Source organism: Triticum urartu, chromosome 3A (assembly GCF_056163025.1).
Source record: "Triticum urartu cultivar PI428250 chromosome 3A, HENAU_Tu73, whole genome shotgun sequence".
In the NCBI taxonomy this organism is placed as follows: domain Eukaryota; kingdom Viridiplantae; phylum Streptophyta; class Magnoliopsida; order Poales; family Poaceae; genus Triticum; species Triticum urartu.
This window is the reverse complement of record NC_141875.1, coordinates 563,815,481-563,887,569: the sequence shown is the minus strand read 5'-3', so window position 1 is coordinate 563,887,569 and position 72,089 is coordinate 563,815,481. Positions and strand designations below refer to the sequence as shown.

At 42.3% G+C, this 72,089-nt stretch overlaps 2 protein-coding genes across 3 annotated transcripts; one reads left to right on the top strand and one right to left on the bottom strand.

Annotated features, from left to right (window-relative positions):
• Positions 1 to 38,622: 38,622 nt before the first annotated feature.
• Positions 38,623 to 39,475, bottom strand: LOC125528263 (uncharacterized). Its single transcript, XM_048692756.2, has one exon. It carries the CDS (start codon positions 39,367 to 39,369, stop codon positions 38,977 to 38,979), a length of 393 nt encoding a protein of 130 aa, XP_048548713.1. The 5' UTR covers positions 39,370 to 39,475; the 3' UTR covers positions 38,623 to 38,976.
• Positions 39,476 to 41,767: 2,292 nt separating this feature from the next.
• LOC125528264 (WAT1-related protein At5g64700) lies at positions 41,768 to 48,715 on the top strand. 2 transcript variants are annotated; one of them, XM_048692757.2, is made up of 8 exons: positions 41,768 to 41,896; positions 42,015 to 42,152; positions 46,847 to 47,060; positions 47,221 to 47,283; positions 47,397 to 47,513; positions 47,607 to 48,006; positions 48,109 to 48,260; positions 48,364 to 48,715. In XM_048692757.2, the coding sequence occupies exons 3-8, from the start codon at positions 46,882 to 46,884 to the stop codon at positions 48,581 to 48,583; spliced, it is 1,131 nt and encodes a 376-aa protein (XP_048548714.1). In that variant the 5' UTR covers positions 41,768 to 41,896; positions 42,015 to 42,152; positions 46,847 to 46,881; the 3' UTR covers positions 48,584 to 48,715. The 2 variants fall into 2 exon arrangements, with proteins under 2 accessions (XP_048548714.1, XP_048548715.1); XM_048692758.2 differs by lacking the exons at positions 41,768 to 41,896; positions 42,015 to 42,152 and having other exon boundaries at positions 46,486 to 47,060.
• Positions 48,716 to 72,089: the final 23,374 nt, after the last annotated feature.

Here is a 72,089-nt window from a genome sequence, read left to right as displayed (position 1 = left end):
TTGTTGTCTTGTTTATTTGTTTGCTTGTAGTCAGTGCAGTTCTTTTTCTGCGGTTTGCTAGTGGCTGCAATAACCTATTTTTTAAAAACTAGGCCACAATAACCATGGGCTAATATTTACTGTAGTGACACTGGGCCTCCTACGGGCCGTAGAAACAGTGGGCCTTCTATGGGCCATAGAAACAGTGGGCCTTCTACGGGCCGTAGAAACAATGGTCCTTCTACAGGCCGTAGAAACAATGGTCCTTCTACGGGCCGTATCATCAATGGGCCTTCTACGGGCCATATCATCAATGGGCCTTATACGGGCCGTATGATCGATTGGCCAAACATGGGCCAAACAGACCGCATTCTGGTCGTAAACGGGCTAGAGTTGGAATCGTCCGTTCATGGGCCGACCATAACGGGCCATCGTTAATAGGCTGTATTTGATGACGCTATGAAAACGGCCCAATGTATTAACGGACCACAAACGGGCCGACTGTAACCACGGGTTGAATTTGGCCCACAAGCAGAAAATGACAGTAACGGGCTGTAAGTAAACGAATCCTGGAAATGAGCCCAAGAATAAATGGGCTCTGAGAAGGCCGAAAGATAACATGGGCTGGAGACGGCCCAACGGAATAACGGGCCGTTAATGGGTATAAAGTGATACACTGATCATTACGGGCCAGTTTCACCACGTGCCGTTAATGGGTGTAAAGTGATACACTATTCATTACGGGCCAGTTTCATCACGAGCCGTTAATAGGCCAAGAGTTACATAGGGCCTCATATGGGCTGAAAGACGTCATGGCCCAGAAGTGAAAACGGGCTGGAATCATATTGGATGGCCCAGATGACGCTACTGGGCCTAATTCGGATAGGGCGTAATGGGCCTTGGGTTAGCGGGCTGTAAATGGGCTATATACGAACAGGCCGTTAACAGGCTTTCCATGGGCCGGCCCGCCACCTTTTGACCAAGTCAAACGGGCCGGCCTTTTCACAGGAATGGGCCTCTGTTGGGCCGTGCCACGTGTCAACGTATCATAGGCGCCTTCTGTCCAATGAGTGGATGACATCTGTCCCGACGATGAGCCCACACGTGTTTCCTCCAGCCAATGATGATTTTACACGTGGAAAATCCCCATTGGTCGGGGCTGTTAACGGGTTATCGGATCCAAAACCTGACCTGATAGCTTAACGGCGTTCCGTTACGATGGATGCCACGTGTCGGTCACCCTTGACGAAAGCACTTCTGTGATGCACGATTTATCGTCATGGAAGTGGACACTTCTGTGATGATAATTTTGGTAATGTCATGGAACACTTCTACGACAGCACAGGTATGACTATCTTGATTCTGTCATAAATTTGTCATGGATGTACATGCATGACAAAAAATGCGACCTACTGTGACAAACACGTATCATCACGGAAGTGTATTTTTTTTGTAGTGTGTGCATCCAAAAACTCGTAAACCCAAATCTTATTTTCAAGTGTCCACCATACCTACCTAGGGATTGAGCATGATCCCTCAAGTAAGTTTTCATCGGTGCAAAAAGGCAATAAAAATTGCTTCTAAAAGTGTGAGATCATTTAGTGTAAGAGAAAATTGAGTGTTGCACAAACTTGTGATGGTGAAGAATAAAAGCGACAGACTGCATAATAAAGCTCGCTATCACAAGGGGCAATGCAACATGACGTTCTTTTGCACTTAGGGGTTGAGCATACAAACAAATAAGCGCATGGCAACCTCTGCTTCCCTCTGCGAAGGGCCTATATTTTACTTTTATGTATTTACTTTTATGTAAAGAATCAAAGTTTCCTTCTATTCCTTTTTATTTTTCTCCTTTGGCAAGCATCATGTGGTGAGGAAAGATATAGGCACATTTGTCCAGTTGAATATAGATAGCATGTGTTATTATTGTTGCCATCACCCTTGAGGTGAAAACATTGGGAGGCGAAACTATAAGCCCCTATCTTTCTATGTGTCCGGTTGAAACGTTTTACTCATGTGTACACGGTGAGTGTTAGCAATCATAGAAGACTATATGATGGTTGAGTGTGTGGACTTGCCTAAAGGCTCCGATACGTGACCCTTCCTGAAAATATGATGAATTGTAGTTGCAAAGTTGACTGAGAACATAGTTTGTTAGTTTCTAATAGAGTTTTTGCTTTATACTTCAATAGTGTGATGAATTGTCACTTATTCATGAGAAGTCTATGATGAAAGTTTCATGTTTAAGTTTGTTGCTGTTATAATAATGAACATGATGCTTCTATGTCCTATTTTGTTTTTATCGACACCTCTCTCTCTAAGCATGTGGACATGTTTTTTGATTTCAGTTTTCGCTTGAGGACAAGCGAGGTCTAAGCTTGGGGGAGTTGATATTTCCATTTTGCATCATGTTTTCTTACTGTTTTTTATGATGTTTTTATCCATAATAATTCTTTTTGGAGTAATTGTAATGCCTTTTCTCTCATAACATGCAAGGTACATACAAAGAGGGAGAATTCCAGCAGCTGGAAATCTGGACCTGGAAAAGCTACGTCAGGCCACCTATTCTGCACAACTCCAAACAAGCTGAAATTTCATGGAGATTTTTTATCAAATATATGAGGAATAATGGAGCAAATAACTACTAGGCGTGCCCTGGTGAGTTGTGCTCACCCAGGCCCACCTCCGGTGCCCATCTTCTGGTATATAAGTCATTTTGACCTAGAAAAAATCAGGAGAGGACTTTCGGGACGGAGCGTCGCCGTCTCGAGGCGGAACTTGGGCAGGAGCACTTTTGCCCTCCGACGGAGCGATTCCGCCGAGGGAACTTCCCTCCCAGAGGGGAAAATCATCGTCATCATCATCACCAACAACTCTCCCATCTTGGGAGGGCAATCTCCATCGACATCTTCAATAGCACCATCTCCTCTCAAACCCTAGTTCACCTCTTGTGCTCAATCTTGTTACCGGAACTATAGATTGGTGCTTGTGGGTGACTAGTAGTGTTGATTACATCTTGTAGTTGATTACTATATGGTTTATTTGGTGGAAGATTATATGTTCAGATCCAATATGCTATTTAATACCCCTATGATCTTGAGCATGAATATCATTTGTGAGTAGTTACTTTTGTTCTTGAGGTCACGGGAGAAATCATGTTGCAAGTAATCATGTGAACTTGGTATGTGTATGTTTGGATAGTCTTTCTAGCATTTGATCAATAAAAGGTAGTGGGTAATGATCTTTTCTAGTAGCTTTGTTTAATTTGTGGAAATGAATTGCCATTCTATAACCTGTAACAATTCTTTGTGGAATCAATTTATTCTTATCATTAGGAATAACAGTAGCTTTTCTACTTGGGAACCGCCTATGATATACCTAGCATGGAAAGTGTTGGGAATTACTCAGTCATTTTCATTGACAGGAAAAGTATGCCTCCCAAAATTTTTATCTCTCAATTTTACCTTTGAGCTCTGGCACCTCGACAAATCTCCGCTTCCCTTTGTGAAGGGCCTATCTATTTACTTTTATGCAATTTTTTATTTTTATTCGAGTCTCCATCTTCTCTTATAAAGAACCAATTAGGGAGTACTATGCTCATACCTGTGCATTGGATGTAGCTAATATGCGAATGTGTTTTGTGAATGGATCAATGATTGAGCATGATGGGCTAGGGATAACTTTCTTTAGTGTTGATATTTTGAAAGACATGGTTGCTTGTTGATATGCTTGAGTATTGAAATCTTCATGTCAAAACTAGACTATTGCTTTAAACCATATAAAAGTCCAAATGTCCATGCTAAAAATAAAAGAATATGTGATGAACATGTTAGGCAACATTCCACATCAAAAAATATGTTTCATCATTTACCTACTCGAGGACGAGCAGGAATTAAGCTTGGGGATGTTGATACATATCCAACTTATCTATATTTTTTTATTGTTCCATGCTGTTATATTATCATTCTTGGATGTTTTACAATCATTTTATGGCAACTTTATATCATTTTTGGGACTAACCTATTGACATAGAGCCCAGTGCCAGTTGCTGTTTTTGCTTGTTTTTTACATCCCAGAAAATCAATACCAAACGGTGTCCAAATGCAGCAAAACTTTTTGGAGATTTTTTTGGACCAGAAGACCACCAGTGGACCAAACAAGTACCAGAGGGGAGGCCCGAGGTGGGCACAACCCACGAAGGCACGCCGGGAGGCCCAGGCGCACCCTGGGGGGTTTTGCCCCCTCGGTGGCCTCCCGCACCGCCTCTTCGCCCTATAAATTGCCACACATTCCAGAAACCCTCGAGGAGCCCCTAGATCAGAAGTTCCGCCTCCGCAAGCCTCTATAGCCACGAAAAAACAATCTAGACCCCGTTCCGGCACCCTGCCGGAGGGGAAAATCATCACCGGTGGCCATCTTCATCATCCCAGCGGCCACCATGATGAGGAGGGAGTAGTCCACCCTCAGGGATGAGGGTTTTTACTAGTAGCTATGTGTTTAACCTCTCTCACTCTCTCATGTTCTTGAGATGTCACGATCTTGATGTGTAGCGGGCTTTGTTAATATAGTTGGATCATATGGCGTTTTCCCCTCTCTATCTTGTTGTGAATTGAGTTTTACCTTTGAGATTTCATTTTATCGGATTGAATGCTTTTATGGATTTGAGAGCGCTTGATGTATGTCTTGCTATGAATACCTATGGTGACAATGGGGTATCATATTGATTCACTTGATATGTGTTTTGGCACTCAACTCGTGGATTCTCGAGGTCACATTGGGGTAATGTATGCATAGGGGGTTGACGCATGTTCTCGTCTTTGTTTCTCCGGTAGAAATCTTGGGGCACTCTTTGAGGTTCTTTGTGTTGGATTGAGTATTATGAATCTGAAATTGTTTGATGCATATATATATATATCATATAATCAACTCACGAATACTCGCGGTGAATTGGAGTATCTAGGTGACATTAGAGTTGGTTGATGTGTATCATATGGTGTTATTTTAGTACAAACTCTTGGATAGATCGATCAAAAAGAATAGTTTGGTGTTATTTTAGTACAAACTCTAGGATAGATTGATCGGAAAGAATAGCTTTGAGGTGGTTCTGTACCCTACAGACAATTTCTTCTTATGTTCTCCGCTCGGTAAGAACTTTGGAGTGATTCTTCATCACACATTGAGGGATGGTTATATGATCCAATTAGATTAGCATTGTTGATAGATTGAACTAGCGAAAGTACGGACCCTAGGCCTCATTTTCAAGCATTGCAATACCGTTTCTGATCACTTTTGTTACTTGCTACCTTGCTGTTTTTTATTGTTCCTATTACAAAAATCAATATCTACTATGCATATTACACTTGTATCACCATCTCTTCGCCGAACTAGTGCACCTATACAATTTACCATTGTATTTGGTGTGTTGGGGACACAAGAGACTTTCTATTATTTGGTTGTAGGGTTGTTTGAGAGAGACCATCTTCACCCTACACCTCCCACGAATTGATAAACCTTAGGTCATCCACTTGAGGGAAAATTGCTACTGTCCTACAAAACTCTGCTCTTGGAGGCCAAACACGAGTCTACAAGTATAAAGTTGCGTAGTAGACATCAGCGACGGCACTCGGGTTCGCGGAAGCGGCAGCTAGAGCATGTGAGAGGCAACGGGGCAACGGCGAAAAGGATTGAGTGCTCACTATGGTTCGGAAGAGAGGCTCGGCGGGCTCGGGACGTAGCAAGGTTAGCGCAAGGCCACTGGCGGTCTCACGGCCCGATGTTGAAGAAGGCAATGCAGCTGGCAAGGCAAGGCGTCCCCGGTTGCATGGCTTGACAGAGATGAAGAAGGCATCAAGGCGGAGCTCTAGGACACGGTGGCGAGGCGCTACGTCGACGGTGCGCACGCAAGCGAGTTGCGCGGCCATAGCTACACTCGGGTGAGCTCGAGTCGAACAAAGTAGGAGGGAGGCGAGGCCAGAGAGAGTTGGGGAAAGTGAGAGGGGATAGGGGTGTTCTCCAACATGGATTGGGATGAAGGGGAGCTCGCCAGTGCGAAGCAGGAGCTGGCGCGGCTGGCATCATGCTCTGTTCGCTTTTGCCTTCTGGCAGGGGTAGAAGATGAGGATGTCCTTGTGGGTTGGGCCTTCGGTGGCGGGCCAGGTAAGTGGGCTGCCAAGTTTGCTTACTCTCTCTTTTATTTCTATTTTAATTATTGTTTTTCTATTTTGCAGGTTTGTTTCAATTTGGTTAGTAGTCCAAATCAATTTTGTAAAAGCTGAATTTTTTTGTGGAAGCCAACTGAATTATTCCAGGGCCCCACACAAGTTTTCAAAATTATTGGAGCTGTAGAAACACTTATATGATTTTAAAGCTTAAAATCAAATACATATTGGATTAATTCAATGCCCAACCATGACCTGAAAAAATGTGCACCATTTTTGGTTTTCGTTTTCACCTTGTGCCATAAATTATGAACATTTTTGAAGGGCATTTTGGGTTCATTGAAAAATTTTATTTTAACCTAACTGAATTTCATTTGGTGCTAGGGTTTATCAATCCCCATTTCAAATTCATTTGAATTTAAACATGGTGACATGATGATGATGCAATGACATCCAATGCCTAAGCTAGGGTTGTGACAGCACCAAAATCACACAGAACAAGGGAGTCCTTGCTTTGGTACCAATTGAAAGCACAGGTTATCTTCCAGAGGGGGTGAATGGGAGATTTTTAGATATTCGTCAAACACTGAGAAATTTGACGAAGATCATAGTGAAGAAATAGAGACGCAAGGAAAACTAAGTCATCAGAGAATCAAAGTACATGCAATCAGGATACGTAAGAGTGAAGAACATGCAATCATACAAGCATGAGGGATGAGAACTGAGGAAATGAAAGATAGCATGATGAAATACTTCAGTTCAAATTTGTCAGAGCATAGATCACAAATTGTTCGGCAGCGGAATAATGTAAGAGAGGGTGAGGAATTTTAAACCAGATTGGCTTGGTGAAGACAATGCAATTTGGTAGACCTGTTCCAGTTGCTGCATCAACTGTACGTCTGGTTGAGGCGGCTGAGTCGCAACTCGGAGGACACATAGTCCTCACCGCATTCCTCTTGAGCTAAGGCCCGCAGACCTCACCCAATCACTTGTGGTAAGTCTTCAAGGTAGACTTCCAAAATCTTCACACACTTGTTCACCAGCACACCACAATGACTCTTGGTGTACTCAAAACTTGATGCCTAACCGTCTGGAAGAATGACATTCTTCAAAGGTAATAGGCGTCAGATCACACAGATCAATCTCTTTAGTGATGCTCAATCACTTTTGCTCTGGGTTTTTCCTCACTTAGGATTCTCTCAAAGTCGTCAGAGGACGGGTTGCTCTCAAATGACAAGTGTCAAGTTCTCTCAGAGTAGCCAACCAACAAGTGGTTGTGAGGGGCGGCTATTTATAGCCAGCGCAACCCGACATGAATTGTCATAAATGCCCTTCTCTGACTCGGCCGTTGTCAGGATAAGGATCCACTTGACAGCTGGCACGCGGCGCAGCAATGGTCGGAATTTGAACTCTCAAATTTGTTGGGGCACTCAATTTCCTTACTTTTAGGCAGATCACACTGGCGAACTCCTAACTCCTCAGCGTGACCAAATTCGTCAGCGACCAGATGAACTTCATCACTGTCGCTAGCAAATGTATCAGTTGTACAAGAGATTTCCAAAGGCTTCACTCGAAGTAGCTTTTGTGTATAGGTTTGTGTAAGTTTGAGCATCACTTTGGAAATGTGAAATATGTTTAACCTAGACCCCCTTTAACAATACAGTTTTTCTATGACTCAAATAGGAGTAAAAGAAACTACGAAAACAAAAGTCTTCAAGCTTCAAAGTCTTCACATCAATTTCTTCAAAGGCCGTAGCAATTTCATCATCAAATTCTTCACTTGAAGAAATACATTTTTAGGGGTCGTCTTCCATGTGTTAAACCAAATCTTCAAGGACTATATTGCATGTGTACACTCACAAACACATTAGTTTCTCAATCTATTTGTCTTCAATACTCCAAAACCACTAAGGGGGCACTTGTTGCACTTACAACCGGTCACCTATCCGCGGACGCGCCCGGTCACATCCGCGGACGTTTGAGGGGCCGGATTTGCAAAGTCTGGCTATAGATGCTCTGATGCCCCCCAAAGAGCCACCATGCGGATAGCCATCCAGGGCTGTCGCCCTGGCGTCACTGTCACGAGATACCGTGCGCCGCCCACATCATAATGCACTCAACCATGGTAGGAAGAGCGACGAGACTTCATATACTCCTTTTTTTGAATTAAAACAAAAAAATATTCATTAGAAATAAGCAGTACATCGTTTGTGAGGATCATTACAATTTCATTGAGAGGCTCCTCAAACCAATCCAAAGTCAAAAGAAAATCTAGCTAACCTAGCAAGTTCATGTGTTACTTTATTTGCCTCTCTATTACAATGTTTGAATCTATTCATGATAAAATCACATGCATAGTGATAACAATCATCAAAAATTGCCACCGGCGCACCCGCTGACTGTCCTCTATCTTGCATGGTCTCAACCACCTCAAAATTGTCTGAGTTGATGATTAGGTGATTACACCCCGCCCTTTCTGCTAAAGTTAGGCCAAATTTGAGAGCTAAGGCTTCTGATATCAAAACATCTGAGCTGTAGTCGATCTTTCCATTTTCACCTGCAATAAACCTACCTTTGTCATCTCTCAAGACCGCCCCCATAGTACCCTTCAGCATGTCATGGTCAAAAGAGGTTTCAATATTGAGTTTCATGGAGCCCCTAGGGGGACAGTGCCAACCCCCCTTTTTTATGGACGCCTTTGAAGATGACGCGTTTACAAAATTGTGTGTAAGAGCTGTAATCCCCATTGATATCTGAGTTGCATTCTGAGTTAATTCCTTGTGCACCAATTTCTGTCTTTCCCACCATAGATACCAAGCTGAGATAGCTATCATTTCTCGTACATTTTTGTACCCCATAATACGCAAATCTTGATCTGGAAAAAGTAATGGGTATTCCAATATCGCCTCTCCAGCACGATCAACCTCACAAGCTTTATCAATAGTCACATCCATCCCTAGCTTTTTCCAAACCTCCTTTGCTTTAGTACATAGGAAAAAGCATGTGCTTCGTATCTTCTACACACTGAGAGCAAGCAGGATAGAAGGGAGAGACCTTCATGTGTCTATTAGTGAGTGTTGCCCTGCATGGGAGAGTGCCATGTAATGTACGCCATATAAATTTTTTGACTTTTGCTGGACAAGATAACTTCCATATATGACACCATATAGGGTTTGTTGTCTCGGCCCATCCCGTTAGAATGTTTCAGTTTACTCCCATACTGATAATTCCACTCCATAGAATAACCTGGTCGTACCGAGAATATACCATTTTTCGTATAACTCCAGGCAATGAAATATGTCATATTATGTTGCAGAATTGGGATTGAAAGAATTTGTTGTGCGTCAATGGGCCACATAGTTTGTCTAACCAGTTCCTCATCCCAATCATTGGAGGTAGGGTCAACCAAATCAACCACTTTTGATAACAAATGTCCCCCCTTGGGAGTCACAATCTTCCTAGTGGCACAATTTTGATCCAGACATGTTCCAAAATTTTGATGTTATGTCCATCCCCCAGTCGCCAAATATAGCCATGCTTCAGAGTAGTAATACCTGCCATAATGCTTTGCCAAGTGAAAGACGTGCCATGCTTTGGCTTGGAATTCATCAAATCACCATCAGGATAATACTTGGCTCTTAGAATAGTAGCACACAAGGAGTCAGGATTATCAAGGAGACACCATGCTTGTTTGGAAAGCAGAGCTAGGGTGAAACAGTGGATATCACAGAATCCCATTCCTCCTTGGTTTTTTGGTACACACATTTTCCACCAGGCCATCCAGTGCATCATCCTCTGGTTCTCTCCTCATCACCCCACTAGAAGTGTGCCTATCGCTTCAATGATTGCCTTACAATTTTTTAGGAATTTTAAAGACCGACATTGCATAGGTAGGTATGGCTTGGATCACAGCCTTAAGAAGGATCTCCTTCCCCCCGACAGATAGTAACTTTTCCTTCCAACCACTAATTTTCTTAACAATACGTTCTATCAGCAATTTAAAACAGTTCATTTTATCAACACCCACATTTGCTAGCAGGCGTAGGTATTTTTCATTCAGAACCTCTGTCATTATATTAAGCATTGTACACAATTGTTCTCTGATCTCTACCTTTGTATTAGGGCTAAAGAAAATACTGGTATTTTTGAAGCTTACCAGTTGTCCTGACGCCACACAATATAACTCTAGTGCTACTTTCAGGGCCGCCGCATTCTGTTGATTGGCTTTCATCAAGATCAATGAATCATTCGCAAAGAGAAGATTTGTAACCGACAGGGTGTCTCTACAGATTTTAACTCCTGATATGTTTCCGTTCTCCTCAGCATGCGTAAGCAAGGCATTCAACCCTTATGTGCATAGAAGAAGGAGGTATGGTGATAGCGGGCCCCCTGTCTAAACCCTCTCATGGGTTTAAATCTCTCACCTTCCTCTGCATTGATCTTTACTTTCTATTCGTCTGTTGCACTTCTGACTTGAAAAGCTTTGTAAAATATTTAGTAGTGTGACTTGTCAAATCATTTCCTGTTATCCAGTTACCAGACTCGTCTAATAGTTTCTTTATATTATTTCTTTTTTCCTGGCCGTGGCAGCGTTATGAAAAAAATGACATATTACGATCCCCGTGCATCAACCAGTTCGCCCATCCTCTTTGTAACCAGAAAATTTCCTCTTGATCCAAGATATTTTCAATTACCACAATAATTTCCTTTAACGACATCGAGACTCCGTATTCAAAGGACCACGCCTTAGTCTCTCCAACTCTTTTTTTAATTTCCTAATTCTCACCTTTGGTCCCTTTAGGGTTTCCCTGTCCCAAGTATGTAGATCGGCATGCACTGCTCTCGTACGGTCAGCAAATGAAGGTCCAATACATGCAAGCTTTGCTTTCTCCCAAGATGCCTTAACAATTTTAGTGACCGTCTCTTCCTTCAACCACCTCGCCTCAAATTGTTTAACGCTCCCCTCTGGTCGTTTAAAGATTTTTTTTCATCCAAGTAATCCATATCCAGTACGATTGGGCGATGATCAGAATGAACACGTTCTTCATTGATCACTACCGCACATGGAAATTTGTTTGCCCATGCTATATTACAGACCGTCCGATCAAGGCGTTCACGTGTTTTGCCTCTCCTCCAAGTGAACAGGTCGCCAATGTAGCCTAGGTCGTCCAGCCCACAAACCATTAGGCATTCACGAATATCTCTCATCATACCAAGTGGTTTAGCCATACCACCCTCTTTTCTGAAGGATATATAATTTCATTAAAATCCCCCAAAACCACCCAGGGATGGTTTCCCTTACTATATAAATTGTGAATATCATCCCAAGAAAGATGGCATTCATTCCATTTCGTGTGACCATTAAAACCCCTGAACCACCATTGAACCACATTCTCATACATAAAAATCAATAAAATGGGGCGAAACATAGTTCAACTCAATTTTATTCGACTTATGATAAAACAAAACGAGGCCACGGGCCTTACCATCACTTTCCACTACAAACATAGATTCAAAACCTAGAACACGACGAAGCTCATCGCCTTTACAATTATTCAAATGGGATTCAAAAAGGAATATTAAATCTGCTCTTGTACGCTCCTGTAGGTCCAGAAGCTCATGAACTACTGTGTTAGAGAGCATATATACCACGACAGTTCCACCCTAGGATTTTTATTTGGCCCGGTGGTCCTCCTTCTTGAAGGCCACCGATGTTCCAATCTCATATTTCTCTTCACCGACCGATTCCGCACCTCGCGACACATACTCTTCATCCTTTTCGTCAATCTCCTTTACAATGTGTGTAACCCCGCCCTCCTCGTCCTGGACTACAACAACTCTACCCGCGCACACCCATTTTGAAGAGAAGAACCCTCTTACTAGCACCTTGGCTTTTCCAGTAGGGTTCAACACTAAGGTTTTTTGGCAAAAAAAATTACTCTCTCCTCACTTTGAATTTTACAAAACCTCTTAGAAGTATGACCCACAATCCCACAACACTTGCAATACAAAGGTAGCTTCTCATACTTTACATCAAACTTAAAAATCTTTGAACTACCTAAAGGGGTAATCTCTACAAAGGTCTTCAGAGATTCATGAGAAGAATCTTCACATGCAGACGTAATTTTTTTCAACAATTACATGGTTACGATGTGGCACCTCCAGAACCTCTCCAAATTGATCCTCGAGAGACTACCCTACACTCTCCATCTTAAGCTCGAACGAGAGATCGCGTACCTGGACCCAAATGGTCATGACGCCAAGGTCAACCTCCACTGGATCGCCCTTGTCGTCGAACTCGGCAAAAATGAGCACATCCTGCTTGAAGTGCCATGGATGCGCCTTAAGCACAAACCGACAGTCACTCTCAGTAGCAAAGTTGATGATGAACCTTCCATCGTCGCTGGCCACCTCTTGCAGGGTGGTCACCCCTTGGTTCTTCCACGCCGTGTTCTAGAGATCTGTGAGGATGACCCTCGGGTTGGGCTGGAAGGGGGACAGGAGGCGTCCAACCACTAGGAAGCCGCTGACGACCTTGTGGGAAGCCTCCATGTCAATGACAAGAGGACACCCCCCCTCTTGGATGCGCCCCGACGACTTTGTCCCCAACTGGTGGAGAGAGGATCCAGCTGCCGTGGCATCTGTCATCACCCTCAACCCCTCTCCACTCGCTGGTATTTTCCCCAAAACATTGCCCACACTCCCTCCCTGACCGTCCATGGCACACTTCCCTCGATCACTGCAGATGGTAGAAGGAACATAAAGCAGACGAAGCTACACTGGCGAGAACAATGGTGAGGATTGACCTCTCCATGTACCACAGATATAGCATGCTAGGATCCCCTTCCACCTCGTATAAAAATGGAATTGATGCTAATAACCATGAGTAATAAGCCATGAATGAGCAGTTTCCTAATAACTACAATGAAGAAATCTCCCTTTTGCTCAAGAGGTTCACAATCGCCAATAGTAGGATCCAAAATCGGGGCATCAATCAGCTCCAGCTGATGACTCCTACTATAATCTTGAGAGGATAAACATCCTATCACATCTATAGATGTTGCCTCTGAATCCCGAGCGGAGATTGCTCTATTCCCCCCCCCCCAACGTAAAGAAAACATCAGTTTCCAAAGAATTGATCGATGTCAAGGCCTCTCCATGCTGAAACCTCTTGTTGGATCCTACCCCAATTAAGTGCCCTTCTAAATTAATAAGCGCGGTATCCAAATCCCCTTTACAATCAACAAAATTTCCAGAAACAGAGCCACCCAAATCCGCGGAAACGGGACCAACAAAAGATCTTGAAGCTTGGATGGATCCTTCCCCAAATGGAATAGAGGGGGTCTCACCTTCCAATTTACTAAAAAACTCTGACGCTCTTCTCCTCGAGATCTTCAGGCAGCTCTTTGATCTGCCGCCCTGCGTAATATCAGCCTCGATCTTGCCCGGATCTCCTCCCAATCTCTCGCGCTGAGGTGGCCCCTGATAAGGCCCACTCTAGGGGGATCGGCCCCTCCTCCTGGCTTTGTCGCCGCCGCCATCACCCATGCTCACTCGCCATCGCCGCCAGACCGCCTTCCCGATCGCGGGAGCCCCCTTTTTTGTAGAAGTGCCAATTTTTTTTGTGAAATTACCATTGTTGCCGTTTCCAACACTTCATCTACTCCTAGCCCGACATTAGTCCATGAGTCTGAGTAGGCGACTCTACCATAGGAGGCCCCCACGCCTGCGTCCCCAGCCAATACCAGGTGGACTTGGGGACACGACACCGAGACTGCCGACAACCGTCGGCGAGCCAGTCCTGAGCCCTTGGCCAGGTGAGCACGCACGATGCCATGTCCATGGTCACTTGCGCCGATCCATGCACTGACGCAACGCTAACACGACCACCACCACTGAGCACCACGCGGACCAAGCCTGCCCCCACCTACCCAGGACGATGGCCCCGATCCGCCTCGGGCCCAGATCTGGTCTGCCCAAGCATAAACCTAATACATCTCCAATGTATCTATAATTTTTTTATTGTTCCATGCTATTATATTATCATTCTTGGATGTTTTACAATCATTTTATAGAAACTTTATATCATTTTTGGGACTAACCTATTGACATAGTGCCCAGTGCTAGTTGCTATTTTTTGCTTGTTTTTTTACTTCCCAGAAAATCAATACCAAATGGAGTACAAATGCAGCGAAACTCTTCGGATATTTATTCTGGACCAGAAGATACAAGATGGGGCAAAGAAGTACCAGAGGGGTGCCCCGAGGGGGGCACAACCCACCTGGGCACGCCTGGGGGCCCAGGCATGCCCTGGTGGGTTGTTCCCACCTCGGTGACCTCCCGCACCACCTCTTTGCTCTAGTAATACCCCGAAAATCCAAAAACCCTAGGGGATTCGACGAAACACAATTCCAGCCACATATCCAATCTAGACACCATCACAGAGGGGTTCATCATCCTCATTGGTGCCTCTCCGATGATGCGTGAGAAGTTCATTGTAGACCTCTTCCTCTCTCTCTCTCTCTTGTGATTCTCAATACAATGGTCTCTTGGAGATCTATTTGATGTAACTTTTTTGCGGTGTGTTTGTTGGGATCCGATGAACTTTGAGTTTATGATCAGATCTATTTTATCCATGAAAGTTATTTGAGTTTTGATCTCTTATATGCATCATTGCTTATAGCCTCGTATTTCTTCTTTGAATCTTTGGTTTAGTTAGGCGAACTAGATCGATATTTCTTGCCATGGGAAGAGGTGCTTTGTGATGGGTTTGATCTTACGGTGCTCAATCTCGGTGACATAAGGGGACATGCCACGTATGTATCATTGCTATTAAGGATAACAAGATGGGGTCTATTCCAACATGAATAGATCTTGTCTACATCATGTCATCATTCTTATTGCATTACTCTGTTTCTCCATGAACTTAATACACTAGATGCACGCTGGATAGCGGTCGATGTGTGGAGTAATAGTAGTAGATGCAGGCAGGAGTCGGTCTACTAATCTTGGACATGATGCCTATATAATGATCATTGCCTCGATATCGTCATAATTATTTGAAGTTCTATCAATTTCCCAACAGTAATTTGTTTACCCACCATATGCTATTTTTCTCGAGAGAAGCCACTAGTGAAATCTATGGCCCCAGGGTCTATTATTTATCCTATTTGCCTTTGAGATCTATTTTTATTTGCTTTTATTTTCAGATCTGTTAATCCAAAAACCCAAAAATATCTTGCTGGACTTTTTTGTTATTTATTTTATTTCATGTTTCCGCGAGATCTATTTATCCAATCTACTACAAATTTATCTATCTTTTTACCCGGGAGGGATTGACAACCCCTCTTACACGTCGGGTTGCAAGTATTTGTTCTTTGTGTCCAGGTACCATTTATATAGTGTTGCGTGGTTCTCCTACTGGTTTGATAACCTTGATCTCATCACCAAGGGAAATAACTACCGTAATTGTGCTGCATCATCCCTTCCCCTTTGGGGGAATACCAACGTAGTTCAAGCCGCGTCAAAGGAATTTCTGGCGCCATTGCCGGGGAGACATCATGAATATCTATCAGGTTCCTAATCACAGATTTCATCTCCTTGCAATTCACACTATTTGTTGTTTTCCTTTCGTTTTCATCTCCCCCACTTCACAAAAATTTCTCGTTTTATTCGCCTTCTTTTTCGTTCGCCTTTTTCCTCTTTCGATCTTATGTTTTCTTGTGTTTCCATGTGCCTTCTATTTTGCTTGCATCTTTGCTTGCTAAAAATCTATTGCTATGGATCCACTTGGAGTTCTCTACCTGGATCATATTCGATCCATATGTGCTTGTGCTGAAACCCCAACTAGTTTAGTTGAGGGAAATCATTAGATGAGCATGCTTATTTTGCGCATCATCATTTTTCTGAAAAAGGGAAGCTCTTATGGAATGAAATAAATTGTTTGTGATACGTCTCCAACGTATCTATAATTTTTGATTGTTCCATGCTATTATATTATCAACCTTGGATTTTTTATATGCTATTTTATATGATTTTTGGGACTAACCTATTAACCTAGAGCCTAGTGCCAGTTTCTATTTTTTCCTTGTTTTTGAGTTTTACAGAAAAGGAAAATCAAATGGAGTCCAATTGACCTGAAACTTCACGGAACTTATTTTTGGACCATAAGAAGGCCATGGAGTAAAAGAGTTGGGCCAGAAGAGTCCCGGGCAGCCCACGAGGGTGGGGGGCGTGCCCACCCCCTGGGCGCGCCTCCCTACCTCGTGGACAGCCAGGAGACCCCCCTGACTTGTTCTTGACGCCAAAACCTCTTATATATACTAAAACTTCCAGAAAGAAACCTAGATCGGGAGTTCCGCCGCCGCAAGCCTCTGTAGCCATCGAAAACCAATCTAGACCCATTACGGCACCCTCCCAGAGGGGGGAATCCCTCTCCAGTGGACATCTTCATCATCCCGGCGCTCTCCACGACGAGGAGGGAGTAGTTCACCCTCGGGGCTGAGGGTATGTACCAGTAGCTATGTGTTTGATCTCTCTCTCTCTCTTGTTCTTGATTTGGCACGATCTTGATGTATCACGAGCTTTGCTATTATAGTTGGATCTTATGACGTTTCTCCCCCTCTACTCTCTTGTAATGGATTGAGTTTTCCCTTTGAAGTTATCTTATCGGATTGAGTCTTTAAGTATTTGAGAACACTTGATGTATGTCTTGCATGTGCTTATCTGTGGTGACAATGGGATATCACATGATCCACTTGATGTATGTTTTGGTGATCAACTTGCGAGTTCCGTGACCTCGTGAACTTATGCATAGGGGTTGGCACACGTTTTCGTCTTGACTCTCCGGTAGAAACTTTGGGGCACTCTTTGAAGTTCTTTGTGTTGGTTGAATAGATGAATCTGAGATTGTGTGATGCATATCGTATAATCATACCCACGGATACTTGAGGTGACATTGGAGTATCTAGGTGACATTAGGGTTTTGGTTAATTTGTGTCTTAAGGTGTTATTCTAGTAAGAACTCTATGATAGGTCAAACAGAAAGAATAGCCTTGTGTTATTTTACTACGAACTCTCGAATAGATCGATCAGAAAGGATAACTTTGAGGTGGTTTCATACCCTACCATAATCTCTTCGTTTGTTCTCCGCTATTAGTGACTTTGGGGTGACTCTCTGTTGCATGTTGAGGGATAGTTATATGATCCAATTATGTTATTCTTGTTGAGAGAACTTGCACTAGTGAAAGTATGAACCCTAGGCCCTGTTTCAACACATTGCAATACCGTTTTTGCTCACTTTTATCATTAGTTACCTTGCTGTTTTTATTTTTTCAGATTACAAAAACCTATATCTATCATCCATATTGCACTTGTATCAGCATCTCTTCGCCGAACTAGTGCACCTACACAATTTACCATTGTATTGGATGTGTTGGGGACACAAGAGACTCTTTGTTATTTGGTTGCAGGATTGTTGAGAGAGACCATCTTCATCCTATGCCTCCCACGGATTGATAAACCTTAGGTCATCCACTTGAGGGAAATTTGCTACTGTCCTACAAACCTCTGCACTTGGAGGCCCAACAACATCTACAAGAAGAAGGTTGTGTAGTAGACATCAAGCTCTTTTCTGGCGCCGTTGCCGAGGAGGTTAGCGCTTGAAGGTATATCTTTAGATCTTGCAATCGAATCTTTTTGTTTCTTGTTTTATCACTAGTTTATTCTATAAAAGAAAACTAAAAATGGAATTAAGGTTGCCTCATATGCTTCATCTTTTTTGATGTCTTTAATGAAAATAAGGATTCCGGTAATTGTGCCAAAATGCTAGAAGAAGAATGCATTAAAATGTTTGGCACTAAATCTTTGAATGATGAGCATGATTGCAATGTTGTTAGTACGAACTCTTTGAATATCCATAGCACTAATGATGATTGCACTAGTCATGATGAAAATGCCTCTTATAAGCATGTCAATTTTTGTGGAGTGCATAGGGTTTGCAAGTACACACCAAATAGGGAAGATAGATTTTGCAAAAGGCATAAGTATTTAGAAACTAATGGTTGCAAGAAAGGCTAGATGTTTGTGTTGAAAATTTAAATTTTCTTAGCCATCCTTGTGAACTTTGCAATGAACGTGGTCATTTGAATATCCAATGCAAATTGTTTCATGATCAAATCGTGTCCAAAAATTGTGATGACTTGATTTCCCTTGAACATCATAATGAACTTAGTTTGCTTCTGGGTTATGAAGAAATTAAACGTATAACTAAGGATATTCCAGAATTTTCCCTCGATAATGTTCTTGATTTTGATCTAGAGGAAATTTATATGTATTGTGCAGTGAATTGCATTGTAAATCCTTATATTGCCAATTACATAAAGTCAAGAAAACAATTATAAGATGAAGAGAATACTAATGAAAGGGAAGAGACTTCCCAATATCCTCCTATTATTTCTTATGATGAATCAGGTAACGAGGAGGAGCCTTCTATTCAACCAATCTCATTAATAATGAGCTCCAAAAAGAGGATTAAACCCACACATGATGTGAAGAAGAAAAAGAAAAGACGGAGAAGCAAAGGTAATAAGGTATTCCTCCCAAATGACGTTGCTCCTATTATTCATTGTGATGATGATAATTGTTATATTATTGGTGCTATCCATACTATTAGTGATGAGAGTGATTATGCTTATGATATTAAAAGGCCCAAGCTTGGGGATGCTATGTTTGATGAGAATGACATGTTTGAGAATTTATTTGCTGCAACTAATGTTTGTACCAAACTTGGGGATGCTATGTTTGATGAGAATGACATGTTTGAGAATTTATTTGCTGCAACTAATGTTTGTCCCAAGCTTGGGGATGCTATGTTTCATGAATATGATATAATTAACCTCCCAAGTTTTGATATGCAAATTTATTATGATGATAACATGTCTCCTATTTATGATGGTTATATTGATGAAAGTGGGTTTGGAAGAGTGTCAACTTTAGGAAGTAATGATCCTACTATTTTGGAGGATGTTGAATCTTATTGTGACAATTATGAAAGTGGACTTGGAGAGGTCATGACTTTATTTAGTAATGATTCCACTATCTTGGAAGAGGTTTAAATTGATTATGATGAGAACAAAGTTGCTACTTATGATGATTATTGTGATGATACTTATGCTATAAAAAGTAGAGATGATTATATTTATAAAACTTGTCATGATTTTGATTACCCTTTTTCTGAACATTACTCCTTTAATGTGGAAACAATTTATAGTATTCGAGTTTCTTATGATGCTCCCACTATTCCGAATGAGAAGAATTTTGCTTATGTGGAGAGTAACAAAAATTCTATGCTTGTAGATCATGAAAAAGAATGCTTTATGTGATAGTTATATTGGTGAATTCATTCATGATGCTACTGAAATTTATTATGAGGGAGGAATATATGCTTGTAGGAATTGCAATAATATCAAGTTTCGTCTCTATGTGTTGAAAATCTTGAAGATTTCCTTGTTTTACCTTCCTATGCAAGTTTATTCATGTTCCCACAAGTTGTTTGCTCACAAAATCCCTGTGCATAGGAAGTGGGTTAGACTTAAATGTGCTAGTCATATTATTCATGATGCTCTCTTTATGTTTCAATTCTTATCTTTTATGTGAGCATCATTGAAATCATCAATGCCTAGCTAGGGGAGTTAAACTATAGCGCTTGTTGGGAGGCAACTCAATTTTATTTTTGTTGTTTGTTCTATGCTCCTGTTTAGTAATAAATAATTCATATATCCTCTATTTATATGTGGTTTTATGTTTTAATTAGTGTTTGTGCCAAGTAGAACCTTTGGGAAGACTTGGGTGAAGTCTTTCTGATCTTGCTGTAAAAAACAGAAACTTTAGCGCTCACGAGATTAGCTACCTTTTTTTACTGGAGAGTGTGATTTGGTTGATTCTTTTTGCATATGATTAATAGACAAATTCCTCACGTCCACCCGTTCATTTCAGAATTTTTTGAGTGACAGAAGCATTCGAATGATACAGATTACTACAGACTGTTCTGTTTTTTGACAGATTCTGTTTTCATTGTGTTGTTTGCTTATTTTGATGAATCTATGAGTAGTATCGGAGGGTATGAACCATAGAGAAGTTTGAATACAGTAGATATTACACCAATATGAATTTATAATGAGTTCACAACAGTACCTAAGTGGTGATTTATTTTCTTATACTAACGGAGCTTACGAGTTTTCTGTTAAGTTTTGTGTTGTGAAGTTTTCAAGTTTTGGGTAAAGATTCGATGGACTATGGAATAAGGAGTGGCAATATCCTAAGCTTGGGGATGCCCAAGGCACCCCAAGGTAATATTCAAGGATAACCAAGAGCCTAAGCTTGGGGATGCCCTGGAAGGCATCCCCTCTTTTGTCTTCGTTCATCGGTAACTTTACTTGACGCTATATTTTTATTCACCACATGATATGTGTTTTGCTTGGAGCATCATTTTATTTTGTTTTGTTTTGCTTGATGTTTGAATAAAATACCAAGATCTTAAACTCTTAAATGTTAGAGATTCTTCACATAGTTGCATAATTATTCGACTACTCATTGATCTTCACTTATATCTTTTGGAGTAGTTCGTTTGCTCTAGTACTTCACTTATATCTTTTTAGAGCATGGCGGTGGTTTTATTTTGAAGAAATAAATGAACTCTCATGATTCACTTATATTATTTTTAGAGTCTTTAGAACAGCATGGTAATTTGCTTTGGTTATAAATTTATTCCTAATATGATGGGCATTCAAGATGGGTATAATAAAAACTTTCATATAGAGTGCATTGAATACTATGAGAAGTTTGATACTTGATGATTGTTTTGGGATATGAAGATGGTGATATTAGAGTCATGCTAGTTGAGTAGTTGTGAATTTAAGAGATACTTGTGTTAAAGTTTGTGATTCCCGTAGCATGCACGTATGGTGAACCGTTAGTGATGAAGTCGGAGCATGATTTATTTATTGATTGTCTTCCTTATGAGTGGCGGTCGGGGACGAGCGATGGTCTTTTACTACCAATCTATCCCCTAGGAGCATGCGCGTAGTACTTTGTTTTGATAACTAATAGATTTTTGCAATAAGTATGTGAGTTCTTTATGACTAATGTTGAGTCCATGGATTATACACACTCTCGCCCTTCCACCATTGCTAGCCTCTCTAGTACCATGCAGCTTTCGTCCGTACCATAAACCCACCATTTACCTTCCTCAAAACAGCCACCATACCTACCTATTATGGCATTTCCATAGCCATTCTGAGATATATTTCCATGCAACTTCCCACCGCTCCTTTTATTATGACACACTCCATCCTTGTCATATTGCTTTGCATGATCATGTAGTTGACATCGTATTTGTGGCAAAGCCATCGTTCATAATTATTTCATACATGTCACTCTTGATTCATTGCACATCCCGGTACACTGCCGGAGGCATTCATATAGAGTCGTATTTTGTTCTAAGTATCGAGTTGTAATTCTTGAGTTGTAAGTAAATAAAAGTGTGATGATCATCATTATTAGAGCATTGTCTCAGTGAGGAAAGGATGATGGAGACTATGATTACCCCATAAGTCGGGATGAGACTCCGGACGAAAAAAGAGAGAGAGAGAGAGAAAAAAGGCCATAAAAAAGAGAGAAGGCCCAAAAAACAAAAAAATGAGAGAAAAAGAGAGAAGGGGCAATGCTACTATCCTTTTACCACACTTGTGCTTCAAAGTAGCACCATGATCTTCATGATAGAGAGTCTCCTATGTTGTCACTTTCATATACTAGTGGGAATCTTTCATTATAGAACTTGGCTTGTATATTCCAATGATGGGCTTCCTCAAAATGCCCTAGGTCTTCGTGAGCAAGCGAGTTGGATGCACACCCACTTAGTTTCTTTTTGAGCTTTCATACACTTATAGCTCTAGTGCATCCATTGCATGGCAATCCCTACTCACTCACATTGATATCTATTGATGGGCATCTCCATAGCCCGTTGATACGCCTAGTTGATGTGAGACTATCTTCTCCTTTTTGTCTTCTCCACAACCACCATTCTATTCCACCTATAGTGCTATGTCCATGGCTCACGCTCATGTATTGCGTGAAGATTGAAAAAGTTTGAGAACATCAAAAGTATGAAACAATTGTTTGGCTTGTCATCGGGGTTGTGCATGATTTAAATATTTTGTGTGATGAAGATAGAGCATAGCCGGACTATATGATTTTGTAGGGATAGCTTCCTTTGGCCATGTTATTTTGAGAAGACATGGTTACTTTGTTAGTATGCTTGAAGTATTATTATTTTTATGTCAATATTAAACTTTTGTCTCGAATTTTATGGATCAGAATATTCTTGCCACAATAAAGAGGATTACATGGATAAATATGTTAGGTAGCATTCCACATCAAAAATTATGTTTTTATCATTTACCTACTCGAGGACGAGCAGGAATTAAGCTTGGGGATGCTTGATACGTCTCCAACGTATCTATAATTTTTTTATTGTTCCATGCTATTATATTATCAACCTTGGATGTTTTATATGCATTTATATGCTATTTTATATGATTTTTGGGACTAACCTATTAACCTAGAGCCCAGTGCCTGTTTCTGTTTTTCCTTGTTTTTGAGTTTTACAGAAAAGGAAAATCAAACGGAGTCCAATTGACCTGAAACTTCACGGAACTTATTTTTGGACTAGAAGAAGGGCATGGAGTAAAAGAGTTGGGCCAGAAGAGTCCTGGGCTGCCCATGAGGGTGGGGGCACGCCCACCCCCCTGGGCATGCCTCCCTACCTCGTGGACAGCCCGGAGACCCCCTGACTTATTCTTGACGCCAAAACCTCTTATATATACTGAAACTTCTAGAAAGAAACCTAGATCGGGAGTTCCGCCGCCGCAAGCCTCTGTAGCCACCGAAAACCAATCTAGACCCGTTCCGGCACCCTACCGGAGGGGGGGAATCCCTCTCCGGTGGCCATCTTCATCATCCCGACGCTCTCCATGATGAGGAGGGAGTAGTTCACCCTCGGGGCTGAGGGTATGTACCAGTAGCTATGTGTTTGATCTCTCTCTCTCTCTCTCTCTCGTGTTCCTAATTTGGCACGATCTTGATGTATCGCGAGCTTTGCTATTATCACTACTAGGAAAAGGCCTACTAATGGCGCACCAGTTTTGCCTACTAATGGCGCATCACTGGTGCGCCATTACTAGCATGCCATTAGTAATTTTTACTAATGGCGTGCGCCATTAGTATCTGGTATACTAATGGCGCACCACTGGTGCGCCATTAGTATAGGCCACGGTGCGCCATTAGTACAGGCCACTGGTGCGCCATTAGTATAGACCATGGTGCGCCATTAGTATTTTTGAATTTTGAAGGTGGGAAAATAGTAGTGGCGCACCGTCTAATCCCCACCGTGCGCCATTGCTATTTTTGAATTTTGAATTTGGATCTGGATCGTGATTTTTTACCCATTTTTTGCTCATTTTTTTGCACGATATTATTTCAAATTTTGTTCCCGTTTTTGGATCTTGTACGTTCTTTTGCCGTGTTCTTTTGCTGGAGAGGAGGAGGAGGAGGTGACCGGAGAGGCGCTCGCCTACATCGCCGGAGAGGAGGAGGTCACCGGAGAGGAGTTCACCGGAGCATCGGAGAGGAGGAAGGAGAAACCATGAGGAGATGGGAGGAGAGGAGGGAGGAGGAGCTCACCGGAGATGAGGGAGGAGGAGCTCACCGGAGAGGAGGGAGGAGGAGCTCACCGGAGAGGAGGGAGGAGGAGCTCACCGGAGATGAGGGAGGAGGAGCTCACCGGAGAGGAGGGAGGAGGAGCTCACCGGAGAGGAGGGAGGAGGAGCTCACCGGAGATGAGGGAGGAGGAGCTCACCGGAGAGGAGGGAGGAGGAGCTCACCGGAGAGGAGGGAGGAGGAGCTCACCGGAGATGAGGGAGGAGGAGCTCACCGGAGAGGAGGGAGGAGGAGCTCACCGGAGAGGAGGGAGGAGAAATCGTGAGGGGAGGGGAGGGGAGGAGAGGAGGGAGGAGGAGGTCGCCGGAGAGGAGGAGGAGGTCGCCGGAGAGGAGGAGGGTAGTATGGTGGAAGAGAGAAGGGAAGATGGAGTGGAGGAGAGGAGGGGATGGAGTGGAGGAGAGGAGAGGAGAGGAGGCGGGAAGATACTAATGACGCACCATGGGCAGGTGCGCCATTAGTATCTTTTTTTATTTATTTGACTTATTTTGAATTTTGAAGGCGGGAAGATACTAATGGCGCACCATGGGCAGGTGCGCCATTAGTAACTTTTTTTATTTTGTTGACCTATTTTGAATTTTGAATGCGGGAAGATACTAATGGCGCACCATGGGCAGGTGCGCCATTAGTAAGTTTGAATTTTTTTGAATTTTTTTGCCTCTCGAGATCTTAAAAGCCTCGTATCTTTTTTCTGTTAGGTTTTTGAGGATTTTGAAAATGTTTAACGGGGTTTCCCCGGTTAAATTCGGATGTAACTTTTCGAGTAGATGATTTTTCATATAAAAAACTTTTTCATCCGAGTTAGTATGCAAAAGTTATGCCCATTTTTACAAATTCTCGAGAGATTTTGCAAATGAAGTCGAAATTCATATTTGCAAATTTTCCCAACAACTAGACCACATATCACATGGGAAACTTATTTTCTTTTATTTTTTTTGACATTTTCATCATTTTCTTTTATTTTTTAAAAAACTAAAAAGGCGATCCAGGGGGGGTGCATTCGGTGGAAGTGGTGGGCCAAGTTACTAATGGCGCACCGTGGCATGGTGCGCCATTACTAGTTCAACTAGTAATGGCGCACCACTCCCACGGTGCGCCATTAGTAGTTTTGACAAAATTTTAAAAAAAAATTAAATTTTTTTTTTACTAATGGCGCACCATGGATGTGGTGCGCCATTACTAGTTCAACTAGTAATGGCGCACCATGGATGTGGTGCGCCATTACTAGTTCAACTAGTAATGGCGCACCACTCCCACGGTGCGCCATTAGTAGTTTTGAAAAAATTAAAAAAAAATTACTAATGGCGCACCGTGGACGTGGTGCACCATTAGTGTCTACCACACTAATGGCGTACCAACACATGGTGCGCCATTAGTATATAGTAATGGCGCACCACATGTCTGGTGCGCCATTAGTGTCAATTCCATCTGTAGCCCTTTTCCTAGTAGTGTATAGTTGGATCTTATGATGTTTCTCCCCCTCTACTCTCTTGTAATGGATTGAGTTTTCCCTTTGAAGTTATCTTATCGGATTGAGTCTTTAAGGATTTGAGAACACTTGATGTATGTCTTGCATGTGCTTATCTGTGGTGACAATGGGATATCACGTGATCCACTTGATGTATGTTTTGGTGATCAACTTGCGTGTTCCGTGACCTCGTGAACTTATGCATAGGGGTTGGCACATGTTTTCGTCTTGACTCTCCGGTAGAAACTTTAGGGCACTCTTTGAAGTTCTTTGTGTTGGTTGAATAGATGAATCTGAGATTGTGTGATGCATATCGTATAATCATACCCACGGATACTTGAGGTGACATTGGAGTATCTAGGTGACATTAGGGTTTTGGTTGATTTGTGTCTTAAGGTGTTGTTCTAGTACGAACTCTATGATAGATCGAATGGAAAGAATAGCCTTGTGTTATTTTACTATGGACTCTTGAATAGATCGATCAGAAAGGATAACTTTGAGGTGGTTTCGTACCCTACCATAATCTCTTTGTTTGTTCTCCGCTATTAGTGACTTTGGGGTGACTCTCTGTTGCATGTTGAGGGATAGTTATATGATCCAATTATGTTATTATTGTTGAGAGAACTTGCACTAGTGAAAGTATGAACCCTAGGCCTTGTTTCAACGCATTGCAATACCGTTTTTGCTCACTTTTATCATTAGTTACCTTGCTGTTTTTATTTTTTCAGATTACAAAAAACTATATCTATCATCCATATTGCACTTGTATCAGCATCTCTTCGCCGAACATTGTATTGGGTGTGTTGGGGACACAAGAGACTCTTTGTTATTTGGTTGCAGGGTTGTTTGAGAGAGACCATATTCATCCTATGCCTCCCACGGATTGATAAACCTTAGGTCATCCACTTGAGGGAAATTTGCTACTGTCCTACAAACCTCTGCACTTGGAGGCCCAACAATGTGTACAAGAAGAAGGTTGTGTAGTAGACATCAGTTTGCTATGCTATGCTTGGAATCTTTGTGAAATTTGCGATTTTACTTGTTGCGCTAAGAACCCTAAAAACACCTCCCCTATCTATGTGAGTTTAATGACAATGAAATCTTATCTTCTTATGCCAAGGAGGTTTATAGTTACTATGATATCGATCAAATTGAAGAATTTGTTGCTTTTAAGGGTGCTTATGAAGTTGATTCTTTGATTGAAAAGTATTATATTACTCTCTACAAATCTATAAATTTTGACATACTTAAATATTGCTATGAAAACTATGCTCATAATGCCTATGTTAAAGAATTTATTGAGAGAATGTCCCCTGCTTTGGAAGAAAATAATGATATGCATGAAGCTGTGGATAATTATGATTCCGTTGATTTGATTGAATTATCCCCGCCTGATTAACATGATGCTTGTTATTCTTGTGGCCATGATGCCAATATTAATGATGCATATGGAGATGAACTTGCTATAGTTCCTTATGTTAAACATGAAATTATTGCTATTGCACCCACACTTGATAGCTCCCTGAATGAAAAGCATGATTGCAATGATATTATTATAAATTATATTAATGTCAATTGTGTTAGTGATGTGCAAAACCCCAACCTTGGGGATGCTTGTTTTGTTATGTCTGCTACTTATTGCAATGATCATGATTGGGGTGATGATGATTCTTATGATCTTGATAGTTTATTTAAGCCTCACGATGAATATGTTTGCAATAATATTAAAAGTAGGTTCGGAAGAGTGTCAACTCTAGGTAAAAATAATCCCACATATTTGGAGAGTGATCAATCTTATGAATTTTTTTGATAAAAGTGTTCTGAGAGAGGTCATGACTTTATTTGATGATAATCTCACTATTTTGGAAGAGTGTCAACTTTGCATGCATGTGGATCATGAAGAGAAAATTTTCTATGATAACTATATTGTTGAATTTGATTATGATCTTACATGTAATTATTTTGAGAGAGGGAAATATGGTTGTAGAAATTTTCATGTTACTAAATTACCTCTCGTTGTGTTGAGATTTTCAATGTTTTATTCCTATTCTTTGCATATGTTAGATGTTTCTTGTCTTGATAATTTGTTTGCTTATAAAATTCGTATGCATAGGAAGTATGTTAGACTTAAATGTGTTTGTCATATATTTCATGATGCTCTCTTTGTGTTTCAATTCTTATCTTTCATGTGAGCATCGCTGAAATCTTATGCCTAGCCAGAGGCATAAAACGATAGCGCTTGTTGGGAGGCAACCCAATTAGTAAAATTTATTTTGCTTTTTTATTTCTATTCTTGAGTGTTTACACAATTATGCTACTGTTATGATTGTGTTTTTTATGTTTTAATTAGTGTTTGTGCCAAGTAAATTCTTTGGGAACATGTTGGGTGATAGTTGATTTGATCTTGTTGAAAAGTAGAAACTTTTGCACCCAGTAAAACAATTTTAATTTTTCACAGAAGCGCGATAAAATCCTAATATTTGTACACAAGATTTATATACAAATTTCCCACATTGTCCTAATTTTTCAGAATTTTTGGAGTTACAGAAGTATTCGAAGTTTTTAGATTGCTACAGACTATTCTGTTTTTAACAGATTCTGTTTTCTTTGCATTGTGTGCTTATTTTGATGAATGTATGGTTTGTATTGGAGGGCATAAGAGATGGTAAAGTTGGAATATAGTAGATATAATGCAAAATTAAAATATGAATGGGTTTGCAACAATACTTAGAGTAGTGATTTTCTTTGTTATACTAACGGATCTCACGAAGGTTTTGTTGAGTTTTGTGTGATTGAAGTTTTCAAGTTTTGGGTGAGATCACGATGGATGAATAAGGAGCAAGAAGAGCCTAAGCTTAGGGATGCCCATGGCACCCCAAGTTATTATCCAAAGAGGAACAAGAAACTAAGCTTGGGGATGCCCCGAGTGGCATCCCCTCTTTCTTCTAACGACCATTGGTATTTTACTTGGAGCTATATTTTTATTTGTCACATATCAGGAGTTTTGCTTGGAGCATCTTGTATTATATGAGTATTTGCTTGTTTTTATTTTTAGTTTGTGTCATCTATCCTTGCTGAACACACCTATTTGGGAGAGTCAAAATTATGCTATGATTTGTTAGAATTGCTCTATGTGCTTCACTTAAATTTTTTGAGTTATGGAATTGCTCTAGTGCTTCACTTATATCTTTTTGAGCACAGTGTGCTTTAATATTTTTGAAGAATTGCTCTCATGCTTCACTTATATTTATTTAAGAGTTATTAAATTTTTAAGAAATTCTCTCATGCTTCACTTAAATTATTTTGAGAGAAGAAAATTTTTATGCTCATGTTCTTCACTTAGATTTGTTTGAGCTATCAAAAGCAACATATGAAACTAGTCCCAAAGTGATAGTTATTCAAGAGGGATGTAATAAAAACTTTCATGAAGATCATTGGACAAAATAAACTTGATTCTTTGTAATAGTTTTGCGATATGATGATAGTGATATATGAGCCATGTTGATGAGTAATTATGGTTTAGTAAGAATATTGATGTTAAGGTTTGTGATTCCCTATGCAAGTACAAAAGTCAATAGTTATGCAATGAAATTACATCCTACTTGTGGTGCATTATTCGAAGTTAGTTATTCTTAATGCTCGCTTATGAGATTTTTCGTTTCTTGGTTGGATGCTTCTTAATCTTTTGCTAGCCTTCACTTGTACTAAGTGGGATTACTACTTGTTGATATGTATCCAACGTATCTATAATTTATGAAGTATTAATGTTGTTTTATTATCATTCTTGGATGTTTTACAATCATTTTATGCAACTTTATATCATTTTTTGGGACTAACCTATTGACCCAGTGCTAGTTGCTGTTTTTTGCTTGTTTTTTTACTTCCTCCGTTCTGAATTACTTGTCGTAGGTATGGATGTATCTAGATGTATTTTAGTTCTAGATACACCCATTTCTGCGACAAGTAATTTGGAACGGAGGGAGTACATCGCAGGAAATCAATATCAAACGGAGTCCAAACATGGCGGAACTTTTGTGGATTTTTTATGGACCAGAAGACTCCCGATGGGCCAGAGCAGCACCTGGAGGGTGCCCCGAGGGGGCACAACCCACCAAGGCGCGCCCAGGTGGGTTTTGCCCACCTCGGTGGCCTCCCGCACCCCCTCTTTACCCTATAAATTCTCAAATATTCCAAAAACCCTCAGGGGTAAACCTAGATTAGAAGTTCCGCCTCCGCAAGGCTCTGTAGCCACCGAAAACCAATCTAGACCCCGTTTCGGCACCCTGCCGGAGGGGGGAATCATCTCCGGTGGCCATTTTCATCATCCCGGCGGCCACCACGATGAGAAGGGAGTAATCCACCCTCGGGGCTAAGGGTTTGTACCAGTAGCTATGTGTTTAATCTCTCTCTCTCTCTTGTGTTCTTGAGATGCCACGATCTTGATGTATCGCAGGCTTTGTTAATATAGTCGGATCATATGGTGTTTTCCCCTCTCTATCTTGTTGTGATGAATTGAGTTTTTCCCTTTACGATTTCGTTTTTATCGGATTGAATACTTTTATGGATTTGAGAGCACTTGATATATGTCTTGCATATGAATACTCGCGGTGACAATGGGGTATCATATTGATTTACTTGATATATGTTTTGGCACTCAACTCGCGGATTCCCGCGGTGACATTGGGGTAATCTATGCATAGGGGTTCATGCATGTTCTCATCTTTTGTTTCTCCGGTGAAAATCTTGGGGAACTCTTTGAGGTTCTTTGTGTTGGATTGAGTATTATGAATCTGAAATTAGTTGTTGTTATTTTAGTATGAACTCTTGGATAGATCGATCGAAAAGAATAGCTTCGAGGTAGTTTCGTACCCTACAAACGATTTCTTCTTATGTTCTCTGCTAGATAGGAACTTTGGAATGATTCTTCATCGCACTTTGAGGGGTGGTTATATGATCCAATTATATTAGCATTGTTGAGAGATTGCACTAGCGAAAGTACGGACCCTAGGCCTCATTTTCAAGCATTGCAATACCGTTTTTGTGTCCGTTTACTATTTGCTACCTTGCTGTTTTTATTTATTCATATTATAAATATATATTTCTACCATACATATTACACTTGTATCACCATCTCTTCGCCAAATCAGTGCACCTATACAAATTTCCATTGTATTGGGTGTGTTGGGGACACAAGAGATTTCTTGTATTTGATTGCAGGGTCGTTTGAGAGAGATCATCTTCATCCTACACCTCCCACGGATTGATAAACCTTAGGTCATCCACTTGAGGGGAAATTGCTACTGTCCTACAGAACTCTGCGCTTGGAGGCCCAACACGTGTCTACAAGAATAAAGTTGCATAGTAGACATCACTTGTGCACCAAAATCCTTAAACTCAGTTTTGCCATATGAGTCCACTATACCTATGCGGTATTTCCATGCCGTTCTAAGCAAATTTGTATGTGCCATCTCTAATTTTCAAAATAATTTTCCCTTCTGTGTGCTCATACCGCTCATGAAACGGTAGCGGGTGGCTGATATTTTTTTCATGCTAGATATGTTATTCTCAAGATGAGTGTTTATTCACTTGTCATTGCACGAGAGTACGACAAAGGTATTAGGGATGCCCGGTCTCGAAATTAAAAATGAATTTATTTTATGTTGTCCAATAAAAAATTCCTTGAAAAGTGTTGGTATGGACGGTACCCGTGGATTCGGTTAGCCGTGGAATGTGAAAGTATGGTAGAAAAAGGCATAAACTTTTTTTCTGTTTGGGAATCGCCTATGATATATCTAGCATGTAAATTATTGGGAACTACTCGATCGTTTTTGTTGATAGGAAAGGCATGCCACCCAAAATGTTTTATCTATATCTTTTTTCGCTTTGAGCTCTAGCACCTCTACAAATCCCTACTTCCCTCTACGAAGGGCCTTTCCATTTACTTTATGCAATTTTTATTTTTATTTGAGTCTCAATCTTCTCTTATAAAGCACCAACTAAGGGGCACTATAATCGTACTTAAGCATTGGGTGTAGCTGATATGCGAGTGTGTTTCATGAATGGATCAATGATTGAGCATGATGGGCTAGGGATAACTTGCTTTAGTGTTGATATTTTGAAAGACATGGTTGCTTGTTGGTATGCTTGAGTATTGAAATCCTCAGGTCAAAACTACACTATTGCTTTGAATCATATAAAAGTCCAAATGTCCATGCTACAAAAGAAAAGAATTGCGATGAACATGATAGACAACATTCCACATCAAAAATTATATTTTTATCATTTACCTACTCGAGGACGAGCATGAATTAAGCTTGGGGATGTTGGTATGTCTCCAACATATCTATAATTTTTTATTGTTCCATGTCGTTATATTATCATTCTTGGATGTTTTACAATCATTTTATAGCAACTTTATATCATTTTTTGGGACTAACCTATTGACATAGTGCCCAGTGCCAGTTGTTGCTTTTGCTTGTTTTTTTACTTTGCAGAAAATCAATACCAAACGGAGTCCAAACGCATCGAAACTTTTTGGAGATTTTTTCTGGAGCAGAAGACACAAGATGGGCCAAAAAGTACCAGACGGGTGCCCCGAGGGGGCACAACCCACCTGGGCACGCTTGGTGGCCCAGGCGCGCCCCTGGTGGGTTGTGCCCACCTCGGTGGCCTCCCGCATCGCCTCTTTGCTCTATAAATACCTCGAAAATCTTAAAACTGTAGGGGAGTCGACGAACCACAATTCCAGCCACCGCAAAATTCTAGAAACCACAGATCCAATCTATACACCATCACGGTGGGGTTCATCATCCTCATTGGTGCCTCTCCGATGATGCGTGAGTAGTTCATTGTAGACCTTCAGGTCCGTAGTCAGTAGCTAGATGGCTCCCCCCCTTTCTCTCTCTCTCTCTCTCTCTCTCTCTCTCTCTCTCTTGTGATTCTCAATACAATGGTCTCTTGGAGATCTATTTGATGTAACTCTTTTTGCGGTGTGTTTGTTGGGATCCGATGAACTTTAAGTTTATGATCAGATCTATTTTATCCATGAAAGTTATTTGAGTTTTGATCTCTTATATGCATGATTGTTTATAGCCTCGTATTCCTTTTTCGAATCTTTGGTTTAGTTAGACCAACTAGATCGATTTTTCTTGCCATGGGAAGAGGTGCTTTGTGATGGGTTCGATCTTACGGTGCTCAATCCAGTGACATAAGGGGACATAACACGTATGTATCATTTCTATTAAGGATAACAAGATGGGATGTATTCCTACATGAATAGATCTTGTCTACATCAATGTCATCGTTCTTATTGCATTACTCTGTTTTTCCATGAACTTAATACACTAGATGCATGCTGGATAGCGGTCGATGTGTGGAGTGATAGTAGTAGATGCAGGCAGGAGTCGGTCTACTAATCTTGGACGTGATGCCTATATAATGATCATTGCCTAGATATCGTCATAATTATTTGAAGTTCTATCGATTGCCCAACAGTAATTTGTTTACCCACTATATGCTATTTTTCTCGAGAGAAGCCACTAGTGAAATCTACGGCCCCCGGGTCTATTCTTTATCATATTTGCCTCCGAGATCTATTTTTGTTCGCTTTTATTTTCAGATCTATTAATCCAAAACCCAAAAATACCTTGCTGCACTTTTTTATTTGTTCTATTTCGCGTTTCCGCAAGATATATTCACCCAATCTACTACAAATTTATCTATCTTTTTACCGAAGGGATTGACAACCCCTCTTACACGTCGGGTTGCAAGTATTTGGTCTTTGTGTGCAGGTACCGTTTACATAGTGTTGTGTGGTTCTCCTACTGGTTCGATAACCTTGGTCTCATTACTGAGGGAAATATCTACCTTAACTGTGCTGTATCATCCCTTCCTCTTTGGGGAAATACCGACATAGTTCAAGCCGCATCAAAACCCTAGATCACAAAACATCTGTCGTCACGCGTGCATCCGGCACCACTGGTACTCGCCCAATCCCGCGCGCCGCTGATTTTGATCCAGGAGAAGGGAAGGTGTTGCCTCCACCCTACGCCGCCAGCTGGACCCTGGCTGCCGCACCTCCACAACTACTATAAGCTCGCCCCACCCCTCCGTGGCCAAGAACTGTCACACGAGTAGCAGGGAGCTACCGCTGTTGTAGGCCACCACTGCCGCGACCCATCACAACATCCAACAGCCTGCGCCGCCGATCCGACCGCCATGGCCCAGGCGCGCTCCACCCAACACGAAGCTCCACACGCCAGCTCCACACGCCATTGCTCCCCCGCGCGCCAAGGACCTGCCCGAGAGCCGCCACCCCACAGAGCCCCTCGCCAGCCCCTCGTCTCGACTCGAGAGGATCGGCCAACACCGTACTGTCGTGCGAGAGGAGAACTCCCCGCTGCTGCTGCCGGTCAGGCTTCGCTTGGCCGCGCCCTATGGCAGCGACGAGGGCAAAGGTGGGAGGAAGGACGGGCCTGGCAACGGGAGGAGATAGTATCGCGAGGGTGGGCTTTAGCGCTAAGATCTCTTTCTTTTTGCACCTCTCTCTCCCACATGTCCCTTTTTTCAATAATCACAAATAATCAGTATCATACCTTCAATTTTTTAATCAATATCATTCTTATCTGGAAATCTCAGGTACTGATCTCCAAATTTGAAAACAAATCCCATTAGAATATACTAGCAAAAGAGCCCGTGCGTTGCAACGGGAGAGAAAACATAACCCACGCTCTTAACTCAACAACCATCACTCAAGACTACAATAGGTCCATCTCTTTTATTTTTGCGAGGCATCATATTTGTATTGCCGCTTATCCTCCTTCTCACTCTCGCCGGTGATGGCCTCGGTATTCACACAAAACAACAAAACACGTGTGTTGAATATGGTTAATCTTAAGGTGTCTCTCTCTCCCTCTCTCCTCCCTCCTCCCCCCCCCCCTTTCTCGCTCACTTTCTCACACTCTCGCGATGAGAAATCTGTTGTTTTTCCCTGCGACATTTTTCAGAGTTATGCATGTGTAGTTATCGATGTTTTTTTCTTTTTCGTATATGGTTATAGTGGGGTGTTTATTGCAATCCGGATCGCCACCGGTATGAAAAAACAAATCTTGCGCTATAAGTTATAAGTTTGCTTCCATAACAATATTTTAAAAATATTTAACAGGTAAAATTAATGTCATATTTAGATTCCACACATTTTTCTAATAAAATTTCATATATAATATGTTAAAATCGAAGTTACGGTTTAAAAGATACAGATAATTTAGAAAATCATTTGGTTTGACTCAAATATATTCCAAAATAATATTTTAAAATACCTAACAGGAAAAAATAATCTCATATTCATATTCTACATATTTTTCTAATCAAATTTCATATATAACATGTTCAAATCGGAGTTACGGTTTAAATGATATGGATGATTTTAAAAAGCATTTGTTTGAGTTAAATATGATCCGCGGATGAATTACCTAAAACATCAGGGTTTTTTTTGAAAATGTAAAATAACGGTTCAGGTGTGACTTAAATCCGGACGGCGGGTTGATTTCAAGAATAGACAGGGACTTTTGTGCGTTTTAACTTAAAACAGAACTGCGGGTTGAATTCTATGAAATAGAGGGACTTTTCTAAAAAATGCCATGACGGACGAAAGAAACCCAATTTGCTTTATTATTAGGTAAAGATTTTTGATTTCATCAAATGAAAAACCTAAGTCTGTTACGACAGAAACTAGCTTTTCAGAATCTTATTATGGATCTGAATGGAAGAACAGCTACTTTGGAAAAAAAGGTCTAGTCCTGTTAGAAAATCAGAATGAATGTACAAATAAAGTAAGAAAATAATTCCTTCTACATGAACAATATAAACAAGAGAATGATTGAAATGGACAGGTTTTTGTGCCAAAATATTACTCCAAGCAACATGAATAAAACTAAATAAGATCAATGACCAAACCAACCAGACACATAAGTTCCAAATTGCACACACACTACGAAATAAGTGACACAGAAATTTTGATATTTAGCAGACATAGAAATTAGGTTTGACTAACGGGCAACCTTGCTTGCACGGAATCAGCTAATCAGAAAAGTGTGGACTCCTGAGAGCAACACAAATTTCCATTGATTGACTTCATCAACTCCGCAACAGCTTGGATAAAGGAAGCCAGACCTGCAACGAATCGATAGAGAAAAACATACTGTTTTCTTGGGAGCAGAAACCATCTCTACTATTCAAACTTAGCATTTGACTTAGCTGCAAGATACATTCGATTTAACAACAAACTACATTTGATTTACTCTAGTTGTACTTGGACTACATAGATCTCTAAAATCATGGGAAGAGACAGGACTGTTTCTAGAAGTTGGGACACAATGTAAATATGTAGTCGAGTGTGAATAAGCAATTCTTGCCTGCACCATAAATTGCATTTCAGCCTTTCAGGTAAAATTTATGTAGTCAACAACAATTTCAATGTCAAAACAGGTCTGTTAATTTAAAGCTGCATAAGTGAAGATCAGTATGACAGGATGCTAAATAGATACTCTGGTGAAAGCAAGAACCGAAATATAAACCATCTGAACACAATAGATCCTGTCTCTCTCTTTGACCTATATTAGGAGCTCTCAATTCCTTTCCATTTTATGTACTTGAGATAAAGAAGTGTGAGGAGGAGTAAAACAGAGAAATGTGGGTATTTGCATACATGAACCAAAACATGTTAAAAGGAATGTCAGTGCATCCTAGAGGTGTTCTTCATCGCTGGTATGCTGGGATTGCCATTGACTCATACGTTGATGCTTCTGGTCGTGTAGAACGGTGCAGCAAATAGCCCTGCACCTTATGAAGGACAGCTACCTCCTGTGTTTTGCCAGGAAGGCAATATCGAACCTCTTGTGTCGCTTATTTAGTCTGGTGAGCACTATTCCTTGTGTTTTGTCATTGTTTTCTTGTACTAGATAACACTGAGAAATTCTGTGATATGCTTCATTATCCTATAAATATCATACTTATAAAAGTCAGCAGTCTTCTCTTATAGATGGATTTCATAAAAAAAATAGCAAAGAGCAAACATAGCATACCTGTTACTGTGCCACCTATTGTGTTCAGATGGTTTATATTTCGGTTCTTGCTTTCACCAGAGTATCTATTTAGCATCCTGTCATACTGATCTTCCCTTATGCAGCTTTAAATTAACAGACCTATTTTGACATTGAAATTGTTGTTGACTACATAAATTTTACCTGAAAGGCTGAAATGCAATTTATGGTGCAGGCAAGAATTGCTTATTCACACTCGACTACATATTTACATTGTGTCCCAACTTCTAGAAACAGTCCTGTCTCTTCCTATGATTTTAGAGATCTATGTAGTCCAAGTACAACTAGAGTAAATCAAATGTAGTTTGTTGTTAAATCGAATGTATCTTGCAGCTAAGTCAAATGCTAAGTTTGAATAGCAGAGATGGTTTCTGCTCCCAAGAAAACAGTATGTTTTTCTCTATCGATTCGTTGCAGGTCTGGCTTCCTTTATCCAAGCTGTTGCGGAGTTGATGAAGTCAATCAATGGAAATTTGTGTTGCTCTCAGGAGTCCACACTTTTCTGATTAGCTGATTCCGTGCAAGCAAGGTTGCCCGTTAGTCAAACCTAATTTCTATGTCTGCTAAATATCAAAATTTCTGTGTCACTTATTTCGTAGTGTGTGTGCAATTTGGAACTTATGTATCTGGTTGGTTTGGTCATTGATCTTATTTAGTTTTATTCATGTTGCTTGGAGTAATATTTTGGCACAAAAACCTCTCCATTTCAATCATTCTCTTGTTTATATTGTTCATGTAGAAGGAATTATTTTCTTACTTTATTTGTACATTCATTCTGATTTTCTAACAGGACTAGACCTTTTTTCCAAAGTAGCTGTTCTTCCATTCAGATCCATAATAAGATTCTGAAAAGCTAGTTTCTGTCGTAACAGACTTAGGTTTTTCATTTGATGAAATCAAAAATCTTTACCTAATAATAAAGCAAATTGGGTTTCTTTCGTCCGTCATGGCATTTTTTAGAAAAGTCCCTCTATTTCATAGAATTCAACCCGCAGTTCTGTTTTAAGTTAAAACGCACAAAAGTCCCTGTCTATTCTTGAAATCAACCCGCCGTCCGGATTTAAGTCACACCTGAACCGTTATTTTACATTTTTTTTAAAAAAACCCCGATGTTTTAGGTAATTCATCCGCGGATCATATTTAACTCAAACAAATGCTTTTTAAAATCATCCATATCATTTAAACCGTAACTCCGATTTGAACATGTTATATATGAAATTTGATTAGAAAAATATGTAGAATATGAATATGAGATTATTTTTTCCTGTTAGGTATTTTAAAATATTATTTTGGAATATATTTGAATCAAACCAAATGATTTTTTAAATTATCTGTATCTTTTAAACCGTGGCACAGTAACAGGTATGCTATGTTTGCTCTTTGCTATTTTTTTATGAAATCCATCTATAAGAGAAGACTGCTGACTTTTATAAGTATGATATTTATAGGATAATGAAGCATATCACAGAATTTCTCAGTGTTATCTAGTACAAGAAAACAATGACAAAACATAAGGAATAGTGCTCACCAGACTAAATAAGCGACACAAGAGGTTCGATATTGCCTTCCTGGCAAAACACAGGAGGTAGCTGTCCTTCATAAGGTGCAGGGCTATTTGCTGCACCGTTCAACACGACCAGAAGCATCAACGTATGAGTCAATGGCAATCCCAGCATACCAGCCATGAAGAACACCTCTAGGATGCACTGACATTCCTTTTAACATGTTTTGGTTCATGTATGCAAATACACACATTTCTCTGTTTTACTCCTCCTCACACTTCTTTATCTCAAGTACATAAAATGGAAAGGAATTGAGAGCTCCTAATATAGATCAGAGAGAGAGAGAGACAAAGAGTAATACATGTTACTGACATAAGAACTTATGGCCACATGAACATCACAACCTCTGATTACATCCATTATGTGTGAAGGTGTCAGGTCCATGCTCAAGTTATAGCTGCTCTACCATTTTAAATTTCATATTCTTAACAAAGAGAAAAATGTCGAGTTGGCTCCATTGCAACCCTACAACGGAAGTAAATTTCAATGAAAAGCAATTTGCTGAAGTGCTTTAAAAAGCTCTCGTCTGTCAATCATGAAGCTCAAATATAAAGACAACCACACAAACCACAACAGTAAGATCATGAAAGCTGAAATTTATAGACAAGCACAACCAGATCACTGCAAAATGTATTTAGCCGAAATTTACAAGCTGTTTTACACGATCTCAACCTACATTTGGCGACCAATCTGGACAGCTGAGGTCCGAAATCTAAAGCACCAAGCCAACCAATCTCATCATCTATGAAAGAATTGTGTGACATCCCTGGACCAAATCCTCGCAACGAAACATTCCGTTCCAGCACCACACCCCCTCGGCTCTCAAGAGCGCACCGAAATCCAACAAAGAATCTTGAAATGAGTGGTTGTACCAATTGTGGGGATGGGGAAGACGTCAATTACAGGAAGGGGGGCGACGGAGGCGCGCGCGCGCGTCAGAGGAAGCCGAGGAGGACGGCGGCGCCGAGCACGAAGAGCCAGACGATGTGGACGAGCAGGAGCGCCTGGCCGGAGACGGGCGCGGAGCCGGCGCCGACCTCGCAGTAGCCGCGCCGCGCCACCCGCGCGCCGGCGCAGGCGGCCTCGGGGCAGCCGCACCAGTAGGTGACGCCGTCGGCGCCGCAGACGGGGTCGGGGCGGAAGCACCGCACGGGGCAGAGCGCGACCTCTCCCCCGCCCCCGCCGTCCAGCGGTGCGGCGTCGAGGGACGCCGCGCAGGGCTCGGCGGCGGGGTCGGAGGCCGCTAGGGTTGGGGAGAGGAGGAGCAGCGCGAGGGCCGCGGCGAAGAGGAGGAAGCGGGCGGGCGCGGGCGGGGCGGAGGGCGACATGGCGGCGTCGCCGGCGTCCACCCGGCGGCGGGGGGGCGGGCCGGGGGCAAGGGGCGCGGCGGGGGCGAGGAGCTTCGGGGCCGCCGAGGCGACGCGTCTGGGCGGGGGTGGGTGGGGGGTTGTGCCTTGCCCGCTCGGTTGGACTTAGCTGGCTCGCGCTGGCCGTTGGCGACTGCCTTTTCAATTTCCTTCCTTCGAGAGAGAGCAAAGCGAGACGCGTTACGCGTATGCGGACGTGGGGTTGGCCGCCTGCCGGGCGCCAGCCCCTGCCTTGTCTTGTTCCGCTTTACTGCGTCCGAGAATAGAATTCCCACACGTTCCGGTCGTTTCCTAATGTTTTTGACCGCACGAATGCTTCGCCTCCAAGGACGCACAAATGCAAAAAGGATGAGGATCTACTGCTAACTAAATGTAGGGAATTAATAAAGGAAAACATTAATAAACCGCATAAAGCACAACATTAAATTTGCACCGGAGCTTGTTTGGTTGTAAAAACAAAACAGAACCTTCGAGAAAGAATGGAAAAGGCTCCCCCCTCCCCTCGCAAAGTAGACAAAGAGAAATTGGACAACATAAGTCGCACAAAATCACTAATAACGACACGACTACGCTGCTGAGCATGAGCATTGTGGAGCCAGAAGACGACGCCACGCCATGACAATAAGCACCTGAGCTCCACGACGGTGTCCCCCGAGAGGGTAACGAGGCGAAGCGTCACCGTTGCTGAGTCCGAAGGGACGGACATGGGTTTCACCTCAGAGCACAAGCAGGGGAAGGGGAACCGCAACGACGCCTTCAAGTGGATAGCAGATCGCGAAGTTTTCGTTTGGGAACCCGTCATTGCCACTCGAGGCACCAAAGCCACTGAACCAACCCTTTGGGGAAGACCCACCGAAGTCCGGTCTTCAAATCCACATATGGGCGATACCACTGCCCCTGCAAGAGAACGAGCCATGGCCACCCATAGCATGAGCACTGCAGAGCCAAAAGACAACGCCACACCATGATAATAAAGCACTTGAGCTCCACGACGGTGCCCCCAAGAGGGCAACGAGGCAAAGTGTCCTCGTTGCCGAGTCCGAAGGGACGGAATGGGTTTCCCCTCGAAGCACTGGCGGGGGAAGGGGAACCGCACTGATGCCTTCAAGAGGATAGCGACACCTGCAGGTGTCGCCTCCATCAACGAAAAATCATGGAGTTTTCACTTGGGAACCCGCCAGTGCGACTCGAGGCACCAAGGCCACTAAGCCCACCCTTGAGGAAAGACCTACCGAAGTCCAGGCCTCCAAATCCACATCTGGGTGATACCAGTACCCCTGGAAGAGAACGAGCCATGGCCACCTATAGCCTGGCCGGCCCAACCCGGACTCGCCCATGCCCTCACTGGCCAAGCCTAGGACCGCCGGCAATCTCCACCCAACCATGCCGAGTCGGGACGGCGGACAACACCATTGGCAGAGCCCCCCCATGCATGGACAAGTGGCAACCGTCCATAAGCCGATAACTCTAGTGGCGCCCCAAATATGGTGTATAATGTCTCGCCAAATGAATTGATGTACAATGTCTCGCTAAGAGCATATTTTAAGTTCACACTGTTTTGTCATAGCATGCTATTTTTTTCATTGCATATAACCCATATTTTACTGACCATATAAGTCAAAGTTTGACATGAAAAACAAAGTGGATTTCATGTACATATGGAGGTAGTATAAAGCATCATTTCAATCTAAGAAGCCTAAATTATTGCACTAGAAATATATCGTGCATGTCTCGCAGCATCCAGTGACCTGCAAACTTTTTGTCATGCTGTAACTCAAATTTGGGTCATGTTCGGAGCCAAAAATTTAAGCCATGCTAAAAACGCATAATGTTTCGCAGGCTGATGAAGTTTCTTCTGTCCTGATGTCTGCCAAATGGCAGGCAGTGTCTGACAGTTGGAGACTGTACATGCTTTGACAGTTGGGCTGTTCATTTGTAAAGCGCACAGGGCGTGCAGAGGAATACTACCTTTCTTCAACCAGGATTAACCCCTAAACCAAACCATCCATTTGTGCATGCGATGCGAGCGATACCTTTCTTGGCCGTGTTCTATGCTTTCGACGATTCGCAAGAGGGTGGCAGACATGAGACATCCTGCCGACACATGCGTGTTCTTCTCCTATACAACACATGTGCACTTTCACAAGCTTTTTGTGTGTGTTGGGTAAGCCTGTTCATCCTTCACGAGCCCAAATATACATACAAGATGACTCCTTCCTTCTCCCCTCCAGCCAATGGCTTAACGCACATTCATCAGAACCTGAAGAGCACAAGCCAAATAAGATACCCCTCCTCCACTGTCCAGCATCAAACTTTCCATGGGGCATCCTTCCTGTCGCCCTCGTAGCATCTACCGCCCATCAGTACCTACGTGCTCATTTGGTCAGCGTCCATCCCCTCAACCGCTGCCTGAGCTGAAGCCATGGCCTGCTCCAGTAAACCATCTGGAACCTGTTAAGAAGAACCTGTATGCCAAGTGAGCAGAGAGGTCAGTTCCATACCCATGTCAAAAATCTGTAGACGGTTTTCTCTTCATCTTTTTGTTTATTTAGTCATTTCTGGGTGGGTGTATGCCACTACCTTCTGATGCTGACATTTTGATCCAGCTCAACTCCAACTCAAAAGCTTTGTCCCTGGCCTCATCATGAACTCCATGTATGCTGCATTTGACAAATTCTGAGCTGCTGCATTCGACAAACTATGAGTGTGGAGTTTGTGCAGATTATAGCACTAGCCTGTTTCAGGTATGTTTACTCCTTTTCAGGTATAGACAAATATAGAAGGAACATACTTCCATCTTTTTTGGTTTGCATTGTTCAACTGCCGCCTTTTATTTCTTTCGAAAAAGTGTGGCATATGCAGTCTAAGATTCTAAGCTAATAGGATACTGCTATCACCTGTTTGGTTATTGGAAGATAATCTTTTCACTATCATTGGTATACATAATTATACCAGTGAAATGTTGGTTCCAAAAAAAAACCAGTGAAATGTTGGTACCAACTACTGATATACTATAACCCCTCAAAAAAAACTACTGATATACTATTGATTTTAAATAGTACTCCCTCCGTTTCAAAAATAATTGAAGTTCTAGGATTGTCCTAGGTCAAAATTTATTAAGTTTGACCAAGTCTATAACAAAATTTATCAACATCTACAAAACCAAATTTACTTCATTAGATTCATTAGGAAATGACTTATTTTATTATATATATTTGATATCATAGATCTTTGTGCATTTTTCTATAGACTTCGTCAACTTTAAAAGGTTTGACTTAGAAAAATCCTAGAACTTCGATTATTTTGGAATGGAGGGAGTAATAGTAGTAGTCTATTGTAATTTGCAATAGAAGACAGACTCAACAAAGAAAAGCACCCAGTGAATAATTGGAGGCAACAACCTTACGTTTCTGCCGCCTATCTTACTTTCCCCAGCGCATGACCAAAGTATGCTTGTGTTCATGATTCTATTTTTGGTGGGGGACTTATGTTCAAGATTCAATGTATGAACACTACAAGTTTCAAAATCACAAAATACTTAAAAATTTTGAGCAATTTTTTTCTTCGAAAAGAGGCGCTTTATTACTTAAAAGGTTTAAGCATTACACCCGGCCTCTGCATAACTAAGATGCACACAGCCAACAAAGTCATCATGACAAGCCAAAATAAAAGTAGAAGGCGAAATACAAAGATGAATATTTGTATGACACCTAAACGGTAGGAGGCCCAATCCTAAGATCATGCTGCCACCCATATTGGGTAAAAGTGTTCCTCACCGCAACCTCCAATCGTGTACACACCTCCGTAAACAGGTCTCGATTCTCCACTCGCTGTAGAGAGGACCATAAACGAAGCATCCCGGTACATCTGTAGATAACCTGCATAAGGAAAGTACTTTTATCATTAAAAACATTATCATTTCTACATAGCCAAAGCGACCAAATCACGGCAAGCGCTCCCACCCTGAGAAGAATTCTAAACTTGTGATCAATCCCATGTAACCAGTTGCCAAATATATTAGCAACACTACACGAAGGATACAAAGCCAGAAGCTATCTGGATGACTGACCATATAGAACGAGCCAATTTACAATGAAAGAACAAATGTTTTATTGTCTCATCATGCGGACAAAATACACATTGTGTACTTCCATGCCATTCCTCTTAATAAGAGCAATTGACAAACAATCTCATTCGTACATACCATCAGTATATTTGAATGAGCTGCATCTATTGAAGTATTGAACAAGTGTTTGCAAGTTATGCAAATCGTAAGAAATGAGCATGTGGACTGTAGTGACAACAAACGTACAAGACTCTGAACTTCCGAAGAGGCATGTAGAGCAGTTGCCCATCCCTATCATAACCTCAAAGAATGAGCCAATGCGCATTTTTGGCTTTGTTCTTTTGTTTAGGATGGGTCGCCTTGTGGACTTCTGCTCTGTTTTGTTTTCACTTTGCTCTGTAAAAGTCGCGTCATTTCGATGCTTTCTTCTTCTAATACACAATGGCACGGAGTCAGGTTCAGTGTTTGAGAAAACAACAAAGGTCCGAGAATAACACCGCAACCGAATAAAGGCCTAACACGACAGAAGTCTAGTCACACTCATGTCTCCGGCAATTATGGAGTGAATTACAAAAAACAACCACATTTTAAGTTCACATCCGAATTTGCCACCACATTCTTTAGGCGCCCCAAAAATCTACCAGTTTCCTCGCTAATTTTTTTAATAAACACTAATAATCGATTTGGATGATTTAATCCAATTTCTGACAGAAAGGACCCGCCTGTAAGTGCTGACATGGCACCAAAAGTCAAAAAAAACATGTTGACTGTTAAATTAGACAGAGGGCCCACTGGTCAGGAACCCCTCCCCCACGATCCCACGAGCTCCACATCTAGAGCCGCCCGTGTGTCCTCGACCAGATGGCCGGCGCCGCCCAGCGACCTCTCCTCATGTGCTCCGCCCCTCACGTCTTCTCCCTCCTGGCGTCGGCGAGATCCACCGCCCCACGTCCCATCACGCACAACCACATACCGGATCCCGTGATGCAACCCCTTCCCTGCCCCGACGATATGTCTCCTCCTCTCGGGCGTGCGACGAGCCTGTCCCCAGCTCCGATCTCTTCGCGTGCGGCGGCGTTGCGGTTCCTGATCGAGGCTTGGGTGCCCGCTGAGGAGCAACCTTGCGTGCTGCGGCCGCCGAGCTCTTGGGCCGGGGCGCCGTGACCAGGGAAGCCCTCCTGTGGCTGCCCTTCTCCCCCGAGGCCACCGGCGTGGCTGTCGGAGTTGCTTTCCGAGCCCCTCTATCGACGCCTATCTTCCCTCCGACGGTGATTGTGCTCACAGGCACAACAACCTCCCTGCAAGGGCTCCATTGTAATCTAATTTTGTTTCTAGGGTGATTTTTGCAATTTTTCAGGGACCCTTTTGTTAGTTCAGCTGATGACTCGTGGACCCTTTTTAGGGTGTTGACTGTTTTATGCCATGTCACTGCTTATAGGCGGGCCCTTTATGTCAGAAATAGGATTAAATCACCCCAAATCGATCAATAGTGTTTATTGAGAATATTAGCAAGGGAACTGGTTGATTTTTGGGGCGCCCAAAAAATATGGTGGCAAATTCGGATGTGAACTTGAAATGTGGTGGTTTTTTGTAATTCACTCGCAATTATGCACCATTTAGGTAGACTGTCTTACCTTAGCCACCAGTAGAGTGTACAAAGATGAACATACACTGCCACACAATCTGCCAACTCTTTTACAGAAATGGTTTACCTGTAGACCCTGGCGCATCGCTGTTTTAGAGTATTAATCATATAAAGACATTGCCAGGGTGTGAAGGTGTAGGTGCTTGCTTTTCATAACTGGCAGCTTCTGTTCTTCGCTGTGCTAACACTTTGCCAACCATTTTCCACCAGACCAGCAAAAGTAGTCCATATGTAAAGACACAGAGCTTCCCTATCAATAGAAAGTGAGGTTTGCTAAGGTATTGAGGCATGGCCAATGCATAGCATTAGGATAATGCTCCGCAGGCCATGTAGGATCGGATGTCAGGAAAAATAGGTTTGGATGATGTAGTGAGATCATCGACAAGAGTCGGGTGCTTGAGAAGAAAAATGTATTGCCCGGTGCATAAAGTTAAAATAGTTGAAGGGAAGAGTAGAAATGCATGTAAGTAAGAGTCTGTTTTTCTATTCTTTAATGAGGCCCATTAGTAGTAGGTTGCGTTAGAAAAAATAATAATATAAATGTGTCAACCTATTTTTTATCATATGTCATCTGTATTCATATAACACTATTATACATGCCGTGAGTGGACCCTGCAATTAGCATCCCGAACCATCTGTGAGATGATAAAAAGTGCCAGTGACAAAAGAGAGACAGTTGAGCAGAGAGAGTTCAGGAAATAATCCCTTAATTACGAACTGTTCAGTGATAGTGCATGCTAAGTCACCGCACTGTCCAATGATAGACAACTCATCTCCCTTACTTGGATGAAGCGGTTGGTGCTCCTAGCTACTACGTACTCCGTCCGTTTCTAAATATCTGTCTTTTTAAAGATTTCGAATGAACTACCACATATAGATGTATATAAACATATTTTACAGTATAGATTTACTTATTTTATTCTGTATGTAGTCATCTGTTGAAATCTTTAGAAATACAAATATTTAGACACGGAAGGAGTACTTACTTAAACAAAGGCCTAATCAGCGGGCTGCAGGCACCACACTAATTATGCTTAGAAAGATCCCACGTATCAGTCGACAGGTCGGGAGCAAACATGTGGCACCAGGAATTGTTAATTTGACTTTCCTAGACTTGACTGGCCACTCACAGGGTCGCCTTTGTTTTCTCCCGCGACGGCTAAGCTGAAGACCCCGACAAATCTCATTAGCAAGGACTACTCCTAATTAACAGCGGAGACTAATCAGGCACAGCAGTGTGACCAATGCCGCTGCGTCTGCGTGCGCGTGCGCGTGCTCTAGTCAAGAAGACGGTCCAATTCACACTTGAGTGTGCATGCAGGCCCATAAACCATGGAGCATTTGTTGCTGTTGTCGTCTCAGGGCGTCACCATGTTGAACCCATCCAGTAAACAAGCTTAGAAAAAGTAAACAAGCCTACTGGTGCTAATCAGTACTCCAGTCTAGCATTATACATTGACACAGGAGCACTCTTTCAACATTAGCTGAGAGGTACTCCTGTTGACTCGAGAAACGCAGGTCTTTTTCCCTGCTTCCTAGCCTAAACAACCCAAAGAAAATCAGGTTTAGATGCTGTTACGTACTCCAGCTCAGTGTTGTCGCTCGATCGGCGTGGCAGCATAAGTAGCTGAGCTTAGCTGCAGGGATTCAGACACCGGCGCAGAAGACAGGCGATAATCGGTTCACACTCTCTGACCACACTTTGATCTCTGTTGGGCTACTGACAGAGCCGTGGTAGCTCGAGCTCAAGCTCGCTGCCAGCATGGGGGCGGATGGAAAGAAGCCGTACGTGATCGCGGTGATCATACAGGTGATCTACACCGGCATGTTCGTCGTCTCCAAGGCGGCGTTTAACCAGGGGTTCAGCACCTACGTCTTCATCTTCTACCGACAGGCGGCTGCGTCTCTCCTACTGCTGCCTCTCGCCATTGCCCTCGACAGGTAACTGTCTAAAACTTGTTCTGCTTGAGCTAGACCCCTCTAGCGTTAGCAAGAGAATCATGTTTTTTTTAAAAGGAGGACGACCCCCGGCCTCTGCATCTGGACGATGCATACGGCCACAACAAGAGAATCATGTAAGAATTGGGCACTGATTTTGCAGGAAAAACGCGCGGTCAATGTCGTTCCGGTTGCTCCTGAAGCTGTTCATGTTTGCCTTGATCGGGTAACTAATTAAGCAACCCATGCTTCTCGATCTCATCACAAGCTGTTTATGTGCAACAAAGTGGAGAACTGGAGATGAATGGCTGATCGATGTTAATATGGTTTTGCTTTCAGGACAACATTTAGCTTGAATCTGTACAACGTGAGCCTCAAGTTGACATCTGCAACCGTGGGCTCTGCAACCAGCAACTCCATGCCCGTGGTCACCTTCTTCATAGCGCTTCTGCTGAGGTACCAATTTACCCAGCCTGCTGTACTACTTTAGTTAGTACTAGTACAGTACTACGTAGTGAGTTAGTGACATGTACACTTGGCTGGCCACAGGATGGAAGTGGTGAAGCTGAGGAGCCCGTCGGGCATGGCCAAGGTGGCCGGCGTGGGGCTCTGCCTCGCCGGGGTGCTCGTCATCGCCTTCTACGTGGGGCCGTCCCTGAACCCGGTGAACCACCACCGCGTCTGGGCTGCCGCGACCGGAGACGCCGGCGCGACGAGGGGGACGTGGATCATGGGCACGTTCCTCATGGTGCTCGCCAACGTGACGTGGTCCGTGTGGATCGTGCTGCAGGCCGCGCTGCTCAAGGAGTACCCCAACAAGCTGCTCGTCACGGCCACGCAGTGCGTCTTCAGCGCCGGCCAGTGCTTCGTCGTCGCCGCGGTCGCCGAGCGGGACTTCTCCAGGTGGCAGCTCCGCTTCGACGTCACCTTGCTCGCCGTCCTCTACACCGTAAGGCTTCTTCTTAATTCTCCGTCCTGTCAATGGCGATGAACTCCTGGCGATGGATTGGCGCATGGGGTGGACCGGAGGCTGATGTGTGGGTTGATTCAGGGGTTCGTGGTGACGGGGGTGTCCTACTACCTGCAAGCATGGTGCGCGGACATGAAAGGGCCGGTCTTCCTCGCCGTGTGGACCCCGCTCTGCTTCGTCCTCACCATTTTCTGCTCCTCCTTCTTCCTCGGAGAGATCGTCCACCTCGGCAGGTACGATCAACAGCTAGCTTTCAAGCTCCAACTGCACTGCTGATCTACACACGGCTGCTGAACTTCAAGTTCATTTGTTCTTCTTCATCATCAATTTTTGCAGTATCTTGGGTGGAATTCTTCTGGTTGGAGGTCTGTACAGCGTGCTGTGGGGTAAAAGCAAGGAGAACCGGATTGCGCCATGCGGCGAGGCGAATATGATCCATGGCGTGGAGGGCGAGAATTCTGCAGATGATGAGGAGAAGAATGAGAGGAGCAACCAAGTTAACGGGGACAGGGAGCACGATAAGGAAGAACCGACATCGCCGGCTGAACAAGTCTGATTTGATCGATTAAAGGAGGCTCCCTCTATCTCATGCGATGCATCCATTATTCGAGCAACTATGAATTATATTCAACTCAATACACAAAGAAGAGGAACGGCCAACGGCCCTAATTAATTGGGTTTAACTGTACTCTTTGGCTAATTCTTAGTTGCTTAAGTTTTTACAAATCCCGGTCACCTCAAATTGCATATATCACTAGGCCTTACACTGTAATCTCTGAAGGTGTGCAACTTGTAGCATGTATGTTATATGTGGAGTAACTTGGACATGGCAATGGTTGGATGTTGCTCCAAAGGATTACAAATAGGGTCTAACTATATCTCCTCTAGATGTGAGATAATATCTCACATCTAAGTATGATATCAACACTGTTTGTGGCCCCTTTTATTTGTTTGTTTGGTCAAAAAATCTAAGTAGTGCACGTCGCAGAGCGACCATTCCGTGTGGTGGGCGTGTGCACGCTGTTACTTGAGTGTGTCGCAATCGAACTACACTAGAATGCAGTGCCGACGATACAGAACGCTACAGTAGCATGCATGCTGATACTGCGCTGTGCTACAATACATATCCTTTGTTTTTGCTATAAAGTAGAGCTAAACTTCTACATTATTTTTTCTTTCGAACAAGCACACTGGCCATGTGTTCGCTACAAGACAATGACAAAGTTACTTTTTCATGCTACTGTGACCGATGCAAATGGTCAGTACACATTTTTTTAATCAAGCTTCATGCTAACTTATAACAAATTAACCAGGCAGACAAGCATAACAAATAATCCTGGCAATTGGATGTAATTTTTTTTGGCAAGCTATATGAAAATAAAAATAGGTAATTCGACACAAATTGAATTAAACTGACAACTAGAGTGTAATGTTTCTGGCAAGCTATATGAAATAAAAATGTCGGGTCCAGTTGCGAGTCATGGGTGGACTTGCAACTCGGGCAAAAAAAAGTATCCAGTTGCGTGTCAACGATGGAGTTGCAACTTAGACATAGAAAAGGATTAGGCCTAGTTGCAAGTCATGGTTGACTTGCAACTGCAACAAAAGAAGATCAAGGGACCCAGTTGTTAATCGATGGTTGTCTTGCAACTGGAACAAAACAAGGGCGTACCCAGTTGCGAGTCGATGATTGACTTGACACTAAAACAAAAAAGTCAATTGCTAGTTGCGAGTCGGTGATGGACTTGCAACCGAGGCGTGTATTCAAATTCTGTTTATCAATAAAAAATGATCAAGTGCCCACTTGCATGTGAATGATGGAGTTGTTATTGAAAAGGAAAATTGCCGGCCTAGTTGCGAGTCGATAGTGGATTTGCAACTAGAGAAAAGAAAGATCGAACCGAGTTGCAGGTGGATGGTGGACTTGCAATTGGGTGAAAAATATTGGGTCCAATTGCGAGTCATGAGTGGACTTGCAATTGGGCAAACAAGATTAAGAACCCAGATGCTTGTCAATGGTGGACTTGCATCTGGGACAAAAAAAGGTTGGGCCTAGTTGCGAGTCAATGATTGACTTGCAATTGCAACCAAATAAAAGATCAAGGGGCCTAGTTATAAGTCGATGGTTGACTTGCAACTGGAGCCAAAAAAGTCAAGCCCTACTCGCGAGATGGTGCTGGACAAGCAACAAAGGCGCGTATTCACAAATGGTTCAACAATAGAAATGTTTATCAAATAAAATGCCCGCTTGCATCTCAATGGTGGACTTGCAACTGGAAAAGAAAATTATGGTCCTAGTTGTGAGTCGATAGTGTATTTGCGATTGGATAAAAATATGGTTGAACTCAGTTGCAAGTCAATGGTGGACTTGCAATTGGGTCAAAAAAATCTCACGGCCAATTGCGAGTCATGACTGAACTTATAACTTGGACAAAACAAAAAATTAAGGACCTAGTTGCATGTCAATGATGGACTTGCAACTGGGACGAAAAAGGGCCAGACCCAGTTGCAAGTCGATTGTTGACTTGTAGCTACAACTAAAAACGATCAAAGATTGTCCAGCAAACTGGAATAAAACAAGGGTGTGTCCAGTTGCGAGTTGATGATTAACTTGCAACTGGAACCAACAAAAATCATGAATATTAAAAAATAAAAATAGGACAAAAAAATAAAAAGAGAAAAATGAACAACAAAAAATGGTTGGAAGCTTCTCCCAAAACCGGTACTTCATTGGTCAGCTCATTCACACACATACGCTCCAGGCAGACAAAAACCAAACAACTGACAGGAAGCTCTTACAAAGGACACACAACGACTGACACACTTTTCTCTCCCCCCAAAAAAAAAAATTTACGCTTTCTCCTGGCTGAAAGCCCACAAAGCACAAAAACGGGGGACCCATATAAGAAACAAAAAAAGCCTACAACCGTACAACGGGCAGGCAGGTGTACGCACTTCTTTTTTTGACGGTTAACGAAACCCACACAGCGACAATAACAAGAGGCGATCCTCAAAAAAACAAAAATAGACAACAACAAGAGGCCACGAGCGAAAAAAGGCCACAACTGCCATGTGCGGACGAGCGACACAGTATACGGGCCGCCCCACCTCTTATGGACCTAACACGGGCCGCCGCGCGTGACAAACGCGACACGAGCGAGGGCGCATACGAGCCGAACAAGCTGTACGAATCTTAAAAGACAAACAAGATCGAACGGTTATAAACTTAGATGTGAGATAGCTATTTCACATCTAGATATGAAATAGCAAACCCGTTACAAATATGGTTGCGATTTATAGAAGTCCGATGCAAATCAATAGACCGTGATACAGGATTTTGCATGTTCTATGTATTGCAGGGTTGCCTCATTATTCAGTTTTTTTTCATTTTCCTTTTACATTGGTTTTCATGTTTTTTCCCTGTTTTCCCTTTTTGTTTTTTGAGAAGGTTTTCTTCATTTTTGTTTGGTTTTATTTTTTTTCTCCATTTTTTGTTTGCTTTTCATCTCTATTTTTTTATGTTTGTTTTTGTTTTCACTCTACAATTTCATATATGTCAAAAACATTTTTTCTCAATAAGTGATCAACATTTTATATATACACGTTCAACATTGTCTGAACGCTTATTCAACATTTTCAAATACATATTCAATATTTTTTTTCAAATACTTGTTCAATATTTTTCAAGTACTTGTTCAATATTTTTCAAATAATTATTCTACATTTTTAATACTTATTCTACATTTTGAAATACTTGTTCAATATTTTTCAAATACTCGTCAACATTATTATTACTTATTCTATATTTTGAATACTTATTCAACATTTTTTAATACTTATTCAACAGTTTTCAAATACTTGTTCAACATTTTTCAAATATTCGTTCAACATTTTTAATACTTATTCAATATTTTTAAATGCTTGTTAAACATTTTTTTCAAATGAGTTTTAAAGATCATTTTTATAATATATATATATATATGTAGAATATTTAAAATTATAAAAAAGTACAAAGATAAGGCAAAATGATAACAGAAAACAGAAAAAAAAACAGGCCTTTGCCTCCCGCGCGGCTTGGCCGGCCCATCTGGGCTCCCCGACACGAGGCGTCCCATGTGCTCGCTTAAAGCGAGAAATAGGGGTGCCCAAAAGAATTTGGGTACATCTGTACACCCATGCCCTATGATGGATCCGCCCTTGATGGGGAACCAATGCATACATAAATGTAGAACCTATATTGGAGAGGTATTCTACTTATCAAAGAACACATCATTTCTGATACCAAATAGCCCAACACAAGGTTGTGTACCTGATAAGTAATTTTTATTAGCATCCTGCAACTAATTTCCAAACAATATACGCATGCTACGATGTGTGAATAAGTTGGATGCCATCTAGATAGTAGACCAAACAGCTTGATCACACTTGCACTCGAAAAAGAGAAGTTTGAGTGACTGATATTAAACATTTTTTGTATACACGTTCAACATTGTCCGGACGCTTATTAAACATTTTTCAAATACGCCTTCAACATTTTAATAGTTATTCAACATTTTTCAAATACTTGTTCAACATTTCTAATACTTATTTAACATTTTTCAAATGCTTGTTCAACATTTCTCATATACCCATTCAATATTTTTTAATACCTTTTCAACATTTTTTAAATACTTTTTTTAACATTTTCAAATACTTGTTCAACATTTTTTAATACTTGTTCAACATTTTTCAAATATTTGTTCAACATTTTTAATACTTATTCAACACTTTCAAATACATGTTCAACATTTTCTAAATGTGTTTTTGAAGAGTGCTTTTTGTAACATATAAATATATATACGTGTAAAGTATTTTTAATGTATAAATAAAAGTACAAAAATGGAGCCAAAAATGAGAACAAGAAACAGGTCGTGGCTCCCGCGCTACTGGGCCGGCCCATGTGGGGCTCCTCCCAACGCGAGCGCAGCAACTTGCTCGCTGAACGCGAGAAAAAGCAGCTACTATCAGACTTGGTCTATCTCTTGCAGTATCAAAAGACTGAAGCCTTCGTCAATTGGATGTGCAGAATGTGTTTCTTCATGGCGTTATAGAGAAGAAGTGTATATGAGACAACCTCATGGGTATGAGGTGAAGAACAAGCAACACTATGTGTGTAAACTTGACAAGTCTCTGTATGGGTTGAAGCAAGCACCCAGAGCATGGTACCCTAGGCTAAGTGAAAAACTTCAAAAACTTGACTTCAAACCATCAAAAGCTGACACTGCATTGTTTTTCTATAACAAAGGCAAGATCACCATTTTTATGCTTGTGTATGTTGATGATATCATTGTGGCCAGCTCTTCACAGGAAGCAACTGCAGCACTATTGGAAGACCTTAAGAGGGATTTTGCATTAAAAGATCTTGGTGGCTTGCACTATTTCTTGGGAATATAGGTAAAGAAGGTAAAAGATGGTATACTTCTGGCCCAAGAAAAATATGTTTCAGATATGTTAAAATGAGCAGGTATGATGAATTGCAAAATAGCAAATATGCCTCTCTCTCTCTCCACGTCTGAAAGACTCTCAAAGGAAAGTGATGAACCATTGGGAGCTAATGAGTCCACAAATTATAGAAGTGTGGTAGGTGCACTACAGTACTTGACTTTGACAAGCCTGATATATCTTTTCCTGTCAACAAAGTATGTCAGTTTTTGCACTCTTCTGCACTTGAACATTGGACTGCAGTGAAAAGAATTCTCAGATATCTCAAAGGAACTATGAGTATTGGACTCAAGTTTACCAAATCAAGCTCTACTCTGGTGAGTGCCTTCTCAGATGCTGATTGGGCAGGCTGCCCTAATGATAGGAGGTCCACATGTGGCTTTCTGTTTTCTTTGGTCCAAACTTGATATCATGGAGTGCACGCAAACAGGCCACCGTGTCACGATCCAATACAGAGGTTGAGTACAAGGCGTTAGCCAATGCCACAGCTAAAATTATATGGTTTCAAACTGTACTTGATGAAGTAGGTGTGACTCACTCACCAATTCTATGCTTATGGTGTGACAACATTGGTGCCACTTATCTTTCAACAAATCCAGTGTTTCATGCAAGGACAAAACACATTGAGGCTGACTATCATTTTGTACGTGAAAGAGTAGCCAAGAAGCTACTGGACAGTCGGTTCATTCCCACCAATGATCAAGTTGCGGATGGTTTTACCAAGGCCTTATCATGGCGCAAGTTGGAAGACTTTAAGAGCAATCTAAACTTGATAAGTTGTGATTGAGGGGGAGTGTTAGAAAACATATATTGTAACATGTATATGAAGGAAATATGCCCTAGAGGCAATAATAAAGTTATTATTTATTTCCTTATATCATGATAAATGTTTATTATTCATGCTAGAATTGTATTAACCGGAAACATAATACATGTGTGAATACATAGACAAACAGAGTGTCACTAGTATGCCTCTACTTGACTAGCTCGTTAATCAAAGATGGTTATGTTTCCTAACCATGAACAAAGAGTTGTTATTTGATTAACGAGGTCACATCATTAGTTGAATGATCTGATTGACATGACCCATTCCATTAGCTTAGCACCCGATCGTTTAGTATGTTGCTATTGATTTCTTCATGACTTATACATGTTCCTATGACTATGAGATTATGCAACTCCCGTTTGCCGGAGGAACACTTTGTGTGCTACCAAACGTCACAACGTAACTAGGTGATTATAAAGGAGCTCTACAGGTGTCTCCAAAGGTAGATGTTGGGTTGGCGTATTTCGAGAATAGGATTTGTCACTCCGATTGTCGGAGAGGTATTTCTGGGCCCTCTCGGTAATGCACATCACATAAGCCTTGCAAGCATTGCAACTAATGAGTTAGTTGTGATATGATGTATTACGGAACGAGTAAAGAGACTTGCCGGTAACGAGATTGAACTAGGTATTGGATACCGACGATCGAATCTCGGGCAAGTAACATACCGATGACAAAGGGAACAACATATGTTGTTATGCGGTCTGACCGATAAAGATCTTCGTAGAATATGTAGGAGCCAATATGGGCATCCAGGTCCCGCTATTGGCTATTAACCGGAGATGTGTCTCAGTCATGTCTACATTGTTCTCGAACAGTAGGGTCCGCACGCTTAACGTTACGATGACAGTTATTATGAGTTTATGCATTTTGATGTACCGAAGTTAGTTTGGAGTCCCGGATGTGATCACGGACATGACGAGGAGTCTCGAAATGGTCGATACATAAATATTGATATATTGGACGGCTATATTCGGACACCGGAAGTGTTCCGGGTGATTTCGGAGAAAACCGGAGAGCCGGAGGGTTACCGGAACCCTACCGGGAGAAGTAATGGGCCATATGGGCCTTAGTGGAGAGAGAGAGGGGCTGCCAGAGGTGGGCCGTGCGCCACCTCCTCCCTGGTCCGAATTGGACTAGGGGAGGGGGGCGGCGCCCCCCCTTTCCTTCTCCCTCTCCACCTCTTTCCCCCTCCTAGTAGGAGTCCTACTCCTACTAGGAGGAGGACTCCTCCTGGCGCGCCAAACAAGGGTCGGCCGGCCTCTCCCTTGCTCCTTTATATACGGGGGCAGGGGGGCACCTCTAGACACATAAGTTGATCCACGTGATCGTTCCTTAGCCGTGTGCGGTGCCCCCTGCCACCATATTCCACCTCGATCATATCGTTGTAGTGCTTAGGCAAAGCCCTGCGTCGGTAGAACATCATCATCGTCACCACGCCGTCGTGCTGACGGAACTCATCCCCGAAGCTTTGCTGGATCGGAGCCCGGGGAGCGTCATCGAGCTGTACGTGTGCTAAGAACTCAGAGGTGCCGGAGTAACGGTGCTTGGATCGGTCGGATCGGGAAGACGTACGACTACTTCCTCTACGTTGCGTCAACGCTTCCGTTGCGATCTACGAGGGTACGTAGATAACACTCTCCCCTCTCGTTGCTATGCATCACCATGATCTTGCGTGTGCGTAGGAAATTTTTTGAAATTACTGCATTCCCCAATAGTGGTATCAGAGCCTAGGTTTTATGGTTTTATGTTATATGCACGAGTAGAACACAAGTGAGTTGTGGGCGATATAAGTCATACTGCCTACCAGCATGTCATACTTTGGTTCGGTGGTATTGTTGGATGAAGCGGCCCGGACCGACATTACGCGTACGCTTACGCGAGACCGGTTCTCCCGACGTGCTTTGCACACAGGTGGCTTGCGGGTGACTGTTTATCCAACTTTAGTTGAACCGAGTGTGGCTACGCCCGGTCCTTGCGAAGGTTAAAACGGAGTCAAATTGACAAACTATCGTTGTGGTTTTGATGCGTAGGTGAGATTGGTTCTTGCTTAAGCCCGTAGAAGCCACGTAAAACTTGCAACAACAAAGTAGAGGACGTCTAACTTGTTTTTGCAGGGCATGTTGTGATGTGATATGGCCAAGACATGATGCTAAATTTTATTGTATGAGATGATCATGTTTTGTAACCGAGTTATCGGCAACTGGCAGGAGCCATATGGTTGTCGCTTTATTGTATGCAATGCAATCGCGATGCAATGCTTTACTTTATCACTAAGCGGTAGCGATAGTCGTGGAAGCATAAGATTGGCAAGACGACAACGATGCTACGATGGAGATCAAGGTGTCGCGCCGGTGACGATGGTGATCATGACGGTGCTTCGGAGATGGAGATCACAGGCACAAGATGATGATGGCCATATCATATCACTTATATTGATTGCATGTGATGTTTATCTTTTATGCATCTTATCTTGCTTTGATTGACGGTAGCATTATAAGATGATCTCTAATTAATTATCAAGAAGTGTTCTCCCTGAGTATGCACCGTTGCGAAAGTTCTTCCTGCTGAGACACCACGTGATGATCGGGTGTGATAGGCTCTACGTTCAAATACAACGGGTGCAAAACAGTTGCACACGCGGAATACTCAGGTTATACTTGACGAGCCAAGCATATATGGATATGGCCTCGGAACACGGAGACCGAAAGGTCGAGCGTGAATCATATAGTAGATATGATCAACATAGCGATGTTGACCAATGAAACTACTCCATCTCACGTGATGATCGGACATGGTTTAGTTGATTTGGATCACGTGATCACTTAGAGGATTAGAGGGATGTCTATCTAAGTGAGAGTTCTTAAGTAATTTGATTAATTGAACTTAAACTTATCATGAACTTAGTACCTGATAGTATCTTGCTTGTTTATGTTTGATTGTAGATAGATGGCTCGTGCTGTTGTTCCGTTGAATTTTAATGCGTTCCTTGAGAAAGCAAAGTTGAAAGATGATGGTAGCAATTACACGGAGTGGGTCCGTAACTTGAGGATTATCCTCATTGCTGCTCAGAAGAATTACGTCCTGGAAGCACCGCTGGGTGCCAGGCCTGCTGCTGGAGCAACACCAGATGTTATGAACGTCTGGCAGAGCAAAGCTGATGACTACTCGATAGTTCAGTGTGCCATGCTTTACGACTTAGAATCGGGACTTCAACGACATTTTGAACGTCATGGAGCATATGAGATGTTCCAGGAGTTGAAGTTAATATTTCAAGCAAATGCCTGGATTGAGAGATATGAAGTCTCCAATAAGTTCTATAGCTGCAAGATGGAGGAGAACAGTTCTGTCAGTGAGCATATACTCAAAATGTCTGGGTATAATAATCACTTGATTCAGATGGGAGTTAATCTTCCAGATGATTGCGTCATTGACAGAATTCTCCAATCACTGCCACCAAGCTACAAGAGCTTCGTGATGAACTATAATATGCAAGGGATGAACAAGACTATTCCCGAGCTCTTCGCAATGCTGAAAGCTGCGGAGGTAGAAATCAAAAAGGAGAATCAAGTGTTGATGGTCAACAAGACCACTAGTTTCAAGAAAAAGGGCAAAGGGAAGAAGAAGGGGAACTTCAAGAAGAACAGCAAGCAAGTTGCTGCTCAAGAGAAGAAACCCAAGTCTGGACCTAAGCCTGAAACTGAGTGCTTCTACTGCAAGCAGACTGGTCACTGGAAGCGGAACTGCCCCAAGTATTTGGCGGATAAGAAGGATGGCAAGGTGAACAAAGGTATATGTGATATACATGTTATTGATGTGTACCTTACTAATTCTCGCAGTAGCACCTGGGTATTTGATACTGGTTCTGTTGCTAATATTTGCAACTCGAAACAGGGACTACGGATTAAGCGAAGATTGGCTAAGGACGAGGTGACGATGCGCGTGGGAAACGGTTCCAAAGTCGATGTGATCGCAGTCGGCACGCTACCTCTACCTTCGGGATTAGTATTAGACCTAAATAATTGTTATTTGGTGCCAGCGTTGAGCATGAACATTATATCTGGATCTTGTTTAATGCGAGACGGTTATTCATTTAAATCAGAGAATAATGGTTGTTCTATTTATATGAGTAATATGTTTTATGGTCATGCACCCTTGAAGAGTGGTCTATTCTTGTTGAATCTCGATAGTAGTGATACACATATTCATAATGTAGAAGCCAAAAGATGCAGAGTTGATAATGATAGTGCAACTTATTTGTGGCACTGCCGTTTAGGTCATATCGGTGTAAAGCGCATGAAGAAACTCCATACTGATGGACTTTTGGAACCACTTGATTATGAATCACTTGGTACTTGCGGACCGTGCCTCATGGGCAAGATGACTAAAACACCGTTCTCCGGTACTATGGAGAGAGCAACAGATTTGTTGGAAATCATACATACGGATGTATGTGGTCCGATGAATATTGAGGCTCGTGGCGGATATCGTTATTTTCTCACCTTCACAGATGACTTAAGCAGATATGGGTATATCTACTTAATGAAACATAAGTCTGAAACATTTGAAAAGTTCAAAGAATTTCAGAGTGAAGTTGAAAATCATCGTATCAAGAAAATAAAGTTTCTACGATCTGATCGTGGAGGAGAATATTTGAGTTACGAGTTTGGTGTACATTTGAAAAATTGTGGAATAGTTTCGCAACTCACGCCACCCGGAACACCACAACGTAATGGTGTGTCCGAACGTTGTAATCGTACTTTACTAGATATGGTGCGATCTATGATGTCTCTTACTGATTTACCGCTATCGTTTTGGGGATACGCTCTAGAGACGGCCGCATTCACGTTAAATAGGGCACCATCAAAATCCGTTGAGACGACGCCTTATGAACTGTGGTTTGCCAAGAAACCAAAGTTGTCGTTTCTGAAAGTTTGGGGCTGCAATGCTTATGCGAAAAAGCTTCAACCTGATAAGCTCGAACCCAAATCGGAGAAATGTGTCTTCATAGGATATCCAAAGGAAACTATTGGATACACCTTCTATCACAGATCCGAAGGCAAGACTTTTGTTGCTAAATTCGGAAACTTTCTGGAGAAGGAGTTTCTCTCGAAAGAAGTGAGTGGGAGGAAAGTAGAACTTGACGAGGTAACTGTACCTGCTCCCTTATTGGAAAGTAGTACATCACAGAAAACTGTTTCTGCGACACCTACACCAATAAGTGAGGAAGTTAATGATAATGATCATGAAACTTCAGAACAAGATACTAGTGAACCTCGTAGATCAACCAGAGTGAGATCCGCGCCAGAGTGGTACGGTAATCCAGTTCTGGAAGTCATGCTACTAGATCATGATGAACCTACGAACTATGAAGAAGCGATGGTGAGCCCAGATTCCGCAAAATGGCTTGAAGCCATGAAATCTAAGATAGGATCCATGTATGAGAACAAAGTATGGACTTTGGTTGACTTGCCCGATGATCGGCAAGCAATTGAGAATAAATGGATCTTCAAGAAGAAGACTGACGCTGACGGTAATGTTACTGTCTACAAAGCTCGACTTGTCGCAAAAGGTTTTCGACAAGTTCAAGGGGTTGACTACGATGAGACCTTCGCACCCGTAGTGATGCTTAAGTCTGTCCGAATCATGTTAGCAATTGCCGCGTTTTATGATTATGAAATTTGGCAGATGGATGTCAAAACTGCATTCCTGAATGGATTTCTGGAAGAAGATTTGTATATGATGCAACCGGAAGGTTTTGTCGATCCAAAAGGAGCTAACAAAGTGTGCAAGCTCCAGCGATCCATTTATGGACTGGTGCAAGCCTCTCGGAGTTGGAATAAACGCTTTGATAGTGTGATCAAAGCATTTGGTTTTATACAGACTTTCGGAGAAGCCTGTATTTACAAGAAAGTGAGTGGGAGCTCTGTAGCATTTCTGATATTATATGTGGATGACATATTACTGATCGGAAATGATATAGAATTTCTGGATAGCATAAAGGGATACTTGAATAAGAGTTTTTCAATGAAATACCTCGGTGAAGCTGCTTACATATTAGGCATAAAGATCTATAGAGATAGATCAAGACGCTTAATTGGACTTTCACAAAGCACATACCTTGACAAGATTTTGAAAAAGTTCAAAATGGATCAGGCGAAGAAAGGGTTCTTGCCTGTGTTACAAGGTGTGAAGTTGAGTCAGACTCAATGCCCGACCACTGCAGAAGATAGAGAGAAAATGAAAGATGTTCCCTATGCTTCAGCCATAGGCTCTATCATGTATGCAATGCTGTGTACCAGACCTGATGTGTGCCTTGCTATAAGCTTAGCAGGGAGGTACCAAAGTAATCCAGGAGTGGATCACTGGACAGCGGTCAAGAACATCCTAAAATACCTGAAAAGGACTAAGGATATGTTTCTCGTATATGGAGGTGACAAAGAGCTCACCGTAAAAGGTTACGTTGATGCAAGCTTTGACACTGATCCGGAAAATTCTAAATCGCAAACCAGATACATGTTTACATTAAACGGTGGAGCTGTCAGTTGGTGCAGTTCTAAACAAAGCGTCGTAGCGGGATCTACATGTGAAGCGGAGTACATAGCTGCTTCGGAAGCAGCGAACGAAGGAGTCTGGATGAAGGAGTTCATATCCGATCTAGGTGTTATACCTAGTGCATCGGGTCCAATGAAAATCTTTTGTGACAATACTGGTGCAATTGCCTTGGCAAAGGAATCCAGATTTCACAAGAGAACCAAGCACATCAAGAGACGCTTCAATTCCATCCGGGATCTAGTCTAGGTGGTAGACATAGAGATTTGCAAGATACATACGGATCTGAATGTTGCAGAACCGTTGACTAAGCCTCTTCCACGAGCAAAACATGATCAGCACCAAGCCTCCATGGGTGTTAGAATCATTACTGTGTAATCTAGATTATTGACTCTAGTGCAAGTGGGAGACTGAAGGAAATATGCCCTAGAGGCAATAATAAAGTATTATTTATTTCCTTATATCATGATAAATGTTTATTATTCATGCTAGAATTGTATTAACCGGAAACATAATACATGTGTGAATACATAGACAAACAGAGTGTCACTAGTATGCCTCTACTTGACTAGCTCGTTAATCAAAGATGGTTATGTTTCCTAACCATGAACAAAGAGTTGTTATTTGATTAACGAGGTCACATCATTAGTTGAATGATCTGATTGACATGACCCATTCCATTAGCTTAGCACCCGATCGTTTAGTATGTTGCTATTGCTTTCTTCATGACTTATACATGTTCCTATGACTATGAGATTATGCAACTCCCGTTTGCCGGAGGAACACTTTGTGTGCTACCAAACGTCACAACGTAACTAGGTGATTATAAAGGAGCTCTACAGGTGTCTCCAAAGGTAGATGTTGGGTTGGCGTATTTCGAGAATAGGATTTGTCACTCCGATTGTCGGAGAGGTATCTCTGGGCCCTCTCGGTAATGCACATCACATAAGCCTTGCAAGCATTGCAACTAATGAGTTAGTTGCGAGATGATGTATTACGGAACGAGTAATGAGACTTGCCGGTAATGAGATTGAACTAGGTATTGGATGCCGACGATCGAATCTCGGGCAAGTAACATACCGATGACAAAGGGAACAACGTATGTTGTTATGCGGTCTGACCGATAAAGATCTTCGTAGAATATGTAGGAGCCAATATGGGCATCCAGGTCCCGCTATTGGCTATTGACCGGAGATGTGTCTCAGTCATGACTACATTGTTCTCGAACCGTAGGGTCCGCACGCTTTACGTTACGATGACAGTTATTATGAGTTTATGCATTTTGATGTACCGAAGTTAGTTCGGAGTCCCGGATGTGATCATGGACATGACGAGGAGTCTCGAAATGGTCGAGGCATAAAGATTGATATATTGGACGGCTATATTCGGACAGCGGAAGTGTTCCAGGTGATTTCGGAGAAAACCGGAGAGCCGGAGGGTTACCGGAACCCTACCGGGAGAAGTAATGGGCCATATCGGCCTTAGTGGAGAGAGAGAGGGGCTGCCAGAGGTGGGCCGCGCGCCACCTCCTCCCTGGTCCGAATTGGACTAGGGGAGGGGGGCGGCGCCCCCCTTTCCTTCTCCCTCTCCACCTCTTTCCCCCTCCTAGTAGGAGTCCTACTCCTACTAGGAGGAGGACTCCTCCTGGCGCGCCAAACAAGGGCCGGCCGGCCTCCCCCTTGCTCCTTTATATACGGGGGCAGGGGGGCACCTCTAGACACACAAGTTGATCCACGTGATCGTTCCTTAGCCATGTGCGGTGCCCCCTGCCACCATATTCCACCTCGATCATATCGTTGTAGTGCTTAGGCGAAGCCCTGCGTCGGTAGAACATCATCATCGTCACCACGCCGTCGTGCTGACGGAACTCATCCCCGAAGCTTTGCTGGATCGGAGCCCGGGGAGCGTCATCGAGCTGTACGTGTGCTAAGAACTCGGAGGTGCCGGAGTAACGGTGCTTGGATCGGTCGGATCGGGAAGACGTACGACTACTTCCTCTACGTTGCGTCAACCTTCCGTTGCGATCTACGAGGGTACGTAGATAACACTCTCCCCTCTCGTTGCTATGCATCACCATGATCTTGCGTGTGCGTAGGAATTTTTTTGAAATTACTGCGTTCCCCAACAGGATATGGTACAAGTATAAACTGTATACATACGTAGGAGGTTTAGTGTTGCATGTGTTGTACTCCTAGGTTGTTAGGGTTTGTTGTGATTGATCCTTATATGTATAGGTCGTAGCTTGGAGATCAATCTGGTAAGAAATCTAGTGACCTACCTTTGTAATCTTTCTGTCTATATAAACACGCAACACGTCCCTGCTATGGCATACACAACTACTTTTACAACCTGGAGATCAATGGGACTGCCAGCGGAGAAACTATCCAAGGTAACTTGCTCCTGTGATTTTTCTTGCCTTTGGCATATAGGCAATGGATGGTAAGCTGGGTAATGGATATAATTGGTGTTTTAACTATCGACACAATCAACCCTATAGGCTGTAATGACCAGCTTACTACAGTGCCAGCTGTTCAAACCCTATCCGGTTCTTGTCTTGCCACTTGCTCAACCTCCCGTCAAACATGACAAAACTAGTACTCAACAACTTATATCACATGAGCGCTATAACCAGTTGTTCCACTACTTGGCTATTTGCTATGTTCCAAAAAATTTGCAAGGGTTTGGTGATCCCTACCTCCATCTTGATTGGATCAGTGCCTCCGCTCTTCATGGGCGTCGTATGGTTGCACGGCGCTTGGATTATGTGCAATTGGGTACTCCATGTGTGTTAGCAACAATACCTTTCTTGGTTGATTATTTGGACAATGGACATCTTGTAGCATATCTGAAACCTGGCACAACCCGTGCCTCTTGAAATGACAGCCAGGGGCATTCCTTTATTCAGTTTGAGAAGTTTTGGGCCACTGGAATTGAGAGAGAGGTGTTTGATCCCAGGTGTACTTTTCGAGTCCGGGCATACACTCCTCAACAAATATCCGGTGATCTATTAATCCTTTGTGCATGTTTGATAGCTCAGCATACCTGTGTTCTGCCATCTGGGTGCACCCCCAATGGGCTCCTTCCAACAGCCCCTTTTCTGCTCAAGCCGCAATTGCTTTGGTGTCCTAGTTCGATTGTTGCTGACTTTATTCGAGGAGTCCCTTATGCCTACTACTTCTATTATGTGCTTCAGTCTAGCTATATGTTCGTTGTTGTGTGTGGAGCTATACCGTATGAACTGGCAATGATTCTGCATCCCCCGCTGGATAGCTCCAAGCTGCAACCTGATGACCACAACAACCATTGTCTCCTGCTTCAGTTTATTTCTGATATAAGGGAGTTGGAGTTTGAAATGGCCATCTATGATAACCCACAAGTATAGGGGATCGCAACAGTTTTTGAGGGTAGAGTATTCAACCCAAATTTATTGATTTGACACAAGGGGAGCCAAGGAATATTCTCAAGTATTAGCAGCTGAGTTGTCAATTCAACCACACCTGGAAACTTAATATCTGCAGCAAGGTATTAGTAGCAAAGTAATATGATAGTAGTGGTAACGGTGGTAAAAGGTAACAGTAGCAAAAGTAATATTTTTGGTATTTTGTAGTGATGATAACAATAGCAACGGAAAAGTAAATAAGCGAAGAACAATGTATGGAAAACTCGTAGGCAATGGATCGGTGATGGAGAATTATGCCGGATGCGGTTCATCATGTAACAGTCATAACCTAGGGTGACACAGAACTAGCTCCAGTTCATCAATGTAATGTAGGCATGTATTCCGTATATAGTCATACGTGCTTATGGAAAAGTACTTGCATGACATCTTTTGTCCTACCCTCCCGTGGCAGCGGGGTCCTATTGGAAACTAAGGGATATTAAGGCCTCCTTTTAATAGAGTACCGGAACAAAGCATTAACACATAGTGAATACATGAACTCCTCAAACTACGGTCATCACCGGTAAGTATCCCGATTATTGTCACTTCGGGGTTAACAGATCATAAAACATAATAGGTGACTATAAACTTGCAAGATAGGATCAAGAACTCTCATATATTGATGAAAACATAATAGGTTCAGATCTGAAATCATGGCACTCGGGCCCTAGTGACAAGCATTAAGCATAGCAAAGTCATAGCAACATCAATCTCAGAACATAGTGGATACTAGGGATCAAACCCTAACAAAACTAACTCGATTACATGATAAATCTCATCCAACCCATCACCGTCCAGCAAGCCTACGATGGAATTACTCACGCACGGCGGTGAGCATCATGAAATTGGTGATGGAGGATGGTTGATGATGACGATGGCGATGGATTCCCCTCTCCGGAGCCCCGAACGGACTCCAGATCAGCCCTCCTGAGAGAGTTTAGGGCTTGGCGGCGACTCCGTATCGTAAAACATGATGAATCCTTCTCCTCTGGTTTTTTCTCCCCGAAAGTGAATATATGGACTCCAGGTTGAGGTCGGTGGAGCGTTAGCCCCTGACGTGGATCTTCCTTCCAATATTCATTATATATTCCAGAATAATTCTCCGTTGATTTTCAGGTCATTCCAAGAATTTTTATTTCTGCACAAAAATAACACCATGGCAATTCTGCTGAAAACAGCGTCAGTCCGGGTTAGTTTCATTCAAATCATGCAAGTTAGAGTCCAAAACAAGGGCAAAGTGTTTGGAAAAGTAGATACGACGGAGACGTATCAACTCCCCCAAGCTTAAACCTTTGCTTGTCCTCAAGAAATTCAGTTGATAAACTGAAAGTGATAAAGAAAAAATTTTACAAACTCTGTTTCCTCTTGTTGTTGTAAATATGTAAAGCCAGCCTTCAAGTTTTCAGCAAAGATTATGAATTAACCATAGTCACAATAAAATTTAGGTTTCATGTTTACTCATATCAATGACATAATCAACTAGCGAGCAATAATAATAAATCTCGGATGACAACACTTTCTTAAAACAATCATGATATGATATAACAAGATGGTATCTCGCTAGCCCTTTCTGAGACCGCAAAACATAAATGCAGAGCACCTTAAAGATCAAGGACTGACTAGACATTGTAATTCATGGTAAAAGAGATCCAGTCAAGTCATACTCAATGTAAACTAACATTAATGAATGCAAATGATAGTGGTGCTCTCCAACTGGTGCTTTTTAATAAGAGGATGATGACTCAACATAAAAGTAAATGGATAGGCCCTTCGCAGAGGGAAGCAGGGATTTGTAGAGGTGCCATAGCTCGGTTTTGAAATAGATATGAATAATATTTTGAGTGGTATACTTTCATTGTCAACATAACAACCAAGAGATGGCTATATCTTCCATGCTACACACATTATAGGCGGTTCCCAAATAGAATGGTAAAGTTTATACTCCCCCTCCACCAACAAGCATCAATCCATGGCTTGCTCGAAACAACAAGTGCCTCCAACTAACAAGAGTCCCGAGGGAGTTTTGTTTGCAATTATTTTGATTTGATTTGCATAAAGCATGGGACTGGGCATCCCGATGACAAGCCATTTTCTCATGAGTGAGGAGCGGAGTCCACTCCTCTTGAGAATAACCCGCCTAACATGGAAGATACGGACATCCCTAGTTGATACATGAGCTATTCGAGCATACAAAACAGAATGTTTATTTGAAGGTTTAGAGTTTGGCACATACAAATTTACTTGGAACGGCAGGTAGATACCGTATATAGGTAGGTATGGTGGAATCATATGGAATAACTTTGGGGTTTATGGAATTGGATGCACAAGCAGTATTCCCGCTTAGTACAGGTAAAGGCTAGCAAAAGACTGGGAAGCGACCAGCTAGAGAGCGAGAACAGTCATGAACATGCATTAAAATTAATCAACACCGAATGCAAGCATGAGTAGGATATAATGCACCATGAACATAAATATTGTAGAGGCTATGTTGATTTTGTTTCAACTACATGCGTGAACATGTGCCAAGTCAAGCCACTCAAATCGTTCAAAAGAGGATACCATCCTATCATACCACATCACAACCATTTTAATAGCATGTTGGCACACAAGGTAAACCATTATAAGCTCCTAGCTAATTAAGCATGGCATAAGCAACTATAATCTCTAATTGTCATTGCAAACATGTTTATTCATAATAGGCTGAATCAGGAACGATGAACTAATCATATTTACAAAAACAAGAGAGGTGGAGTTCATACCAGCTTTTCTCATCTCAATAAGTTCATCAAATATCGTCATTATTGCCTTTCACTTGCACGACCGAATAGTGTGGATAATAATAATAGTGCACGTGCATTGGACTAAGCTGGAATCTGCAAGCATTCAATTCAAGAGAGAAGACAAGGTAATATGGGCTCTTTGTTAGATTAACAATAAATCATATAAGAGCCACTTTAACATTTTCATTATGGTCTTCTCCTCTCGCCCCCAAAGAACAAGAAAGAAAATAAAACTATTTACACGGGAAAGCTCCCAACAAGCAAAAGAAGAACGAGAAATCTTTATGGGTTTTCTTTTTAATTACTACTACAAGCATGGGACATAAACTAATTAAAAGCTACAACTAATTTTTTTTGTTTTTTATCAAGGTTTATTAAACACATAAGGAGAAGGCATAAAAGGAAAATAAACTAGCATGGATGATACAATGAAAAAGTATGAGCACCGACAACTAGCAATGAGTGTGTGAACATGAATGTAATGTCGGTGAGAAATACGTACTCCCCCAAGCTTAGGCTTTTGGCCTAAGTTGGTCTATGGCCATGGCTGGCCTGGCGGATATCCATAGTAATAGTTGGGGTTGTACTGTGAAGAAGCCTCGGATTGCCACTGGTTGGCAATCACCTCCGGATCCCACTGAAAATCAGACTGTCGTGGAGGATCAAATTGTGATTCCGGCTCTGGCTCTGTAGCTGCTGTAGGGTTCCTGTAGGTGTGAATGGCCTCCAATGGGACAAGGTAATTGCCTGTAGATAAATCAAACAAGGAAGGGGCAGGCAAGGTAATAGTCTCAGGATGATTTTTACCAAATATTAATTTATACTTAAGCTCCTTTTCCCCATTCTTAACAATAAAATCATGTGCTACCATACTCTTATAATCTAAATAAATAGGAGGCAACAATTTTTCTTCCTTCTCATAATGCCTAATAGGTATGTTAAAATGTGCAGCGAGGCTCGAGGCGAAGATGCCTCCAAGGACGGGCCCTTAGTACGGTTAAGATTTAACCGCTTTGCAATAATAACGCCCATGCTGAATGTATCATCGCAGAATAAGGCATGGCGCAAAATAACAATATCAGGGGCACTCTGGTTTCCACAGTTTCTGCGCCCAATTAAGCATCTACTAGCAAATATAGCAAAGTAACGTAGAACAGGAAAGTGTATGCTAATAATTCGTGCATCCGAAACCTTCCTCATTTCCCCTACAGTAATGGTACCAATGAACCCATCCACATCGTCACGATGTGGTTCCTCTACACTGCCCTCAAAAGGGATCAAACAAACCCGACAAAAGTCACGAATTGACATCTCCTTATGCTTATCATATAAATAAAATTCCACCGTAGGTGGTGAGCTCCTAGCATGGAAATGAAAGTTTTGCACAAAGATATTGGTGAGTAAGAGATATTGTTCGCGTTGGTCGTGGTGGAAGGCGGTGAGGCCTGCATTCTCAGCCAATTCATAGAAATCGTCATAAATCCCGGCTGCTCTCAAGAAATCATCACTAGGACATTCACACGGCCGGACCTCCGCGGTGCAAGAGAGATTATACTTGGGCCTCTTATCCTCCTCACTTTGCTTATCCTTCGAGCTTCGGCTCAATGAGCCTCTCAAAAATCTCTTCATCTTTTTCTGAAAATATCTGAAATTTTTAGTAACTTCAAAATAAAAGTGAACCAAACTCAATAAAATTGATAGCAACTACTCCTACAAGTGCCTAGATGCAATATCATGCATCAAAACTACTTTTGACCATATAAATTTGACATGCAAGCTCAAGAACAGGGTCACCTAAGCAGCAAAAATATGCAATGAATAAAGCAATAGAACAAAAACTAATTGGACCATTGGAGGAGTCACATACCAAGGAACAATCCCCCAAAGCAGTTTTGTGAGAGGTGCTTTGAGCAAGGAGATCTAAAATGGTAGCAAAATGAGCTTGGACTCGGGTTTGAGCTGGTTAGTGATGTTTGTGGGAGGAAGGAGTGTGTGGTAGCTGGAATAAGTGGAGGGGAGGCACCATGGGCCCAGGAAGCAGGGGGCGTGCCCAAGGGGCAGGGCGCGCTCTCCACCGTCGTGGCCAGGTGCTTGCTCCCCCTGCTATGTTTTTAGTGCCAGATATTCTAAAATATTCTAGATAAAATCATATTTAAATTTCAGGGCATTTGGAGAACTTTTATTTTCGGGGTATTTTTTATTGCATGGATAATTCAGATAACAAACAGAAAAATACCAATTTTGCTTTATTTAATATAAATAACAGAAAGTAAAAAGGGGGTACAGAGAGTTGTGCTTTCTAAATTCATCCATCTCATGCTCATCAAAAGGAATCCACTAACAAGATTGATCAGGTCTTGTTAACAAACTCATTCCGAATTGCATGGAACCGGAGAATTTTTGAATAACACTAGGTTACCTCAACGGGGATATGCATATCCCCAACAATAAGAATATCATATTTCTTCTTGGTAGTAGGAAGAGGAAATTCAAAACCTCCAAAAATAATCGATGGAATTTTTCCAATAGAGTTTATACTATGAACTTGAGGTTGTTTCCTCGGAAAGTGTACCGTGTGCTCATTGCCATTAACATGAAAAGTGATATTTCCTTTGGTGCAATCAATAACAGCCCCTGTAGTATTCAAAAAGGGTCTTCCAAGAGTAATAGATAGTAATAGACATACTATCGTCCTCGGGAATATCAAGAATAACAAAGTCCGTTAAAATAGTAACATTTGCAACCACAACAGGCACATCCTCACAAATACCGACAGGTATAGCAGTTGATTTATCGGCCATTTGCAAAGATATTTCAGTAGGTGTCAACTTATTCAAATCAAGTCTACGATATAAAGAGAGATGCATAACACTAACACCGGCTCCAAGATCACATAAAGCAGTTTTAACATAGTTTCTTTTAATGGAGCATGGTATAGTCGGTACTCCGGGATATCCTACTTTCTTAGGTATTCCACCCTTAAAAGTGTAATTAGCAAGCATGGTCGAAATTTCAGCTTCCGGTATCTTTCTTTTATTAGTAACAATATCTTTCATATAATTAGCATAAGGATTCATTTTGAGCATATCCGTTAATCGCATACGCAAAAAGATGGGTCTAATCATTTCAGCAAAGCGCTGAAAATCCTCATCATCCTTTTTCTTGGATGGTTTAGGAGAAAAAGGCATGGGTTTCTGAACCCATGGTTCTCTTTCCTTACCATGCTTCCTAGCAACAAAGTCTCTCTTGTCATAACGTTGATTCTTTGATTGTGGGTTATCAAGATCAATAGCAGGTTCAATCTCTACTTCATTGTCATTACTAGGTTGAGCATCAACATGAATATCATCATTAATATTATTACTATGTTCATGTTCATTACCAGATTGTGTTTCAGCATCAGAAATAGAAATATCATCGGGATTCTTAGGTGTGTCAACAACAGGTTCACTAGAAGCATGCAAAGTCCTATCATTTTTCTTTCTCTTCCTTTTAAAAGGACTAGGTGCATCAATAATATTTTTCTAAGAATCTTGCTCAATTATCTTAGGATGGCCCTCAGGATACAAAGGTTCCTGAGTCATTTTACCACCTCTAGTCATAACTCTTGTTGGGGATATTACTAATGAATGTAAACCGGCCAGGAGTGGCCGGGTTAACTCTATGAGGATTAGAAGCCCAGGAAGACAAAGGATGGTGGCGCTTTATGAAGGCCCAAGGCCCAAAGGCGGGTTAAGGCCTGTAGATGTAAACCGACATTATCATGTAACTTGTATTGTAAGATAGGAGGAATAGAGACCGAGTTGGACACGTTGATGATCCGGCCTCGGGACTCTGTAAACCGATGGGCGTCGACCTATGTATATAAAGGGACGACCCGACAGCGGTTTAGGAACAACACACAACAACTCGAAGCCAGGCAAAACGAATTCGCTCCCTGGTCATCGAAACCCTAGAAATTCCATCACAACTGGAGTAGGCTTTCACCTTCATCGTAAGGGGCCAAACCAGTATAAAACTATCGCATCCCTTGTCCGCTTTAACCCCTTTAGGCTAACCCGTAGCGATGGCTCCACGACTAAGTCCTTTCACAAGGACATCTGCTGTGACAAAACCACGACAGTTGGCGCCCTCCATGGGGCTATCGCACGATGGTTTCGAGTTCTTGAAGGATAGCTTCAAAGGACTCAAGGGATACACCGTGGGCCGGATGACTAAGAGTCATCGCGGCAAGCTCTACATCGACGATGCAGGATGGGGTCCCGAGGCCGGTTCAATTGAGCACGGATACCGGGTCCCCTTTGGCGGAATTCATGTCTTCATCGGCAAGATCGGCGAACCGGGCCCTGAGCCGGATATCTGCACCGACATCGTCGAGACGGCTCAGCGTGCGAGGTCTGCCCAGGTTCAGCCCGCCGTAAAGCGCGCCTTCATAGGTGTCATCCATGGAGCGGAATATGAGGATGGATCGGCATCTGGTGGCGAAACCATTGTCTGCTCTGATGAAGAGTCTTCAACTGGAGAAACCGAGTCGCTATACCAACTGCAGGAGGGCCGGATTAGTGGAGGTTCCGATGGCAACAGTATTACGGACCCCCTCGATCTGCCAAGTCGGGTCGCGGTCTTCATGGCCGGTACACAACTAGCGCAACACTCTTCTACCGCCACGGCAATGATCTTCGGTTCAACAACAGCAACACCAGCGGGATCAGGGGGCTCTGCGCCGCCTCCAGCTCAGGTTTTGTCCGACCTGTTCGACGCTTTAGCGACGTTGCTGGCAGCGGAAGTGGACGCGACAAACCGGGATCAGCACAACGTAGAGATTGCAAAGGTGAAGGATCAGATAACTCAGGCTAAAGCGGACCTGGCAGCAGAAAACGCCAGGATGGCTACAGAGCGGGCCGGATTGGAGGCTCAGGCATACCGGCTTATGCTGGATCAGAGTGTGTCAGATGACGCCATGAGGAGAAGATACCAGTCGCGC

What these genes read in the sequence shown, in the direction of transcription:
- LOC125528263 (XM_048692756.2), bottom strand. Translation starts at nt 39,369, where the DNA reads ATGTCGCCCTCCGCCCCGCCCGCGCCCGCCCGCTTCCTCCTCTTCGCC.
- LOC125528264 (XM_048692757.2), top strand. Translation starts at nt 46,882, where the DNA reads ATGGGGGCGGATGGAAAGAAGCCGTACGTGATCGCGGTGATCATACAG. An exon ending in TTCATAGCGCTTCTGCTGAG is followed by an intron (nt 47,514 to 47,606) that starts GTACCAATTTAC and finishes GGCTGGCCACAG; the next exon opens with GATGGAAGTGGTGAAGCTGA. An exon ending in GAGATCGTCCACCTCGGCAG is followed by an intron (nt 48,261 to 48,363) that starts GTACGATCAACA and finishes CAATTTTTGCAG; the next exon opens with TATCTTGGGTGGAATTCTTC.